Source organism: Mus caroli, unplaced genomic scaffold (assembly GCF_978045245.1).
Source record: "Mus caroli unplaced genomic scaffold, Mus_caroli_1 scaffold_5, whole genome shotgun sequence".
NCBI lineage: Eukaryota > Metazoa > Chordata > Mammalia > Rodentia > Muridae > Mus > Mus caroli.
Window position 1 is genome coordinate 54,060,411 of NW_028227260.1, and position 71,657 is coordinate 54,132,067.

At 39.3% G+C, this 71,657-nt stretch overlaps 6 protein-coding genes across 6 annotated transcripts; all 6 read right to left on the reverse strand.

Moving 5' to 3' along the window:
* Positions 1 to 32,331: 32,331 nt before the first annotated feature.
* Positions 32,332 to 33,201, reverse strand: LOC110286694 (ubiquitin-conjugating enzyme E2 D2-like). The gene is made up of 2 exons (XM_021153244.2): positions 33,005 to 33,201; positions 32,332 to 32,863 (listed from the first exon to the last, which is right to left on the reverse strand). The coding sequence occupies exon 2, from the start codon at positions 32,821 to 32,823 to the stop codon at positions 32,356 to 32,358; it is 468 nt and encodes a 155-aa protein (XP_021008903.2). The 5' UTR covers positions 32,824 to 32,863; positions 33,005 to 33,201; the 3' UTR covers positions 32,332 to 32,355.
* A 1,714-nt stretch (positions 33,202 to 34,915) lies between these two features.
* On the reverse strand, positions 34,916 to 35,824 carry LOC147004598 (ubiquitin-conjugating enzyme E2 D2-like). Its single transcript, XM_085837614.1, has 2 exons — positions 35,637 to 35,824; positions 34,916 to 35,446 (listed from the first exon to the last, which is right to left on the reverse strand). The coding sequence occupies exon 2, from the start codon at positions 35,404 to 35,406 to the stop codon at positions 34,939 to 34,941; it is 468 nt and encodes a 155-aa protein (XP_085693740.1). The 5' UTR covers positions 35,407 to 35,446; positions 35,637 to 35,824; the 3' UTR covers positions 34,916 to 34,938.
* Positions 35,825 to 37,295: 1,471 nt separating this feature from the next.
* LOC147004599 (ubiquitin-conjugating enzyme E2 D2-like) lies at positions 37,296 to 38,202 on the reverse strand. The gene is made up of 2 exons (XM_085837615.1): positions 38,015 to 38,202; positions 37,296 to 37,826 (listed from the first exon to the last, which is right to left on the reverse strand). Exon 2 carries the CDS (start codon positions 37,784 to 37,786, stop codon positions 37,319 to 37,321), a length of 468 nt encoding a protein of 155 aa, XP_085693741.1. The 5' UTR covers positions 37,787 to 37,826; positions 38,015 to 38,202; the 3' UTR covers positions 37,296 to 37,318.
* Positions 38,203 to 39,673: 1,471 nt separating this feature from the next.
* On the reverse strand, positions 39,674 to 40,592 carry LOC147004600 (ubiquitin-conjugating enzyme E2 D4-like). The gene is made up of 2 exons (XM_085837616.1): positions 40,426 to 40,592; positions 39,674 to 40,204 (listed from the first exon to the last, which is right to left on the reverse strand). Exon 2 carries the CDS (start codon positions 40,162 to 40,164, stop codon positions 39,697 to 39,699), a length of 468 nt encoding a protein of 155 aa, XP_085693742.1. The 5' UTR covers positions 40,165 to 40,204; positions 40,426 to 40,592; the 3' UTR covers positions 39,674 to 39,696.
* Positions 40,593 to 42,085: 1,493 nt separating this feature from the next.
* On the reverse strand, positions 42,086 to 42,983 carry LOC147004601 (ubiquitin-conjugating enzyme E2 D2-like). The gene is made up of 2 exons (XM_085837815.1): positions 42,817 to 42,983; positions 42,086 to 42,593 (listed from the first exon to the last, which is right to left on the reverse strand). The coding sequence occupies exon 2, from the start codon at positions 42,551 to 42,553 to the stop codon at positions 42,086 to 42,088; it is 468 nt and encodes a 155-aa protein (XP_085693941.1). The 5' UTR covers positions 42,554 to 42,593; positions 42,817 to 42,983.
* Positions 42,984 to 44,476: 1,493 nt separating this feature from the next.
* LOC147004602 (ubiquitin-conjugating enzyme E2 D2-like) lies at positions 44,477 to 45,227 on the reverse strand. Its single transcript, XM_085837617.1, has 2 exons — positions 45,167 to 45,227; positions 44,477 to 44,984 (listed from the first exon to the last, which is right to left on the reverse strand). Exon 2 carries the CDS (start codon positions 44,942 to 44,944, stop codon positions 44,477 to 44,479), a length of 468 nt encoding a protein of 155 aa, XP_085693743.1. The 5' UTR covers positions 44,945 to 44,984; positions 45,167 to 45,227.
* Positions 45,228 to 71,657: the final 26,430 nt, after the last annotated feature.

Below are 71,657 nucleotides of genomic sequence, written 5' to 3' on the forward strand. Positions count from 1 at the left end.
CTTGAACTCAGAAATTCGCCTGGCTCTGCCTCCCAAGTGCTGGGATTAAAGACAAAGATGTGGCCATGAATGCCCAACTTGTTTTCTCTTGATAGGTTCATACCATTTTTACTTAACTTTTACATGACAAAAAGTGCTTGTTTCATAAGGAGATAATTGACTATTTCAAATAGGAATAATGTGACAGGGCTAGACAGTGTAAAGGTTCGTCCATTTTGTATTCTTACAAAGGTCATTTTAGGTTTAATTAGAATTTTATCTCCTTCATGGAGAATACAATGGAAAACTACCCAACTCTTTGGGTTTCTCTTCAAAGAGCCAAAGGCCAGGATGTCCTAGCTAATTTATGTTAGTTTTAAACTGCCTGTTTTGTGGATCCTCCTTCAGCTAACTGCTTATTTTAGCATCTGTTAAACTGCTTGTATCAAACTGCTTACGTTTGCAAAGGGTATGATTTCTGCATTTAAAAATCCCTCCCATCCAGATCCTCTCACTTTGTCTGTCTGATTAGAAAAAGAACAGGCTTCTAAGTGACAATAGCAAAATCAAATTGACTAAGATAGAACAAAAACAAACACATCAAAGTAGGACAAAACAGGCAGAAGACCAAGAAAAGGCACAAGAAACAGATATAGATGTACAGGTGCACTCATTCATCCACTCAGGAATACCATAAAAACAATAAACTGGAATCCATAATATATATGCAAAGGACCTGTTAAGAAAAGGAGGGAAATATAATAAAAAAATGTAAATAAAATAAAAGAAATGAAATAAAATAAAAGTTAAATTAAAAAAAAAACTAAAAAGAAAGAAATCTTGACACAGCATTATGAGTCAAGATACTTCCAATGATGTCATTGATTATTTCTTGCCACCTACTCTTTTTGGGTGTGATTTCTTCTTTTTTGTGCTCAAGATTTAGGGTGTGCTGTTTAGTTGAAACTATGAGATTTCCTCGTTTCCATATGTTTAGTGCTATGAAATTGGCTCGTAGAACCACCTTCATTGTGATTCATAAGTCTGGATATGTTGTGTTCTCATTTTCATTCAATTATAGAAAGAAATTAATTTCTTTTTTTTCGCTTTTTTTTTAACTGAGTATTTATTTCACTTACATTTCCAATGCTATCCCAAAAGTCCCCCACACACTCCCCCACACAATCCCACTTCTTGGCCCTGTCATTCCCCTGTACTGAGGCATATAAAGTTTGCACGACCAATGGGCCTCTCTTTCCACTGATGGCCGACTAGGCCATTTTCTGATTCATATGCAGCTAGATACATGAGTTCCAGGGGGGTACTGGTTAGTTCATATTGTTGTTCCACCTATAGGGTTGCAGATCCCTTTAGCTCCTTGGGTACTTTCTCTGGCTCCTCCATTGGGGGCCTTGTGATCCATCCAACAGCTGACTGTGAGCATCCACTTCTGTGTTTGCTAGGCCCCGGCATAGTCTCACAAGAGACATCTCTATCTGGGTCCTTTCAGCAAAATCTTGCTAGTGTATGCAATGGTGTCACCGTTTGGAAGCTGATTATGGGATGGATCTCCGGATATGGCAGTCTCTAGATGTTCCATCCTTTCCTCTCAGCTCCAAACTTTGTCTCTGTAACTCCTTCCATGGGTGTTTTGTTCCCAATTTTAAGAAGGGCAAAGTGTCCACACTTTGGTCTTCGTTCTTCTTGAGTTTCATGCGTTTAGCAAATTGTATCTTATATCTTGGCTATCCTACGTTTCTGGGCTAATATCCACTTACCAGTGAGTACATATTATGTGAGTTCCTTTGTGATTGGTTTACCTCACTCAGGATGATGCCCTCCAGGTCCATCCATTTGCCTAGGAATTTCATAAATTCATTCTTTTTAATAGCTGTGTAGTACTCCGTTGTGTAAATGTACCACATTTTCTGTATCTATTTCTGTATCTATTTCCCCTCTGTTGAGGGGCATCTGGGTTCTTTCCAGCTTCTGGCTATTATAAATAGGGCTGCTATGAACATAGTGGAGCATGTGTCCTTCTTACCGGTTGGAACATCTGGATATATGCCCAGGAGAGGTATTTCAGGATCCTCCAGTAGTACTATGTGCAATTTTCTGAGGAACCGCCAGACAGATTTCCAGAGTGGTTGTACAAGCTTGCAATCCCACCAACAATGGAGGAGTGTTCCTCTTTCTCCACATCCTCACCAGCATCTGCTGTCACCTGAATTTTTGATCTTAGCCATTCTGACTGGTGTGAGGTGGAATCTCAGGGTTGTTTTGATTTGCATTTCCCTGATGATTAAGGATGTTGAACATTTTTTCAGGTGCTTCTCTGCCATTCGGTATTCCTCAGGTAAGAATTCTTTGTTCAGCTCTGAGCCCCATTTTTTAATGGGGTTATTAGATTTTCTGCAGTCCACCTTCTTGAGTTCTTTATATATATTGGATATTAGTCCCCTATCTGATCTAGGATAGGTAAAGATCCTTCCCCAATCTGTTGGTGGTCTTTTTGTCTTATTGACAGTGTCTTTTTCCTTGCAGAAACTTTGCAACTTTATGAGGTCCCATTTGTCTATTCCTGATCTTACAGCTCAAGCTATTGCTTTTCTGTTCAGGAATTTTCCTCGACTACCCATATCTTCGAGGCTTTTCCCTACTTTCTCCACTATAAGTTTCTTTCTTTTTTTTTTTTAAATCACCATGACAGCTTTTTTTTTTTTTTAAGATTTATTTATTTATTATATGTAAGTACACTGTAGCTGTCTTCAGACACTCCAGAAGAGGGCGCCAGATCTCATTGCGGATGGTTGTGAGCCACCATGTGGTTGCTGGGAATTGAACTCTGGACCTTCGGAAGAGCAGTCGGGTGCTCTTACCCACTGGACCATCTCACCAGCCCCCCACTATAAGTTTCAGTGTCTCTGGTTTTATGTAGAGTTCCTTAATCCACTTAGATTTGACCTTAGTACAAGGAGATAGGAATGGATCAATTCACATTCTTCTACAAGATAACCGCCAGTTGTGCCAGCACCATTTGTTGAAAATGCTGTCTTTTTTCCACTGGGTGGTTTTAGCTCCCTTGTCCAAATATCAAGTGACCATAGGTGTGTGGGTTCATCTCTGGGTCTTTAATTCTATTCCATTGGTCTACTTGTCTGTCGCTATACCAGTACCATGCAGTGAAATTAAATTCTTAATTTCTGTCTTGACCCATTTTTTTTTTCATTCGGTAGTGAGTTGTTCAGTTTCTACGGATTTATAAGCTCTGTGTTGTTGATATTCAGCTTTAATCTGTGATAGTCAAATAGGATTCAGTGTCTTGTTTCAATGTTCTGTTAACTGCTGAGATTTCCTTTATATCTGACTATGTGGTCAGTTTTGGAAATATTTCGAAAAATTTGGACCATATTTGGAAAAATTCAGTAGTGAGCAGTGAAGAGAATATTTGTGTGTGTGTGTGTGTGTGTGTGGTTTGTAAAGGAAATGTTCTGTAATTATCTGCTAGGTCAGTTTGGTTTATAACATCAGTAAACTGTAGCATTTCTCTGTTTAGTTTTTCTCTAGTTGATTTGTCCAAAGGAGAACAAGGAATTGAAGTCTCCCACAATTAGTGTGTAAGGGTTAATATGTGATTTAAAATTTAATAATGAAAAAATCTGTTTTTCAAAAGGGAGAAGTTAGGTAGTCAGGCAATGCTTTTTATACTTTTATACTGTTGTAAGTATAAACTAACATTTACATTATGGTTTTAATAAAACATTGTATTTATTTTTGTATATTAATACTCCTGAAGAACAAATCCATAGCAATCAATTTAAGAAAAATATATTAAAGAACATTAGAGTTATTTTGACTAAAAAGAAACATTTTCATATCCTCTGATTATTTTTATATTACCCATGACTGTAAGTTTATAATTAATATTTTTCTTTTACAACCTGCTTTGGAAAAAATCCTTATCAAAGCAATATATCTAACATTAAACTTTATAGCTTAATGAACTCTTTATGACATTAATGAATACTGTTTTATATACAAATAGCATTTTAAAGGTATTATAAAATACTTAACAGATTGAAAAATAGCATTTTAATAGTTTTTTATTAAAGTTCAGAGTACCCAAGTTTATAAGGCAAATATCTACTTCTCAGGTCCTTTAATATACTGCCAATGTTCTCAGGTTTGTAAACTTGCATTTTTATGTTTTGGGGCATGTAATAGAAATTTTTAAATAGGTTGTATGAGATATCAACAGGATTTCTTCCTTACCTTTTTGATGGAAGACTGCAAAACAGCACTTGCAAATGATTCTCATAGGCACACAAGAAAGAATGACATGAATTTCTCCTGCATCAAGCAAGGTAAGAAGTTGAAGTGGGTACAAAGTTTGTATCTTGACCTCTTTGAGGTGCTTAATAATGGAAAATAGCAAAAGTCAAAGTTAGTCAAGTAGACCTAAAGCGACATATTTTCCATTTGTTAAGAAATAAATCTCAGAGGGGCAGATGTTCTTTACAGAGTGACTTTCTGAAAGTTATTTTAGGGCAGAGCCTTTTGCTCTTTTAATTTATATTGTAGCTAAAGTACATCTCTTGTGCATTCTTGTGCATCTAAAAGGAATGAGGAAAGGAACAGATAATAAAATTACAGAATGGACCTGAGTACTCATTGTACTTTTAAGTTCCCAAACTAAACCAGATTAGTAAGAGCCTATCTTCCAACTGAGCCCCCTTGTATGTGGTTTTGGACCATCTCTGCAGTATTGTTTACTACATGTGTTCTATATTGCTCTAAGTACACATCATTGTTTCTTTTTATGTCATCAAACATGGGGCTCATAATCTGTGTCCCATCTTAAATCTTGGTTCCTGTTCTTAATAAGCTAGTCAAAGCTAACAATAGAAAAGAGAAAAGGGGAAATTCATTCAATGTTACATAGGGAAGATGGAAAAAAAAAGATCCAGTAAACTGTCTAAGTCTATCTTCTAGGGACTTGAAGTAAAATTAATGTTCAGTTAAAATTTCAATCATTAGTGTGTCCCTGTAGACTCCCTTAAGGTGTGATCCTTCCCATCAGTGGACTTCAGTTTTCATTCTGTATTGCTGTCTGGCATTGTTAGAATTGTGTAGAATCTTTGCAGTTCCTACTCTGGCCGAGACCATTTCCTTCTATTACTGTGAGATTCTTGGGGAAATTCCCATGTCTATGGTTTTTATTGTTTTCAGGTTGAGAAACATGAGTGTTTCCTTAGAATATCTTTATTCCTGCCAGGCCTGTCACATGCACGGTAGTTTTAAAAACAGAGTAAGTAGATTGTAACCACCCATTAAGTCAGAAGGCATGCAGTTTTAATTTGTCTCTGTTCATGGATGTCCCTTTTTCCAACCATCAACCAGTGAGGTTTTAGAACTAAAGACGGGAGATTACAATACTGGGGAGGCTATAAATATCAGGCTGGAAATGCTGCACTATATATGGAAGAATCCCTGCTGCATATATATATTATATATATATAATATATAATATATATATATATATATATATATATATATATATATATATATATATATATATATATATATATATATAATCCAGAATGCATTGCTTTAGGGGAGAGATTTTTCCCATTGTATCTCCAGACTGTTTTATACATTTTACCTGAAATGTGATCAGGATCAGGATACTGGAAAATCATCTCTCATGTGTGTGTTCACAGATAGACCAAAATAATTCTATCCTGGGACAGGATATGGATAAGTCTAGAGAATTTCCAGGCTTGATACCAGTAGCACTCAGTAACTGAGTCTCTGGCCAAATGTGATCAAAAAGGAGAGAAACCGTGTGACAATATGTAAGCCATTTTTATTGGAACAATCCAGCAAAGCCAAAGCTAGGAAAGTCATGGGAAAAGTTTTGTGACTGATCGCAGTACAAGCTCAACAAAATGTTAGTATAAGGCAACAGAATCTTCACACTTTCATCCTCAGCAGGTTGAGGAGTTCCTTTATGCTTCTGGAGATTTCAATTCAGTCCACACTAGGATATATAGCTTTGATTCTGCAAAGGATTTTAAGAATAGGCAGTATAATAAAGCATATTACTAGCCTCTCATCTTTAAGAATGATCTTTACTTTGTAACAGGGCAAGACAATGCAGAGGTTCCTCTGTCTTGTATTTTTGCTGTAATGGTTTAAGTACAATATGATCTCATTGATGAAGAATCACATGGAAAATTACCCAACTCTGTTTTAGGAACCCACGGTCAGAATGTCCTAGCTAACTTCACTTAGTTTCTGTTAAACTCCCTGTTTGTACTGAACACCCTCCAGCAAACTGCTTAGCATAGCTTCTGTTAAAACTGCTTGCTTCAAACTACTTTTTGCAAAGCCCCTTGTTGTTGCTAAGCAAGGTGCCAGGATATAGTTTTTTTTTTTTTTTCCTTTAAAAACCCCGTCTTCTGGATCCAGTCCTAGTTTCTGGTATAGCCCCTGAATGCTGGAATAAACACTTTCAATTGGCTATAAATTGTATCTGAATGATTATCTCTGATGGTCTACTGGAAACATTTTTCAGTCCCCCCTCTGAGATCCCAGAGACTGATTGCAGACACTTTAGGGGCCTTGGGACCCCAGGAACTGGTAAGAGTATCCTGGCCGGAGAAGATTTTTGGGAAGCACACTACATGAAATGTTCCCATTTGGAAGAGAGGCCTCTAGCAAACTTTCTATGCCCCTGTACAGGGGAAAGCCAGGGCCAAAAAGTGGGAGTGGGTGGGTAGGGGAGCAGGACGGGGGAAGGGTAAAGGGGACTTTTGGGATAGCATTTGAAATGTAAATGAAAAAATATCTAATAAGACAATGAAATTAAAAAAAGAAAGAAAGAAAGAAATGTTCCAGGGCCCTAAGAAAATCCATTCTGGTTGATTATTGTCAAGTGCTCCAGAGGCACCCCAACACTGTCACCCAAAAGAAAAATAAATATTCAATTCACATGTTTTGAAAACCTCTTAAGATAAGTTTCGTCTGTAAGAGGCACCATCCGCTTAAGATACAAGAGGAGAGGCGGCAGACTTGAGCATAGAGCCTGTGTCTGGGAACCCTGTGAGATATCACAAGATTCTCTGACCCTTAAGCATATAATGTGATGGTCACCCCGGTTTGGTTTGTTCTTTGTCTTTACTATGTGTCTCTGTATGACCATGTCTTCCTGTGTGTTTTGTTGTGTTTCTGTCAGTTCTGTTGGTTGAAAAACAGGTCTAAAATGAAAGGAGGGGTGAGCCATCCCAAGACCACAGCTATACCTGCTCCTGGAGGCTACACACAATTTCTCATGGGCTCACATCTCTGTGGTGCTCCTATTCTGCCTGTTTCTGTTGCAGGCTGGTACCCTGTTGCCATGGTTATACGTTGTTGCTATGGTTATGCCAAATCCTGCTTTTAGATCATTTCAACACAAAGTTCCATAAGATATCAGCCCTCAAACCTGCCAGTCTCCTGCCAGAAAAGACCTATGCATGACTCCCTAGAGGTAACAGACATGATCCAGTCTATCATACCTGATCTGACTTCTCTGGACAATATCAGCTGTCTTCCTCAGGGTTTCTTTTTTGTTTGTTTGGTTTTTTTTTGTTTTTGTTTTTCAAGACAGGGTTTCTCTGTGTAGCCCTGGCTGTCCTGGAACTCACTCTGTAGACCAGGGTGGCCTCAAACTCAGAAATCCGCCTGCCTCTGCCTCCCCAGTGCTGGGATTAAAGGCGTGTGCCACCACGCCCAGCTTCCTCAGGGTTTCTATTGCTGTGATAAACACCATGTCCAAAAAGCTAGTTGGGGAGAAAACGATTTATTTGACTTACATTTCCATATTACTTGGGATCCCTGATAATTCCAGCTTACTGGACTACACAGAGTTGTACAATGCACACTAGGGAGAAATTGATTAGGTGAAGCTACAACTAGCCAAACAAGATTCAGGATGGTGGATGTTGCCTGAGGATATACACCTATTTCCATTGAGTATGGGAAAGAAACTGGTTAAGAATCTGCCCCCAAGCCACCTACTTAAGGACCAGAAAAGTTGCTGAATTCCTCAGACTCACATATTAAGGTGAAATTTGGAAAATCTAATTAAGGATTTAACAGATCCTAACTAGTCATCCACACCACCCCAACTGCTGGGGTTTGGAAACTATCTTTCTGTTGGACCTTTGTTCTCTTATGCTTTTTCCAGAGGTCTATATCTCTATCTATCTATCATTCTATCTATCATTCTATCTATCATTCTATCTATCTATCTATCTATCTATCTATCTATCTATCTATCTATCTATCTGTCTGTCTATCTATCTATCTCTATATCTACATCTCTCTCTCTCTCTCTCTCTCTCTCTCTCTCTCTCTACCTATATCTAATCAGTCTAGGGGACTATCTATCTATCTATCTATCTACCTATATCTAATCAGTCTAGGGGAGAGTTAGAGGTCAGTAAATCAGGTTATATACTGTGTAGAAAAAGGACTTCAGGGATTACAATGTTATTCATGTTCTGCCAAGGACAATATGTATCTGCATCATGTTCTAAAATTACCTGACTTACTTGTGTTGTTATACTACATGTGTCTCCTTTAACTCACTAGTAATTCACTCCTCCAACTCTATGTATTCTGGTCTGTGGTATGCTCTGGGTATTTTCCTATAATGTAGAAGGGAGAGTAAATATTGGGTCTGATCCAATATTAATGAAGGTTAAACAGATCCAAAGTAGGGGCAGGAATAACCACTGCAATCACCATAGGTACCTCAGCCCTGATTAGTAAGAGTGATCAGACTTTATAACCTGAATTAAAGGAGTAGAAAACTGAATATATTTGATCTTTCTCTCTCTCTCTCTCTCTCTCTCTCTCTCTCTCTCTCTCTCTCTCTCTCTCTCTCTCTCTCTCTCTCCCTCCCTCCCTCTCTCTCCCTCTCTCCTCTGTGTGTGTATGTCCAGTTTTATCCACAAAAGAAGTACAAGAGTCAGAGCCATGGCTGGGCACAGGACTATGCATCATCCCATTGAGTCCTTTAATCTCACAAGAAATGAGGTGGCAGGCCAATACTTGGTCCAAGTCTAGCTTTCAGCAGGCTTTCTGGGAGTTTTTCATCCTGTTGCTCTAAGGTAAAAGAGGTAAGGAAGGTAAGGTAGAAATGTAAAGAAGAACTTGTCAGAGCTGGATGCCCATTCCCTGGAATACAGGCACTGCTTTTAATTTAAAAAAAAAAATAATGAGGGACAGTGAGTAAAAGAAAGTAGATGGAGAAAGAGGAAAAATGAGTAGTTGATAGAAATTAAATAGTGAAGGGGAGAAAAGTTGGCACAAAAAAGAGGAAAAAGAATAAGAATAATTGATGAGAAACAAAGGACAAAGAATGGGAAAGAGAAAAAGAAAGAAAAAGAGGATACATAGATCAAATAATTGGTAATAGTCTTTGTTTAGCTGCTCCCTATGACTGACCATATTACTGTCATCATTAGATGGACTATTGATTCTTTTGCCCATCCTGCTAATGATCGGACCCTGCATATGAAACTACATGGGCAAATAAGCTAATATCCCTAGGACCAACTATATCCACCTAGAACAGGATTAGTCAATGATTTGACTCATGACCATACAAACAGTAGAGAAAGTGACAGAGCAAGACAATTCAAAGTATCTTCTATCTTGTATTCTTGCTGAGGCCATTTCAGGTTTGGTATCCTTGATGGAGTATCCCATGGAAAATTACTCAGTTCTATCCTAGAACCAAAGGTCAGAATGTCCCAGTTAACTCCTCTTAGCTTCTGTTAAGGTCAGAATGTCCTGGTTATCGTTTCTTTGCTTCTGTTAAACTGCCTGTTTGTGTGGAATCCTGCTCCACCTAATAGCTTATTTTCAAGACTGTTAAAACTGCTTGCTTCAAAAGGCTTATTTTGCAAAGGTTCCTGTGACCACTGAGACAGATTTCAGGATGTCCTTTCTGCCTTTAAACACCCAATGTTCTGTATACTCAGGACCAGAGCCAGGTCCCCAAATACCTGGTATGCTCACTGATTGCTGGGATAAAAACTTTCAATTGGATATAAACAATGCCTGAGTGATCATCTCTGGTAGACCACCCATAACCACAACGCTAACTGCTTCATCTGTGCCCACCTAAGGAAAAAGCTAACTCTTGATGCATTTTCCTTATTAATATATATCCTATAAATACACATATGAAATCAAGACTTGCCATTGTTTACTTGTAGCAATTTGTGGACATATAGCCTATATACAAATTTTCAAGAACATTGTTAAATGGCAAGTTTTAATTACTCACTATCCATTCCAAAAGAATTAAATTGAACTTTTCAAAATTAAGGGAGTGAGCTTTGGGGCCAGTTATATGTTCACTGGGGAAGATCACTTGGCATTAACCAAAACCTATATGGACATGGTAGAAGGAGCTAAATAACTCCCATATATTGTACTCTAACCTCTAAATGTGTGCCATGGTGTGCATAATTCTACATATGTAATAAACAAACAAACAAACAAACAAACAAACAAATAAATAAATAAATAAAATAATTTTTAAAGGGAACAGCTTTTTATGATTCAGATTAAAATACCTATAAATATTGACTTGTCTTCTTCTCTTTCCCAAGTGGGACCGAGGAGTCCTCACTTGGGTACTTCAGCTTGTTGAGCTTTTTGAGTTCTGTGCACTATACCTTGGGTATTCTGTACGATTTTTGTTGTTGTTGTTTTTGTTTTGTTTTGTACTTTTGCTAATATCCACTTATTAGTGAGTACATACCATGCATGCACTTTTGGGTCTGAGTTACTGCACTCAGGATAATATGTTCTAGTTCCATCTATTTGCCTGCAAAACTCAGAATGTCCTCATTCTTAATAGCAGAGTAGCATTCCATTGTGTAAATGAACCACATTTTCTGTATCCATTATTCTGTGGTGGGACATCTGGGTTGTTTCTAGCTTTTGAGTATCCCAAATAAGGCCACTATGAACATAGTGGAACATGTGCCCCTGTGGAATGGTGGGGCATCTTTTGGGTATATTCCCAAGAGTAGTATAGCTGGGTCTTCATGTAGATCTATTTCCAATTTTCTGAGGTACAAACCAGATTGATTTCCAGAATGGTTGTTCCAGTTTGCAATCCCACTAGCAATGGAGGAGTGTTCCTCTTTCTCCACAACCTTACCAGCATCTGCTATCACCTGAGGTTTTGATCTTAGCCATTCTGATTGGTCTAAGATGAAATCTCAGGGTCACTTTGATTTGCATTTCTCTGATCACTGATGACTTTGAACATTTCTTTAGGTGCTTCTCAGCCATTCAAGATTCCTCATTTGTGAATTCTCAGTTTAGTTCTATACCCTATTTTTTGATAGGGTTTTTTTTTTTTTTTTTTTTTTTTTTGTTGTTGTTGTTGTTGTTGTTGTTGTTGTTTTTGGTGATTACCTTCTCGAGTTCTTTATATATTTTGGATATTAGCCCTCTATTGGATATAGGATTAATGAATATTTTTTCCCAATCTGTAGGTTGCTGATTTGTCTTATCGACTATGTTCTTTGCTTTACAGAAGCTTTCTAGTTTTATGAGGTCCCATTTATTAATTGTTGATCTTAGAGCATGAGCCATTGGAGTTCTGTTTAGGAAATTTCTCCCTGTGCCAATGAGTTCAAGGCTCTTTCCCACTTTCACTTCTATTAGATTCAGCATATTTGGTTTTATTTTGAGGTCCTTGATCCACTTGGACTTGAGCTTTGTACAAGGTGAAAGCAATCACAAGTGGGGAGGGAGGGAGGGACCTGGGAGGGAAAGTGGATGGGGTGGGGAAATGGAGGGCAGAGGGAAACCTGATGTGGCATTGGGTGAGGGAAAAGGACTGAAGTCGTGAGGGCCAGAAGAAAGAATGTAAACATGCAACCTCAGGAAATAGGAGTTGTGGGTACCCCCACAATGCACCAGAGACCTGGGAGGTGAGACTCCCAGGTTTCAAAGGATGGACCTTAGATGAAATAGCCATCAGTAGGGAAAGGGAACGTCTAGAGATCACCTCCAACAGAAAGGCAGGGCATCAAGTGAGAGATGGGGTTGCCACCCCACAGACACATCTCTGACCCATAATTGTTCCTGTCTGAAAAAATTACAGGGATGGAAATGGAGAGAAGCCTCAGGAAAAGAAGGTCCACCAACAGACCCAAAGTGGGAACCAGCTCAAGGGGAGACCTCAGGGCCTGGCACTATTACTGAGGATATGGAGCACTCACAAAAAGGGACCTATCATGACTGCCCTCCAAAAGACCCAACAAGCAGTTGGAAGAGTCAGATGTAGACACTTGCACCCAACAAATGGACATAAGCATCTGACACCTGTGGTTGAATTAGGGAAGTCTTTTTTTTTTTTTTTTTCATCTCCACATTTTTTAATTAGGTATTTTCTTCATTTACATTTCCAATGCTATCCCAAAAGTCCCCCATACCCTCCCCCCCGACTCAACCCCCCCACTCAAACTTCTTGGCCCTGGTGTTCACCTCTCCTGAGGCATATAAAGTTTGCACGACCAATGGGCCTCTCTTCCCAATGATGGCCGACTAGGCCATCTTCTGATTCATATACAGCTAGAGACACGAGTTCCAGTGGGGTACTGGTTAGTTCATATTGTTGTTCCACCTATATGGTTGCAGATCCCTTTAGCTCCTTGGGTACTTTCTCTAGCTCCTTCATTGGGGGCCCTGTGCTCTATCCAATAGCTGACTGTGAGCATCCACTTCTGTGTTTGCTAGGCCCCGGCATAGTCTCACAAGAGAGAGGTATATCAGGGTCCTTTCAGTAAAATCTTGTTAGTGTATGCAATGGTGTCAGTGTTTGTAGGCTGATTATGGGATGGATTCCCAGGTATGGCAGTCTCTAGATGGTCCATCCTTCGTCTCAGCTCCAAATTTTGTCTCTGTAACTCCTTCCATGGGTGTTTTGTTCCCAATTCTAAGAAGGGGCAAAGTGTCCACACTTTGGTCTTCGTTCTTCTTGAGTTTCATGTGTTTTGCAAATTGTATCTTATATCTTGGGTATTCTGAGGAGAAATGTGGTCCTGTAGGAGGACCAGCAGTCTCAATTAATCTGGACCCCTGAGATCTCTCAAACACCGGACCACCTAACAGCATACACCAGCTGATATGAGGTCCCCAACACACATATAGTAGAGGAAAACTGGGTCTGTGTTCATTCAGAGATGATGCACCTAACTCTTAGGAGACTGGAGGCCTCAGGGAGTTTAGAGGTCAGTTGGGGTGTTGTGGGGAGGGGGTGTAGGATACATAGCACTCGGAGGGTAGATGGGGGGTGGGATGGGGAATGGAATATGGAAAAAATAAATTAAAAATAAAATAAAATAAAATAAAATAAAAAATAAATTAAAAATAAAATAAAATTAAAATACTGTCTTGTTTTCTTTTACATTTACAATAATAAGATAAAATAGACACAAGAAAAGTAGAGATAGAAGTATCTTTATTTGCAGATGAAATGATTCAGTACATAAAAGATCATCACAACTCCTCCAAAAATCTCTTCTAGGTAATAAATACAATCAGCTAAGTATAAGAATACAAAATTAACACACAAAGTTTAAAAGCCTACCTATGTAGAAATTTAAAAAATGCTGAAAAAGAGAAATGCTTGCATTCACAAGACTCAAAAATATTAAAATATAGTAGAATAAATATAACCAAGAAAAATGAAAGACTTTTGCAAGCAAAATTTAAGACATTGATGAAAGAAATTAAAGAGGATGCCAGCAGATGAAAAGATTCCCCATTGTTCATGAATTGGTAGAATTTATGCTGTGAAATGCTATCTTATACAATTTCCATACACTCCCTATCCTATTGAAATTCTTTACAAAGATTGAAAAGTAATCTTGTACTTCATTTGGAAGCATGAAAGAGCCTTAATTTTAGCCAAAACAACTCTGAACAATGAAACAGTAACCAAAATAAAAACAAAACAAACAAAAACTTCTTTAAGTATTGCCACCGCAAATTTCAAGTTATGCTATAGGACTACAGTAAAAAAAATCATTTGATATTAGTATAGTAACAGATGGAATAGAACTGAAGACCCACATATAAACCCATGTTCCTACATCCACGTGGATTTTGACAAGGAGGATAATAATGAACATTTGCAGAAAGAGAGCATCTTCAACAGATGATACTGTGGCAAAGTGAATAACTAATTACAGAAGAATGAATCCTAATTCACTCTTAAACAAATCCTAAACAAAGTCCTAATCCTAAACAAATCACATCTTTAAATGCATCACAGAGCTCAATGGAAGAGAAAGTAGGCAATACACTTGAATTTTTTAGACATTGGAAAGAACTTTCCAAACAGGACTCTGATAACCCATAAATTAGGACCAACAATTGACAAGTGGAACCACATTAAATTAAAAAGCAAGGGACTCTGTAACTCCTTCCATGGGTATTTTGTTCTCCATTCCAAGAAGGATCGAAGTATCCACACTTTGGTCTTCCTTCTTCAGTTTCATGTGTTCTGCAAATTGTATCTTGGGTATTCTAAGTTTCTGGGCTAATATCCACCTATCAGTGAGTACATAACATGTGTGTTCTTTTGTGATTGGATCACCTCACTCAGTATGATATCCCCCACATCCATCTATTTTCCTAAGAATTTCATAAATGCATTGTTTTTAATAGCTGAGTAGTACTCCATTGTATAAATGTACCACGTTTTCTGTATCCATTCCTCCGTTGAGGGACATCTGGGTTCTTTCCAGCTTCTGGCTATTATAAATAAGGCTGCTATGAACATAGTGGAGCATGTGTCCTTATTACCAGTTGGAACATCTTCTGGGTATATGCCCAGGAGAGGTATTACTGGATCTTCTGGTAGTACTATGTCCAATTTTCTGAGGAACTGCCAGACTGATTTCCAGAGTGGTTGTACCAGCTTGCAATCCCACCGGCAATGGAGGAGTGTTCCTCTTTCTCCACATCCTCATCAGCATCTGCTGTCACCTGAATTTTTGATCTTAGCCATTCTGACTGGTGTTAGGTAGAATCTCAGGGTTGTTTTGATTTGCATTTCTCTCAACTAGCTACAGATCTGGCAGAGAATTAGTACCTGGAATTTGTCAAGAACTAAATAAATAAACAGAAAAAAAAAACTAGGAATAGAAATATATAATTAAAAACTGAGAAATGCAACTAAACAGAGTCCACAAAAGATGAAATGCAAATGGCTGAAAAGAATTAAGACACTATCTAATATACTCAGTTATCCAGGAAATGCAATTTAAAACCAGTTGTTATTTTATTACTCAGAATGGCCACGAAAACAATGAGGGAAAAGAAAAAAAGACCAAATGAACAAGTGCTGGATGAAATATGGGCAAAGAGGAACATTTATTCACTGTTGGTGGGATAATAAATCGTTGCAGTCAATATGGAAATCAAAGGAATCCTTTCTCAAGAAGCTAGATATAGATCTGCCACAGGATCCACCTATACAACTCTTGAGCATATAGTAAATAGTCTCTACATCCTAATACAGATACACTTGTTCATCCATGTTCAAAAAAAGCTAGGAAATTGAATACCATAGATATCCTTCAACTGATGAATAGATAATAAATAATGTGGTACATTTACACAATGGAATATTATTCATCTGTTGGGAAAAATGAAATTGCTTACTTCCATATGTCCAGATGTCACCCTCTATACTCGTAAACCTAGCTCCAGACACATGACTAGTGAGGAAACTAAATGCCTGAATGTTATGTGAGAAAACAAACAAACAAACAAACAAAACCACAAAGCTGATGAAAATGAAGAAGAGAATCTAAGACTTCAGAATGAAATTCCATCAGAATATAGAATCATTGAAGAGGACTGAATCTGAAAGGAGATGGAATTTAAAAACTCAATATCTTTTTTTTCATTAGAATATTTATTTATTTATTTATTTACTTACCTATTTATGTTACAGCCTGATCACAGTCTTCCTTCTCCCAGGTCCACCTCACATAGCCCATCCCTCGAACACCCTTTTCTTCACCTCTGAAAAGGGGAAGGTGTCCCCCTTTTTACCAACCTATGCTGGCACCCCAAGTCAATGAAAGACTACTCACATCCTTTCCTATTGAGGTTAGAAATGGTAGCCCATTTAGGGGAACAGGATCAACAGGCAAGCAACAGAGACAGGGAGGATTCCCAATAGGCAGACAGGTACAGCAACTCTACTGGCTGATTTTGTATGTCAATTTGACACAAGCTAGTGTTATCACAGAAAAAAAGAGCCTCCCTTGAGGAAATGCCTCCATGGGATTCAGCTGTAAGGCATTTTCTCAATTAGTCATCAAAGGTGGGAGGACTAAGTGGGTGGTGTCATCCCTGGGCTGGTAGTCTTGAGCAAACCAGAAGAAGCAAGCCAGTAAGGAACATCCCTCCATGGCCTCTGTATCAGCTCCTGCTTCCTGACCTGCTTGAGTTCCAGTCCTGACTTCCTTTGGTTATGAACAGCAGTGTGGAAGTGTAACTGAATAAACCCTTTCCTCCCCAACCTGCTTCTTGGACATGATGTCTGTGCAGGGATAGAAACCCTGACTAAGACACCAACCCACCCACAAAATATTCAACCCAAAATTTTCCTGCCTACAAGAAGTATGGGGACAAAGACGGGGCAGAAACTAAGGGAATGGCCAGCCAATGACCAACCTAACTTGAGATCCATTCCATGGGAAATAAGCAAACCCTGACATTATTAATGATATCTGTTGGCTTGCAAATAGGATCCTAGCAGAATGATTCACTGAGAGGCTCCAAACAGCTGCTGATGCAAACAGATTCAGAGACCCACAGCCAAACATTAGATGGATCTCCAAAAATCTGGTGGAAGAGTTGGAGGAAGGGTTAAGGAACTTGAAGGGGATAGGGACTCCATGGGAAAGCCCACAGGGTCAACTAACATGGACCCTTGGGAGGTCCCAGAGACTGAACCACCAACCAAAGAACATACAAGAGCTGGACCTAGCCCTTCCCCGACCCCATACAAGCAGTATGAATCAAGCAGAAGTCAGAATATTAGGTCTCAAAGATATAGTAAGGGATTTAAGCCAAATAAACAAGGAATATTGTTTTAAAAAATACATAGGAAGTGTGGAACAATATATTTGAACAAATATGCATAAAAAAGCGAAGAATCTCAAGTCAATGGCATAGCTAATATCTTCAACAAAATCAGAAAAAAAAAAAACTTTCCCAAACAAAGTAAAAATACACCCACAAATGAATACAGGACATGAAATAGACATGAAGAGAAAATTCCCATGAAAAATCATAGATAAAACAATAAATATGCATGACATAAATAATATTGAAAGATGCAAGAGAAAAATCACAAGCCATGTATAAAGCAAAATCCATAGGAGTAACAACTGATTTTTCAATGGAAATTGTGAAAGTCAAAAGAGCCTGGATCAACACATTCTAAGTCATAAAAGTCTATGACAGATAATCTAAACTAATATGCCCAGAAAAACTTTCTGCCCTATTTGAAAGAGGAAGAAAATTTTCCAAAATATAAGCAATTTAAAATTTTTTCACATTCAGGAAACTAAATCTAAAGAAAATACAAGAAACAACATTTTTGGTGAAGAAAAGAATGAGCATGGCAGAAAGATTGTGGAAGGAAAGGTGAAGGCACAACTATTAAATATGCATCCCTGAGAACATAAACAGTACCAAAATCAATGATATGATGAAAATAATAAACATTTGCTTCAATAATAACTTTAAATTAATTAATTAAGTAAAAAGAAAACAACAGTAGCATACTAACAACAGACATGCTGAGAAAGAGATTTGGATACACCCCCATTGACAATAGTCTCAAGGAAAATCAAGCATTTAGGAATAACCTTATCCATGGAGATAAAAGACATCTATGATGAATACTTTAAACCTCTGAAGAAAGAGAACCATGAGAATATGTCCACAATTATGAATATGTGTAGAGCATAACCTTCCAGGAGGCCTGAGACCTTGACCACAATTCACTTCAGAGGCTTTAATTCACTAGCTCTGCAGTAAATCTGACATAGTGGTAATACATTTTCTTATGAGGCCTGCCAGATTAGAACTTTGTCATCACGAACTGCCATATTAAAATTCACAAACAGGTTTTGACTTGTAGACAGAATCTTTAGAGTTCCTGGATTTAATATATGTTGTAGGGAATGAAGACTCCAAAAGTTTTGATTGGCCTGTATCAGAAGATGGCCTAGTCGGCCATCATTGGAAAGAGAGGCCCATTGGTCTTGCAAACTGTATATGCCTCAGTACAGGGGAACGCCAGGGCCAAGAATTGGGAGTGGGTGGGTAGAGGAATAGCGGAGGAGGGTATGGGGCACTTTTGGGATAGCATTGGAAATGTAAATGAAGAAAATACCTAATAAATAAAAAGATGGGGATTAAATAATGTCCTACACTAAATTATGCTGAAATGCTTATCTGTTTTGGTGTATGTGAAGTAAAGAGGCTGTAAGGCCTAAGAGAAAGAAATGTCAGGAAAAATTTCTCATGTAAATCTTGTCATACATTCAGGAAGAATCCAAGTGATACATTTATCCACTGTTGTTATGAATAGGTTTCTAAGACAGGATGATCATACACAGTTTAACCCCAGCACTCAGGAGGTAGAGGCCACTCCTGTGTATCTGATGCCAGCCTGATTTCAGGGTCAGCCAGGGATATATAGCAAGATCCTGCCTGTCCCAAAAGAAAAATTCTTTAGGAGATACCAGTGTTGCAAAAAGTATCCACGGTTGATCTTAGTATGTACGAAATTATACTGTATAGATAATACAATTGAGTTTGACATGGTATTCAATGCTTATGATCTTAGCACTTGAGGCAGAGGAATGAGGTGTTCAAGGTCATCATAGGCCTCATAGACAGTTCTAGCCCAGTCCGTGCCCAACAAAATTAGTGCAAATAGTAAAAGGGGTCCACTATCATAGTCTAAGATACTTATACACATTTAGGGTGATTAGAGCTTTAGTTCACAAGTTTCAAGCTGAGGGGAGCCATGCCCTCAGCCATGGCCTTGTGGATATTTTCTAGCTTACATAAACAGCCCTGAGAGAACATTCATGGTCATAACCGTAAGAATGTTTGTGGGTAGAGAGGACACTGTGACCGTTGGTTCCAGGAACTGAAGATTGCCACCTGACCTTCAGAGAGGCCCTGGGCTCTTCTCCCCTCCCTTGGAGCCTCCTCCTGCTTATGCTTATATTGCCATTCCAGAATAAAGTTTGTCAGAGCTTGATCAGTCTGATTGTCTTGCTCTCCTTCTCGTTTCTTGTCCCTCCCACTCTCTCTTCCCTGCCCTAGGTCCCCGCTGATTATCCCTGCAGGTCGAGGCACCAAGCTGGAGTGCCCAACCTCCAAAAGTCATGAAGGTCCAAGTACTGTGATGGCCAAGACAAAGCAGAATACTGAAGTCTGATCATAGATATCTAGAGCATAGATGAGTAGCTGTACTGTAATGTAATGTACTGTAGTATGGTTTTGATTAAAAAGCAAAAGCTTTTGACTTACTAATTTAGCTCTAAGAGAATGCTTGACTATAAACCATCAAGTGGCCATGTATTTTGAATTGTATGTCCATCATACATTGGCTGCTGCCTGACTTCCTCTGCCAAATTGTGGGTTGAATATTTGTCCCCTTCTAAACTCATGTTCACATATTTAAGAGTAACAAGAGGTGATGATGTATCCATCTTCATTAGTGAGATCAGTGCTACATAAATGAGTAAATTAGGTTCCTTCTTTTTCTTAACTGTCTTGGTTTCTGAATGAGACAGAAGAAGTCTTATGGTCAGATGGTATCCTCCATATAAAATCTGGTTCATGAAAAACCTGAAGTAGATGTATGTTATTACCTTCTCTCTTTTACCTAACAATTACTGGCTGATGATGAAGTCTCTAAAATTATTTGAGAGAGGTAGGAAAAAACCTGGCATGTAAATATAAGGGTATTTCTGTGTGATCTACTGGCCATTCATGGAAGTAGACTCAAGAAGCTTTATACCTTCTATCGGGATAGTCTTGAGACAGTGTACTACCGCTAGGAAGTACAGTGGAAAGAGCATCAATTAGTGCAATTTCCTGTTGCTTTGTAGGATAAACAAAAAGAGGTAAGTATCATCAATTCATTAGGGACTGAAGCCAATGATTTGGCTCAATTAACAGGGACATTGGAGAAATATAACTTGTACATTAGTGATAAAGAGATCATCTAAATTGATGAAAACAACTGAAGATATCTGAGTTCCACTCGAATGCTCACCTAAGGGATTCCTCAGCACATGAGGATTTTAATAAAATGTTGAATATAATAGTGTATTTTATGTAACCACTCAACTTTATCTCACACCTACCCATGAAATTTAGCAACCAGTACACTAAGAAAGAATGCCAAGCAACAATGGATTTTATTTATAGTCTCTGTGTTGTAGACTTCAATTAACCATAACAATGTGGTATGATCACTACCAATCATCAACTATGGTAACAAAAGAGATCTCAACTGAATCTTTGCCATGGCAACATTTCTCACAATGACCACATTACTATATTGTCCTACTTTCTTCATTATACAGGCAATTTTTTATTATTACATCAATTGGATTTCTGGACATGGATTTAGTTTTCTGTCTTGCAATGATTATCCATATATTACAAAATGCTTCATAGACCATGATGTTATTAAACACAGCATTGGTTCTAATTAAGAAACTAACTTATATAGCACATGAAGTGTGACAGTGGAATTTAATGATCTTACTATGTTTCTCATCATCCAGCAGCACTGATGGGATTGTGAATGGCCTCTTTAAAGAGTTAGTAGCAATGCCTGATGAGTGGCAGTAATTTTTAGGGTGAGAGCAAAGTTCTCCAAGAGGCTGTGTATTCCATGTATCAGTTTCTAATGATAGGTCATTTATCTAATAACTATGATTAATGAATAGGACTCAATAGTTGGAAACATGTCTGATGACACTGCTTTTCATAGTGACTTGATAGTAAAAGTTCTGTTTTCTGTGTTTGTTATCCTGTGTTCTTAAAGCCTAAAAGTCTTACCCATAAAGGAAATTATTCCAACAGGAGACACCTCAATGCTTTAATTTCATTAGACAATAATTCTGGAACCTGGGACTTTTAACCTCCTCATGATTTGAAATAAATGCCCCCACCCACCCAAAAAATGGGAATTGCTTTAGTGACTGGAGTAATTAATCCTGACAACCAAGCGGAAATCTGAGTGTAATTCTTCAGTGGATATAAAGACTATGTCTGTAGCTCAAAGAAATCCTTACGGTCTTTTTCAGTATTACCATGTCCCATCAGTAAATTCCATGGAATCTACAAAAATATACATACATACACCTCAATCAACGTAAGACTACTAATGACCTAGATCTTTTGGGCATGCTATTTTGGCTTAGCTCCAAGGCAGATAACCAGAGTCAATTAAGGTACTCACTAAGGTTAAAGGGAATAAATAATGGATATAAAAAGAAACTGTGTTTATGATATAAGAACTATTATAAACTTAATGACTGACTATATCAGTATCTACCATTATATTATGAATATGTGCCTATACACACATATCTTTATTAATCTACCTATCTACTTCTCTGTTACTGCTTTTGTCTTTGTGATGGATAATTCCTAGAATAAATTCATGTCTATAAAGGCCGATTGTCTAATTAGAACTTCAGTGATGTCGAGAGGATGAAATGTTTCAGGTACAGAGCCTAATGACAATTTATGGGGATCTATATTTAGCCTACTAAATCATCACTCTTTGTCTCTTTCTGTGTCTGATCTAACATCCTCTCACTAATAGATGTAGCCAGATCTAATATTGTAACAGAATTTAGAAAAAACAAGCTTTTGATATCTACTAGCAAACTGTAGTTTTTCATTAATCAAAGGGTTAAGGATATCATCATATAGTATCTATGGCCTGGAACTAGGGAAGCCCTGCTTTACTAGAATCACCTTCTTGATGCTCCTACAAATGTATTTTTAAAGTGCCTTGATTTATGGGGTTTTTGTTCTATAACTGTTTAAAAAATTTATGAAACTGCTTCCACATTGGAACATGAACTTGGAGTTACATAAATCTTTGCTCCTGGGCCATGATCACTCACATTTTGCTCCTTAATAAGCTATCTCTTGGCTGTGTGTTTTCACTGACATCTTTTATCTTCTTACTAAAGACAATAAATACACTGACTTAATAATGAAATGTTATTAACTTTAAATCACAGCATTTTCCTATAGAATATCAAGGATAATGACAATAATGGAACATCTTCTTGGGGAAGACTTAGAATTCTTTGCTGTGCTGGGAAAGAACAATTTGATCATTTTATTCTCTTTATTTGAAAAGTAATCATAGATTCAGTAGATGTGTATGTGTGCTAATTTGATAATGGTTGTACAGGTACTGGTAAATTGCATTTGTCAATTTGGGTAGGCCATTATTCTGTGCACAATTCCTGGAAAAACAAACTAACACCCACTTATTCCAGATATAGAAACAATAACAGACCTAATAAATCATTCTACCAAAGTCCAGCTTGGTGAGCCAAAGAGTTAATTAGGGTTTTTATAGAGTTATGGGCGAAAGGTTAGTAACAAGAATGAGGGGCTGGAGAGATGGCTCAGTGGTTAAGAGCACTGACTGTTCTTCCCAAGGTCCGGAGTTCAAATCCCAGCAACCACATGGTGGCTCACAACCATCCATAATGAGATCTGACGCCCTCTTCTGGTATGTCTGAAGACAACTGCAGTGTACTTACATATAATAAATAAATAAATCTTAAAAAAAAAAAAAGAATGTAGGTAAATGTCATGTGGCATACCACTGAAAAACTTCCTCTGTATTACTCTCTGAACAACTTTTGTCTATGGATGTTTGGGAAGACATGGTGACTAATGAGCACCTTCCCTCAGTAATAGATTAACTGCTCATAAATTCTTGGGAGTATAATATTGTATTATGGGAACCACCCATTAGCAGTAGTTAACTGCCTACAAATCCTTGGAGAGGGCCATGCCTCATGAGACATCCCACAGTCAACAGTTAACTGTCTATAACTCCTCAAAGAAAGGTAGTTCTTAACCCATCCCCAACTATCATTAACTGCCTATATAGCTCATCAGTGAGTGTTGGAGCCTCTGGAGCCCTTCCTCTGAGATTGAATGATATTTACCTCATCTCCTGGTTTTCTGCTGAGAATAGTACAACCGTAGGGAGTTTGAGATGGCAATGGCCATATAGTGACTGGAGATAGTTTTATAGAATAGCCACATTAACTAAATTTTTGTTCACACCTCAATGTCACTTCTTTCCCTTTTTATTATTGATAATTTTGTGTATGTAGACAATGTATTGTGATCATAATCCTCCTTTACTTTCTCTTAGCTCCTACCATTTATGCTAATGCCCACCTTCTCAATTCTATTTTTGAAATTAGCATTTAAATTAATTTACTTTATGTGAGCCATAAATCATTCATAATGTGGACAGATCTTATGTCCAAAATGAAATTTTGAACAAGTAAAAAAGTGACATAATCTTAGCAAGTGGAAAATTTGACTTCAGAATTAAGATGTAAATTCAGTTATCTTAGTTCTCTTCTCTTCTTTTTCCTTCTCTTCCTTCTCTTTACCCCTCTCAGAGGATATTGAATAATGTACAAACTCACATTAATAATAAGCTTTACTACAAGTATTTGCTTTAGGGATGACTCAGACGAAATAATGTTGATAGTTTTGGGGTAACATACTAGCATCTTTCCTTTACAAGACACACCATTATCTTCTTCATTCATGTTGTACTGTAATCTGCTTCAATACAGTTATGTGTGTTATTCTAATTCTGTTTATTGTATTCACTGTGGTTTATAAATTAGTATTTATTTTACTTTACTGGAATTATCCAGTTTATATAGTTCCACCAAGAATTAGTGGAATTTTTTATTTTACATAAAAAATGCCACCATCCATAAGACATTGGCATAGGTCTCACCATCAGGATAATTCTGCTTTGAATTTGATATCTATTCAAGAAATCAATTAAGTGCCTTCATTTGAACCATATAATTCAGGTATCCAGCTTTAGTGGTGGTAGTGTCCTCCACTATTTATGGTTATATCTACAGATAATAATTATCAGAGATTAAAGAAGATAATGGAGCTAGATTACAAATTCCTATAGCATAACTATAAAACATATATATTACACAATTTTCTCAGTGTGGAAACATCTTAAATGACAATTCAGTCCAACATTTCTTCATAAATCTTTAGGGCCTGTGATGGTTTGTATATTCTTGGACCAGGGAGTGGCACCACCTGGAGGTGTGGCCTTGATGAAATAGGTGTGACCTGGTTGGAATAGGTGTGTCACTGTGGTTGTGGGATTAAGACTCTCACCCCAGTTGCCTGGAAGTCAGTATTCCACTAGCAGTCTGGATGCTGCCATGCTCCCACCTTGATGATAATGGACTGAACCTCTGAACCTGTAAGCTAGCCCCAATTAAATGTTGTTTTTTATAACACTTGCCTTGGTCATGGTGTCTGTTCACAGCACTAAAACCCTAAGACAGAAGTTGGTACCAGGGACTGGGGTAGTGCTGTGATAGGCCTGACCATGCTTTTATTTGAAAGAATGTGGACTTTTGGACTTTGGATTTGTAAAGCAGTGGAATGCTTTAAATGGGGCTTAATGTATCACCCCATTAGGAATATGGAAGACTTTTTTGCTGGGAGTAATTTGAACTGTGTTGACCTGGCCCAAGGGATTTCAAAGGAGAAAAATTTCAGAATGTGGCATAAAGTCTGTTTTTGTGGTGTTTTGGTGAAGAATGTGGCTACTTTTTGCCCTTTTCTGAGAAGTCTGTCTGAGACTAAGGTGAGGAGACTCAGATTAATTGCATTGTCAAAGGAAGTTTCAAAAAAAGCCCTACAGAGGCTTTATTCTCTGGTTAAGTCTTATGAAGAGAAGTTTGAACAAGCATAGCAAACTTAGAAAGGAAAAATATAAAATACATGGTTCAAGTATTAAAGGACTACCAGGAAGTGAAATGGAGCAAAATCCTGTGTTCTAGGAGATAATGGATTAAGGGAGTGGGACCTTGGGGCAAGATCCTACCCAGCAAAATTTAGATCCAGGCATGGTGGTATACACCTTTAATCCCAGGAGACAAGCATGCTGATTTCTGTGTTCAAGGTCAATCTGCAGAGCAAGATCCAGGATAGCCAACTTAGTCAGTAAAGGATTTGGAAAACAGAAAGCCAGTGACAATGTAATAGTACAAGCAGGTCATGTTCTAATTCCTACCAGCAGCAGAACTCGGCTGCTTCAGCCATGTGACTCTGGCCCTAGAGTTAAGAATGGAAAGAACTACTTGGGACAATTGATGCTGGTTAGCTGGTGCTAAGAAATTAGCAGTGATTATGAAGATACCAGCATCACTTGGGTGAAATCTTCTGGGAAGTGTTTTCTGGGAGCACAAAGAAGCTGTGTTCCAGAGATACCCAAGGTTGTTCCTCATTCTGCAGCTGGACTTGGTAATGTATAAGAATCACCCAGGTGGTACTGGTTTTGAAGGCATGAAGGTATCATGAAGAACAGCTGAGGCTTGGCACTGTGAGAGGTCATGGAAGGCCATTGGAGAAGGTAGAGCCTCAGCTGTACCAGGACTGAAGCAGTCATGCAAAGGATTGGAGGCTTGGCACCATGAAGAGAGCCTATGAGATACGAGAGGCTATTGCTGAAGCCTAAATGGAGTGGAACATCCCAGTGTATTTCGATGTCAGTACCATGGAATGATCACCAAGAACAGCAGCCATAGAGGAGTGGATCAAATTGAGCTTAGAGTGCTACAGAGGACAGAGCTGGAGAAGTGATGCCAGACCTTAGGAGGACCCCAAAAGATTAAGTGGAATCCCAGGCACTGAAGCAAGAAACTGTAACATTGAAATTGCCTTGGAGATTCAGAGCCATGGGACACATGCTGAGGAAAGCTGTTAACAGGGAGTGGAAAGCAGCTTGTTGCAGTCAACAAAGATGAAAAAGGAGTGGAGATCTGAAGACTGCATTGACAACAGCCATGGAGATGCAGAGTTTGGAGTTTGCCCAGCTAGTTTTCTGTCTTTCTTTGGGGATTACAGTTAATTAGTTGGATGAATCTCAGAAGAGACCTTGAACTTTGGACTTTTAACATTATTGAGACTGCTATAGACTATGAGGACTTTGAAAGTTGGACTAAATGCATTTGCATTTGCTATATTTAATTATGGCCCCCATAGACTCATGCTTTTGAACAAGTCTATGAGGGCCAGGGAGTGGAATGTGATGGTTTTTATATTCTTGGACCAGGGAGTGGCACCATCTGGAGGTGTGGCCTTGATGGAATAGGTCTGTCAATGTGGGTGTGGACTTAAGACTCTCACCCCAGTTGCCTGGAAGTCATTCTTCCACTAGCAGCCTTTGGATGAAGATGTAGAACTCTCAGCTCTGCCTGCGCCATGACAGCCTGGATGCTGCCATGCTCCCACCTTGATGATAATATACTGAACCTCTGAACCTGTAAGCTAGCCCCAATCAAGTGTTGTTTTTTTATAAGACTTGCCTTGGTCATGGTATCTGTTCACAGCTGTAAAACCCTAACTAAGACAGGGCCCTTCCTGAGCAGTATTTCAAGGAAACAAGCACTCAAATATAGTAGAGAGAGACACCTTTCTTCCATGTTTGGAAGAGCTTCAAAACTCTATCTGGAGTTTCTGCTTAGGAAGCCTACATCAATAAACTTAATTTGCTGTGTTTTCAATTACCTCACAAAGTTAGTATACACCATGACACATATTCTGTAATTTTTACCTATATATGTTGAGGGGAAATGTATAGTATTTTTGGTGAATAGTATAACATTTTATGAACTATTTTGTTCCTCATATCTAAGGATATTCTTCAAAATAATTCTCCTTTTAAGCCAAATAACAAAAAATGTGTGGCAAGAACTTAGTCAAATTTAAATCTTGCCCAAAGGTCTTATAGAAAAATTATTGAACTTTCTAGATAAATCATTAGAGTTTCATCAGCAAAGAACTTTAATGCATTTTTTTTTTTTTTTTTGGTTTTTTTCGAGACAGGGATTCTCTGTGTAGTCTTGGCTGTCCTGGAACTCACTCTGTAGACCAGGCTGGCCTCAAACTCAGAAACCCGCCTGCCTCTGCCTCCCAAGTGCTGGGATTAAAGGCATGTGCCACCACACATGGCTTTAATGCATTTTTTAAGGGATGAAATACTTCACTAGCAAAGGCGAGTTTCAGATATTCTTATTCTTAAGTACTATGGGATCTTCCGAATTGTTCTAAGAACAAATCCTTAAGATTCTTTTCTTGAAATTAAAATTTTCACCTTAGTAGTACATGACTGTCTATGGTGAGAATTAAAGGATTTTTTTTGCAAGCAAAACCTTTCATACTTTGATATTATGGGTTTGACCTTTGGCAACTCATTTTCAAAGGTACTCAGAATGATTTTAGCCATTCTGACTGGTGTGAGGTGGAATCTCAGGGTTGTTTTGATTTGCATTTCCCTGATGATTAAGGATGTTGAACATTTTTCTGCAATCCTATCGGTGGAACAATATGAACTAACCAGCACCCCCCTCCCCCCGAACTCGTGTCTCTAGCTGCATATGAATCAGAAGATGGCCTAGTCGGCCATCAGTGGAAAGAGAGGCCCATTGGTCGTGCAAACTTTATATGCCTCAGTACAGGGGAACGACAGGGCCAAGAAGTGGGAGTGGGTGGGTGGGGGAGCGTGTGGGGGACTTTTGGGACAGCATTGGAAATGTAAATGAAATAAATACCCAATAAAAAAAAGAATTACCATAGCAAGGAAAACCCTAAAAACTTTCAAGTGATTAATATAGCACTTGAGCTGGACAACTGATTGCCTCATTTTCTATGTTTTGTTTTTATTTCTCAGAACAGTAATATTGATTTTTTTATTTCTTTTTCTTTTTCATTACATTCCAGATTTTATTCCCCTCCCAGCCCACCCTCTGAATGTTCCACATCTCATACCACCCTCCTGCTCCCTGTCTCTAAGAGGATGTCCTCATCTCTACCACCCACCCCCTACCTCACCAGACCTCTAAAATCCCTGGGGCTTCCAGTCTCTTGAGGGTTAGGTGCATCTTCTCTGACTGTACTCATCCGGCAGTCCTTTGCTGTATATGTGTTGGGAGCCTCATATCAGCTAGTGTATGCTGCCTGATTGGTGGCCCAATGTCTTTGAGATCACAGGGAACCAAATTATTTGAGACTGCTGGTCCTCCTACTGGACTTTCCTCCTCCTCAGCTTCTTCCAGCTTTTACTTAATTCAACCAAAGGGGTCAGCAGCTTCTGTCCATTGGTTGGATATAAATATCTGCATCTGACTCTTTCAGCTGCTTGTTGGGTCCTTCGGAATGCAGTCATGATAGGTCCCTTTTGGTGAGCACTCCCTAGCCTCAGTAATAGTGTCAGCTCTTGGGGCTTCCCCTTGAGCTGGATCCCACTTTGGGCCTGTTGGTGGACCTTCTTTCCTCAGGCTCCTCTACATTTCTATCCCTGCAGTTCCTTCAGATAGTAACAATTACAGGTCAGAGATGTGACTGTGGGATGGCAATCCCTATCCCTCACTTGATGCCCTGTCTTTCCGCTGGAGGTGGGCTTTACAAGTTCCTTCTCACCACTGTAGGACATTTAATCTAGTGTCCCTCCCTTTGAGTCCTAAGAGTGTCTCACCTCCCAGGTCTCTGGTACATTCTGGAGGGTCCACCCACCATCTTCTACCTCCTGAGGTTGCCTGTTTCCATTCTTTCTTCTGCCCCCCCCCCTCTTTCCCTCCCAGGGCCCTCTTTCCCTCCCCTTTGTGGCTTCTTCTCCCTTCCAAGTTGCACTGTGGCATACTCAATTATGATTCAGTAAAGAAATAGTTTGGACAAATATAAACTGAAATTCATTTTACCTGTTTTCCAATATCAACTCTTCTACTCTCCCAGCATCTCCCAACAACCTTTTCTTCTCACTCTCCTCCTATCTTCCCACACCCCATCCTTCTCCACTCCTCACATTACCCCAAATCTCATCCTCTCCTCACTTCCCAATTTCCCCACACACAATCCACCTGCCTCCTCACTCACACACCACCTACCCCACATCCCTTCCATCTGCCCTCTTCTCACATTCCCTTTCCTCCACACTCAAATAATCTGTTATTATTCTCACCACAACCTCCCATCCATCTTCCCTTCTCAGTCTCATTACCTCCCCCCTCCCCTGCAACTCCTATCCATCTGCCCCTCTTTCAACTCCTACCTCCCCATACCCAATACATACACCCTTCACCTCACTCACTTTCCCTACCTTCCTGGTTGTCTTAGTTAGGGTTTTACTTCTGTGAACAGACACCATGACCAAGGCAAGTATTATAAAAACATTTACTTGGGGCTGGCTTACAGGTTCAGAGGTTCAGTCCATTATCATCAAGGTGGGAGCATGACAGTATCCAGGCAGGCATGGCACAGGCAGAGCTGAGAGTTCTACATCTTCATCCAAAAGGCTGCTAGTGGAAGACTGACTTCCAGGCAACTAGGGTGAGGATCTTATGCCCACACCCACAGTAACACACATACTCCAACCAGGCCACACCTATTCCAACAAAGCCATACCTCCAAATGGTGCCACTCCCTGGTCCAAGAGTATACAAACCATCACATTCTACTCCCTGGCCCCCATAGACTTATTCAAACACATGAGTCTAGGGGCGGGGGCATACTTAAACATAGCATAATGCAAAATGGATTTAGTCCAACCTTCAAAGTCCTTTGGACTGTAAAAGTCCAAAGTTCAAAGTCTCTTCTGAGATTCATCCAATCACTTACCTGTAATCCTCAAAGACTGGAAACCAGCTGGGCAAATTCCAAACTGCATCTCCATTGGTGATATCAAAGCTGTCTTCAGATCTCCACTTCTTTTTTCATCTTTGTTGACTGCAACAAACTGCTTTCTCCTAGGATGGTTCCATTCCCTGTTAGCAGCTTTCCTCAGCATGTATCCCATGGCTCTGGCATCTTTAACATCTTTGAGTCTCCAAGGCAATTTCAATGTTACAGCTTCTTGTTTCAGTGTCTGGGATTCCACTTGATTTTTTGGGCTCCTCCTAAGGGCTGGCATCATTTCTCCAGCTCTGCCTTCTGTAGCATTCTAAGCTCAGGTTGATCCACTCCACTACGGATGCTGTTCTTGGTGATCATTCCATGTACTGACATCTCCAAAAAACTGGGGTGTTCCACTCCACTTAGGCTTCAGCAATAGCCTCTCATAGGCTCTCTTCTGGTGCCAAGCCTCAAATCGTTTGTATGACCCCTTTATTCCTGGGCCATCAAATATAGCTGAGTCTATACCTTCACCAATGACCTTCCATGGTCTCTCACAGTGGCAAGCCTCAGCTGTTCTTCATGACACATTCATACCTTCAAAACCAGTACCACCTGGGTGACTCTTATACATTACCAAGTCCAGCCGCAGCAGTAGGTACAATCGTGGCTATCTCTGGAACACAGATTGTCTGTGCTTCCAGAAAACAATTCCCAGAAGATTTCACCCAAGTGATGCTGGTCTCTTCATAATCACTGCTAATTTCTTATCTCCAGCTAACCACCATCAATTGTCCCAGTAGTTCATTCCATTCTTAACTCTAGAGCCAGAGTCACATAGCTGAAACTGCTGAGTTCTACTCCTTGTAGGAGCTGGAACATGGCCCCCTTGTTCGATGAAGTTATCAGCTTTCTGTTTTCCAACTCCTTCACTACCTAAGATTGGCTATTCTGGGTCTTGCTCTGTAGATTGGCCTTGAATGCAGAGATCATCATGCCTGTCTCCTGGGATAAAGGTGTGCACCACCTTGTCTGGATCTAAATTTAGCTGGGTAGGATCTTGCCCCAAGGTCCTACTCCCATAATCTGTTATGTCTTAGAATACAGGATTTTGCTCCATTTCACTTCCTGGTACCCCTTTAATACTCAAACTATATATTTTATATTTTTCCTTTCTAAGTTTGCTATGCTTGTTGAAACTTCTCTTCGTAAGACTTAACCAGAGAACAAAGTCTCTGCTGAACTTTTTTGAAACTTCCTTTGTCAGTGCAATTAATCTGAGTCTCTTCACCTTAGTCTCAGACAGACTTCTCAGAAAAGGGCAAAAAGTAGCCACATTCTTCACTAAAATACCACAAAAACAGACTTTATGCCACATTCTGAAATTTTTCTCCTTTGAAATCCCTTGGGCCAGGTCAACACAGTTCAAATTACTCCCAGCAAAAAAGTCTTCCATATTCCTAATGGGGTGACACATTAAGCCCCATTTAAATCATTCCACTGCTTTACAAATCCAAAGTCCAAAAGTCCACATTCTTTCAAATAAAAGCATGGTCAGGCCTATCACAGCACTTCCCCAGTCCCTGATATCAATTTCTTGTTTTTTTTTTTTTTTTTTTTGGTTTTTCGAGACAGGGTTTCTCTGTATAGCCCTGGCTGTCCTGGAACTCACTTTGTAGACCAGGCTGGCCTTGAACTCAGAAATCCGCCTGCCTCTGCCTCCCGAGTGCTGGGATTAAAGGCGTGCGCCACCACGCCCGGCCTGATATCAATTTCTGTCTTAATTAGGTTTTAGTGCTGTGAATAGACACCATGACCAAGCAAGTGTTATAAAAACAACATTTACTTGGGGCTGGCTTACAGTTCAGACATTCAGTTCATTATCATCAAGGTGGGAGCATGACAGTATCCAGGCAGGCATGACCCAGGCAGAACTGAGAGTTCTACATCTTCATCCAAAAGGCTGCTAGTGGAAGACTGATTTCCAGGCAACTAAGGTGAGGATCTTATGCCCACACCCACAGTGACACACGTACTCCAACCAGGTCACACCTATTCCAACAAAGCCATACCCACAAATGGTGCAACTCCTTGGTCCAAGAATAGACAAACCATCAAACCAGTATCCCATCCATTCCCCTTTCTTTTCCACCCCTGACCCTCACCCATAGTTATCCTAGTTTGCAAATTGTACAATATCTATCTAGAAAAGATTAAAGAGACATCACTTTGCTCAAATGAAGAAAGTAAACGACAAAGTAAACCACCTCTTTTTATTATTATGAACATTATATGTTGAAATTACATTGCATATCTCTTGGTCCACTCTCGAGCCATTCTATTATACTCTCTTAAATCCTTGCGGTAGACCTTCGCAATTTCAGGAACCAGAGGGTCATCTGGGTTTGGATCACATAATAGAGAACAGATAGAGAGAAGAAGTTTGGAAATGGTAAGTGCAGGTGACCACATAGAATTCAAGATATCTAGACAGATACTTCCATTTTTGCTAATGTTTGGATGGTAAATTCGGGTTATGAACGAAACTTTGGGGGGCTTGAAGGGGTAATTGTTCGGAAAGTGGACGGACAGGAAAAAAACGCCTCCCTGGTAGGGGCTGTCTTCAGGCCCCATTATGGTTGCTTGCCAATGAAACATATTTTCTGCCACTGGCCCTGCAGAACAGTGAGTCGGGGGATCTTGAGAGAAGGCAACTAACTCCTTCTGGATTCGCTTAAGAGCCATAGCCCCCAAAGTAGATTGATCCATCTTCACCGAGTATGGCAGCTGGTAGATGGCTCTGCTGCACCTAGGGTATAGAGATAAGATAAAGACAGATGAGTAGGCTGAAGGAGAGTAAGTCACGTTATTAAAGCACAATTCAGAGATGGATGGAGGAGAGAGAGAGAGAGAGAGAGAGAGAGAGAGAGAGAGAGAGAGAGCACACAACCTGTACCAGTAGGGATACAAGAACTCCCTCCTGTTGCTCCGGGCCAAGAGCTAAAGAATCCACTGAGGTTGCTGGAAGGTTGTGATGAGGTTGCTGAAAGGCTGTGATGCCTGGAGGACAAACAATTTCTTGGATACACCGCTGTCTGGACAGGCTGATATCTCTAGCTCTCAGACAGCTTGCCACTAGCAGTGCTTCTGGACAGGGCCCCGTCAGTGAATATCTGGATAACCTTTAAAGAGTATTCTATGATGTCATAGAGACCATCAGTACAGGGGAACGCCAGGGCCAAGAAGTGGGAGTGGGTGGGGGATGGGTGTGGGGGACTTTTGGGATAGCATTGGAAATGTAAATGAAAAAAATACCTAATTAAAAAAAAGATCATGGTTAAAAAAAAAGAAACACATTTCATGTGGGAGAAGAGAAAATATATGATTATGTAAAATCAAACAAGTACAGTGGGTGGAAAATCATTAGTAAATGATATGCACAATAGAAGTATATTAATAATGTTAAAAAATTTGAGGGAACGTTAGTCAACGTGGAGTCAGTGTGGGGTGGGGTTAGGGTGAAGTCTTTGTGGGTGTTCACATTAGAATAATGAAGGGGAGGAGCATGTTGGGAAAGGGAAAATGGCTGAAGCTGGCTGTGCTGCACAATCTCATAGAGCAGTTGGACTTTGATCTAATGAGTCACAGTGAACCTCTTCTATCCATTCAGAATTTAGCAGTCAGTGCCCCTCTACTACTCACTACAATAGTTTTGATGCAATTTCTATATTTTTAGGGTGAATACACTACGGCCCTCAATTTTATGTTTCCTCAGGATGATATTATCCAGTATGAACAACTTTAGGAAATTTAATGCTGTGATAACATCGCTTAAAATAACTATCATTTACATTTTTATTAAAATCAACATGAATCAAAAACTTCAAAAATTTAACTTTGAAGTTAAAAATGTAACTTTTAATAAAAAGGTGGAAGAAACAGGGAAGAAAAAAAAATAAGACCTTGCTTTGGCTTGCATTATTTGTAAGCAATAAATGTAATGACAATACAGTTGTTGTAGCTAATATATTAATAGGTAATATTGCTCTGAATTTTTAAAAAATTGTCCTGTATAAAAAGTACTCTAGGACTAGGTATATTGTTTTCCATTTATTCTTCTTGAGTTGGGGACATTCTCATAGCTTCCTGTGTCTGATTGTTTCCCACTGATACTAATGAAGTGTGTAGTACAACTCAAGTCAAACCCTTGACTACTGCTTCTCAGGATTAAGGACACTGACACTAATGATCTGACAATTTGGAAATGAAAAGAAAAATGGGACAAAAAAGTGGGCTCAGCTTTGTATTTTGAAAGTTATAAGGAAGTTAAAGCAGTTTATGATGTGTTACAATAAGAATATAGCTACTCTTCATAGATATAATTACTCTCACCAAAACGTAAGTTATGGAGACTTAGTATAGAAAGGTGTGTTCCTAAGAACTATTAAATGTATTAAAAATTGCTGATGAAATTAAAATTTGGGTTCTGTACTTCAACCTTTTAACTGTTGGAGTGTTAGCATTCCTCAGATAACCAGTTCCTATTCTCACCACAAGCTCCAATCCATCTTCCCTTCTCAGTCTCATTGCCTCCCCCCCTCCCCTGCAACTCCATCCATCTGCTCCTCTTTCACCTCCTACCACCCCATACCCAATACATATACCCTTCACCTCACTTGCTTTCCCTACTTTCCCAGTATCCCATCCATTTTCCTTTCTTTTCCACCCCTGACCCTCACCCATAGTTACCCTAGTTTGCAAACTGTACAATATCTATCTAGAAAAGATTAAAGAGACATCACTTTGCTCAAACGAAGAAAGAAAAGAAAATGACAGATAAAGTGAACCACCTCTTTTTATTATTATGACCATTGTATGTTGAAATTACTTTGCATATCTCTCAGTCCACTCTCGAGCCAATCTATTATACTCTCTTATATCCTCGTGGTAGACCTTCGCAATTTCAGGAACCAGAGGGTCATCTGGGTTTGGATCACATAATAAAGAGCAGATGGAAAAAAGAACTTTGGAAATTGTAAGTGTAGGTGACCATGTAGAATTCAAGATATCTAAACAGATACTCCCATTTCTGCTAATGTTTGGATGGTAAATTCGGGTTATGAACGAAACTTTAGGGGGCTGGAAGGGGTAATTGTTCGGAAAATGGATGGACAGGAAAAAAACCCCTCCCTGGTAGGGGCTGTCTTCAGGCCCCATTATGGTTGCTTTCCAATGAAACATATTTTCTTCCACTGGCCCTGCAGAACAGTGAGCTGGGGGATCTTTAGAGAAGGCAACTAACTCCTTCTGGATTCGCTTAAGAGCCATAGCCCCCAAAGTAGGTTGAACCATCTTCACTGAGTATGGCAGCTGGTAGATGGCTCTGTTGCACCTAGGGTATAAAGATAAGAAAAAGACAGATGAGTAGGCTGAAGGAGACTATGTCACATTATTAAAGTGCAATTCAGAGAGGAATCCAGGCGGGCAGGGGGGGGGGAGGGAGAGGAGAGAGAGAGAGAGAGAGAGAGAGAGAGAGAGAGAGAGAGAGAGAGAGAGAGAGAGAGAGAGAGAGAGAGTTGTACCTGTAGTGTCGCAAGGACTCCCTCCTGTTGCTTTGGGCCAAGAGCTAAAAATCCTCTCTGAGGTTGCTGAAAGCCTGTGATGCAGTTGCTGGAAGGTTCTGATGCCTGGAGGACAAACAACTGCTCAGAATCACCACTGTCTGGACAGGCTGATATCTCCAGCTCCTGCACAGCTTGCCACTAGCAGTGCTTCAGGACAGGGCCCTTCAGTGAATATCTGGATAACCTTTAAAGAGTATTCTATGATGTCACAGAGAGCATAATAATGAATGGTACATTAGTCAATGTGGGGTCAGCATGGGGTGGGGTTAGGGTGAAGTCTTTTTTGTGGGTGTTCACATTAGAATAATGAAGGGGAGGAGCATGTTGGGAAAGGGAAAATGGCTGAATCTGGCTGTGCTGCACAATCTCATAGAGCAGTTGGACTTTGATCTCATGAGTCACAGTGAAACTCTTCTATCCATTCAGAATATAGCAGTCGGTGCCCCACTACTACTAACTACAATAGTTTTGATGCAATTTCTATATTTTTAGGGTGAATACACTACGGCCCTCAATTTTATGTTTCCTCAGGATGATATTATCCAGTATGAACAACTTTAGGAAATTTAATGCTATGATAACATTGCTTAAAATAACTATCATTTACATTTTTATTAAAATCAACATGAATCAAAAACTTCAAAAATTTAACTTTGAAGTTAAAAATGTAACTTTTAATAAAAAGGTGGCAGAAACGTGGAAGAAAAAAAAATAAGTCCTTGCTTTGGCTTACATTATTTGTAAGCAATAAATGTAATGCCAATACAGTTGTTGTAGCTAATATATAAATAGGTAATATTGCTCTTAATTTTTAAAAAATTGTCCTGTATAAAAAGTACTCTAGGACTAGGTATATTGTTTTCCATTTATTCTTCTTGAGTTGGGGACATTCTCATAGCTTCCTGTGTCTGATTGTTTCCCACTGATACTAATGAAGTGTGTAGTACAACTCACGTCAAACCCTTGACTAGTGCTTCTCAGGATTAAGGACACTGACACTGATGATCTGACAATTTGGAAATGAAAAGAAAAATGGGACAAAAAATTGGGCTCAGCTTTGTATTTTGAAAATTATAAGGAAGTTAAAGCAGTTTATGGTGTGTTACAACAAGAATATACCTACTCTTCATAGATATAATTACTCTCACCAAAATGTAAGTTATGGAGACTTAGTATAGAAAGGTATGTTCCTAAGAACTATTAAATGTATTAAAAATTGCTGATGAAATTAAAATTTGGGTTCTGTACTTCAACCTTTTAACTGTTGGAGTGTTAGCATTCCTCAAATAACCAGTTCCTATTCTCACCACAACCTCCCATCCATCTTCCCTTCTCAGTCTCATTGCCTCCCCCCCTCCCCTGCAACTCTATCCATCTGCTCCTCTTTCACCTCCTACCTCCCCATACCCAATACATTTACCCTTCACCTCACTTGCTTTCCCTACTTTCCCAGTATCCCATCCATTTTCCTTTCTTTTCCACCCCTGACCCTCACCCATAGTTACCCTAGTTTGCAAATTGTACAATATCTATGTAGAAAAGATTAAAGAGACATCACTTTGCTCAAACAAAGAAAGAAAAGAAAATGAAAGATAAAGTGAACCACCTCTTTTTATTATTATGACCATTGTATGTTGAAATTACTTTGCATATCTCTCAGTCCACTCTCGAGCCAATCTATTATACTCTCTTAAATCCTCGTGGTAGACCTTCGCAATTTCAGGAACCAGAGGGTCATCTGGGTTTGGATCACATAATAAAGAGCAGATGGAAAAAAGAACTTTGGAAATTGTAAGTGTAGGTGACCATGTAGAATTCAAGATATCTAAACAGATACTCCCATTACTGCTAATGTTTGGATGGTAAATTCGGGTTATGAACGAAACTTTGGGGGGCTGGAAGGGGTAATTGTTCGGAAAATGGATGGACAGGAAAAAAACCCCTCCCTGGTAGGGGCTGTCTTCAGGCCCCATTATGGTTGCTTTCCAATGAAACATATTTTCTTCCACTGGCCCTGCAGAACAGTGAGCTGGGGGATCTTTAGAGAAGGCAACTAACTCCTTCTGGATTCGCTTAAGAGCCATAGCCCCCAAAGTAGGTTGAACCATCTTCACTGAGTATGGCAGCTGGTAGATGGCTCTGTTGCACCTAGGGTATAAAGATAAGAAAAAGACAGATGAGTAGGCTGAAGGAGACTATGTCACATTATTAAAGTGCAATTCAGAGAGGAATCCAGGCGGGCAGGGGGGGGGGAGGGAGAGGAGAGAGAGAGAGAGAGAGAGAGAGAGAGAGAGAGAGAGAGAGAGAGAGAGAGAGAGAGAGAGAGAGAGTTGTACCTGTAGTGTCGCAAGGACTCCCTCCTGTTGCTTTGGGCCAAGAGCTAAAAATCCTCTCTGAGGTTGCTGAAAGCCTGTGATGCAGTTGCTGGAAGGTTCTGATGCCTGGAGGACAAACAACTGCTCAGAATCACCACTGTCTGGACAGGCTGATATCTCCAGCTCCTGCACAGCTTGCCACTAGCAGTGCTTCAGGACAGGGCCCTTCAGTGAATATCTGGATAACCTTTAAAGAGTATTCTATGATGTCACAGAGAGCATAATAATGAATGGTACATTAGTCAATGTGGGGTCAGCATGGGGTGGGGTTAGGGTGAAGTCTTTTTTGTGGGTGTTCACATTAGAATAATGAAGGGGAGGAGCATGTTGGGAAAGGGAAAATGGCTGAATCTGGCTGTGCTGCACAATCTCATAGAGCAGTTGGACTTTGATCTCATGAGTCACAGTGAAACTCTTCTATCCATTCAGAATATAGCAGTCGGTGCCCCACTACTACTAACTACAATAGTTTTGATGCAATTTCTATATTTTTAGGGTGAATACACTACGGCCCTCAATTTTATGTTTCCTCAGGATGATATTATCCAGTATGAACAACTTTAGGAAATTTAATGCTATGATAACATTGCTTAAAATAACTATCATTTACATTTTTATTAAAATCAACATGAATCAAAAACTTCAAAAATTTAACTTTGAAGTTAAAAATGTAACTTTTAATAAAAAGGTGGCAGAAACGTGGAAGAAAAAAAAATAAGTCCTTGCTTTGGCTTACATTATTTGTAAGCAATAAATGTAATGCCAATACAGTTGTTGTAGCTAATATATAAATAGGTAATATTGCTCTTAATTTTTAAAAAATTGTCCTGTATAAAAAGTACTCTAGGACTAGGTATATTGTTTTCCATTTATTCTTCTTGAGTTGGGGACATTCTCATAGCTTCCTGTGTCTGATTGTTTCCCACTGATACTAATGAAGTGTGTAGTACAACTCACGTCAAACCCTTGACTAGTGCTTCTCAGGATTAAGGACACTGACACTGATGATCTGACAATTTGGAAATGAAAAGAAAAATGGGACAAAAAATTGGGCTCAGCTTTGTATTTTGAAAATTATAAGGAAGTTAAAGCAGTTTATGGTGTGTTACAACAAGAATATACCTACTCTTCATAGATATAATTACTCTCACCAAAATGTAAGTTATGGAGACTTAGTATAGAAAGGTATGTTCCTAAGAACTATTAAATGTATTAAAAATTGCTGATGAAATTAAAATTTGGGTTCTGTACTTCAACCTTTTAACTGTTGGAGTGTTAGCATTCCTCAAATAACCAGTTCCTATTCTCACCACAACCTCCCATCCATCTTCCCTTCTCAGTCTCATTGCCTCCCCCCCTCCCCTGCAACTCTATCCATCTGCTCCTCTTTCACCTCCTACCTCCCCATACCCAATACATTTACCCTTCACCTCACTTGCTTTCCCTACTTTCCCAGTATCCCATCCATTTTCCTTTCTTTTCCACCCCTGACCCTCACCCATAGTTACCCTAGTTTGCAAATTGTACAATATCTATGTAGAAAAGATTAAAGAGACATCACTTTGCTCAAACAAAGAAAGAAAAGAAAATGAAAGATAAAGTGAACCACCTCTTTTTATTATTATGACCATTGTATGTTGAAATTACTTTGCATATCTCTCAGTCCACTCTCGAGCCAATCTATTATACTCTCTTAAATCCTCGTGGTAGACCTTCGCAATTTCAGGAACCAGAGGGTCATCTGGGTTTGGATCACATAATAAAGAGCAGATGGAAAAAAGAACTTTGGAAATTGTAAGTGTAGGTGACCATGTAGAATTCAAGATATCTAAACAGATACTCCCATTACTGCTAATGTTTGGATGGTAAATTCGGGTTATGAACGAAACTTTGGGGGGCTGGAAGGGGTAATTGTTCGGAAAATGGATGGACAGGAAAAAAACCCCTCCCTGGTAGGGGCTGTCTTCAGGCCCCATTATGGTTGCTTTCCAATGAAATATATTTTCTTCCACTGGCCCTGCAGAACAGTGAGCTGGGGGATCTTTAGAGAAGGCAACTAACTCCTTCTGGATTCGCTTAAGAGCCATAGCCCCCAAAGTAGGTTGAACCATCTTCACTGAGTATGGCAGCTGGTAGATGGCTCTGTTGCACCTAGGGTATAAAGATAAGAAAAAGACAGATGAGTAGGCTGAAAGAGACTAAGTCACATTATTAAAGTGCAATTCAGAGATGAATCAGGGCAGTGGGGGGGAGAGAGAGAGCAAAAGAGAGAGAGAGAGAGAGAGAGAGAGAGAGAGAGAGAGAGAGAGAGAGAGAGAGAGAGAGAGAGAGAGAGAGAGAGAAAGTTATACCAGTAGTGTTACAAGGACTACCTCCTGTTGCTTTGGGCCAAGAGCTAAAACTCCCCTCTGAGGTTGCTGAAAGCCTGTGATGCAGTTGCTGGAAGGTTCTGATGCCTGGAGGACAAACAACTGCTCAGAATCACCACTGTCTGGACAGGCTGATATCTCCAGCTCCTGCACAGCTTGCCACTAGCAGTGCTTCAGGACAGGGCCCTTCAGTGAATATCTGGATAACCTTTAAAGAGTATTCTATGATGTCACAGAGAGCATAATAATGAATGGTACATTAGTCAATGTGGGGTCAGCATGGGGTGGGGTTAGGGTGAAGTCTTTTTTGTGGGTGTTCACATTAGAATAATGAAGGGGAGGAGCATGTTGGGAAAGGGAAAATGGCTGAATCTGGCTGTGCTGCACAATCTCATAGAGCAGTTGGACTTTGATCTCATGAGTCACAGTGAAACTCTTCTATCCATTCAGAATTTAGCAGTCAGTGTCCCACTACTACTAACTACAATAGTTTTGATGCAATTTCTATATTTTTAGGGTGAATACACTACGGCCCTCAATTTTATGTTTCCTCAGGACAATATTATCTAGTATGAACAACTTTAGGAAATTTAATGCTGTGATAACGTTGCTTAATATAACTATCATTTAAATATTTATAAAAATCAATATGAATCAAAAATTTCAAAAATTTCACTTTGAAGTTAAAAATGTAACTTTTAATAAAAAGGTGGCAGAAACAGGGAAGAAAAAAAATAAGTCCTTGCTCTGGCTTGCATTATTTGTAAGCAATAAATATAATGCCAATACAGTTGTTGGAGCTAATATATTAATAGGTAATATTGCTCTTAATTTTAAAAAAATTGTCCTGTATAAAAAGTACTCTAGGACTAGGTATATTGTTTTCCATTTATTCTTCTTGAGTTGGGGACATTCTCATAGCTTCCTGTGTCTGATTGTTTCCCACTGATACTAATGAAGTGTGTAGTACAACTCACGTCAAACCCTTGACTAGTGCTTCTCAGGATTAAGGACACTGACACTGATGATCTGACAATTTGGAAATGAAAAGAAAAATGGGACAAAAAATTGGGCTCAGCTTTGTATTTTGAAAATTATAAGGAAGTTAAAGCAGTTTATGGTGTGTTACAACAAGAATATACCTACTCTTCATAGATATAATTACTCTCACCAAAACGTAAGTTATGGAGACTTATTATAGAAAGGTGTGTTCCTAAGAACTATTAAATGTATTAAAGATTGCTGATGAAATTAAAATTTGGGTTCTGTACTTCAACCTTTTAACTGTTGGAGTGTTAGCATTCCTCAAATAACCAGTTCCTATTCTCACCACAACCTCCCATCCATCTTACCTTCTCAGTCTCATTGCCTCCCCCCCTCCCCTGCAACTCCATCCATCTGCTCCTCTTTCACCTCCTACCTCCCCATACCCAATACATATACCCTTCACCTCACTTGCTTTCCCTACTTTCCCGGTATCCCATCCATTTTCCTTTCTTTTCCACCCCTGACCCTCACCCATAGTTACCCTAGTTTGAAAATTGTATAATATCTATCTAGAAAAGATTAAAGAGACATCACTTTGCTCAAATGAAGAAAGAAAAGAAAATGACTGATAAAGTGAACCACCTCTTTTTATTATTATGTCCATTGTATGTTGAAATTACTTTGCATATTTCTCAGTCCACTCTCGAGCCAATCTATTATACTCTCTTAAATCCTCGTGGTAGACCTTCGCAATTTCAGGAACCAGAGGGTCATCTGGGTTTGGATCACATAATAAAGAGCAGATGGAAAAAAGAACTTTGGAAATTGTAAGTGTAGGTGACCATGTAGAATTCAAGATATCTAAACAGATACTCCCATTTCTGCTAATGTTTGGATGGTAAATTCGGGTTATGAACGAAACTTTAGGGGGCTGGAAGGGGTAATTGTTCGGAAAATGGATGGACAGGAAAAAAACCCCTCCCTGGTAGGGGCTGTCTTCAGGCCCCATTATGGTTGCTTTCCAATGAAACATATTTTCTTCCACTGGCCCTGCAGAACAGTGAGCTGGGGGATCTTTAGAGAAGGCAACTAACTCCTTCTGGATTCGCTTAAGAGCCATAGCCCCCAAAGGAGGTTGGACCATCTTCACTGAGTATGGCAGCTGGTAGATGGCTCTGTTGCACCTAGGGCATAAAGATAAGAAAAAGACAGATGAGTAGGCTGAAAGAGACTAAGTCACATTATTAAAGTGCAATTCAGAGATGAATCAGGGCAGTGGGGGGGAGAGAGAGAGCAAAAGAGAGAGAGAGAGAGAGAGAGAGAGAGAGAGAGAGAGAGAGAGAGAGAGAGAGAGAGAGAGAGAGAGAGAGAGAGAGAAAGTTATACCAGTAGTGTTACAAGGACTACCTCCTGTTGCTTTGGGCCAAGAGCTAAAACTCCTCTCTGAGGTTGCTGAAAGCCTGTGATGTAGTTGCTGGAAGGTTCTGATGCCTGGAGGACAAACAACTGCTCAGAATCACCACTGTCTGGACAGGCTGATATCTCCAGCTCCTGCACAGCTTGCCACTAGCAGTGCTTCAGGACAGGGCCCTTCAGTGAATATCTGGATAACCTTTAAAGAGTATTCTATGATGTCACAGAGAGCATAATAATGAATGGTACATTAGTCAATGTGGGGTCAGCGTGGGGTGGGGTTAGGGTGAAGTCTTTTTTGTGGGTGTTCACATTAGAATAATGAAGGGGAGGAGCATGTTGGGAAAGGGAAATTGGCAGAAGCTGGCTGTGCTGCACAATCTCATAGAGCAGTTGGACTTTGATCTCATGAGTCACAGTGAAACTCTTCTATCCATTCAGAATTTAGCAGTCAGTGCCCCACTACTACTAACTACAATAGTTTTGATGCAATTTCTATATTTTTAGGGTGAATACACTACGGCCCTCAATTTTATGTTTCCTCAGGACGATATTATCTAGTATGAACAACTTTAGGAAATTTAATGCTGTGATAACGTTGCTTAATATAACTATCATTTAAATATTTATAAAAATCAATATGAATCAAAAACTTCAAAAATTTCACTTTGAAGTTAAAAATGTAACTTATAATAAAAAGGTGGCAGAAACAGGGAAGAAAAAAAATAAGTCCTTGCTCTGGCTTGCATTATTTGTAAGCAATAAATATAATGCCAATACAGTTGTTGGAGCTAATATATTAATAGGTAATATTGTTCCTAATTTTTAAAAAATTGTCCTGTATAAAAAGTACTCTAGGACTAGGTATATTGTTTTCCATTTATTCTTCTTGAGTTGGGAACATTCTCATAGCTTCCTGTGTCTGATTTTTTCCCACTGATACTAATTAAGTGTGTAGTACAACTCAAGTCAAACCCTTGACTAGTGCTTCTCAGGATTAAGGACACTGACACTGATGATCTGAAAATTTGGAAAAGAAAAGAAAAATTGGATAAGAAAGTGGGCTCAGCTTTGTATTTTGAAAGTTATAAGGAAGTTAAAGCAGTTTATGGTGTGTTACAACAAGAATATACCTACTCTTCATAGATATAATTACTCTCACCAAAACGTAAGTTATGGAGACTTAGTATAGAAAGGTGTGTTCCTAAGAACTATTAAATGTATTAAAGATTGCTGATGAAATTAAAATTTGGGTTCTGTACTTCAACCTTTTAACTGTTGGAGTGTTAGCATTCCTCAAATAACCAGTTCCTATTCTCACCACAACCTCCCATCCATCTTCCCTTCTCAGTCTCATTGCCTCCCCCCCTCCCCTGCAACTCCATCCATCTGCTCCTCTTTCACCTCCTACCTCCCCATACCCAATACATATACCCTTCACCTCACTTGCTTTCCCTACTTTCCTGGTATCCCATTCATTTTCCTTTCTTTTCCACCCCTGACCCTCTCCCATAGTTACCCTAGTTTGAAAATTGTATAATATCTATCTAGAAAAGATTAAAGAGATATCACTTTGCTCAAATGAAGAAAGAAAAGAAAATGACTGATAAAGTGAACCACCTCTTTTTATTATTATGTCCATTGTATGTTGAAATTACATTGCATATCTCTCAGTCCACTCTCGAGCCAATCTATTATACTCTCTTAAATCCTTGCGGTAGACCTTCGCAATTTCAGGAACCAGAGGGTCATCTGGGTTTGGATCACATAATAAAGAGCAGATGGAAAGAAGAAGTTTGGAAATTGTAAGTGCAGGTGACCACATAGAATTCAAGATATCTAGACAGATACTCCCATTTTTGCTAATGTTTGGATGGTAAATTCGGGTTATGAATGAAACTTTGGGTGGCTTGAAGGGGTAATTGTTCGGAAAATGGATGGACAGGAAAAAAACCCCTCCCTGGTAGGGGCTGTCTTCAGGCCCCATTATGGTTGCTTTCCAATGAAACATATTTTCTGCCACTGGCCCTGCAGAACAGTTTGCCGGGGGATCTTGAGAGAAGGCAACTAACTCCTTCTGGATTCGCTTAAGAGCCATAGCCCCCAAAGTAGGTTGAACCATCTTCACTGAGTATGGCAGCTGGTAGATGGCTCTGTTGCACCTAGGGTATAAAGATAAGAAAAAGACAGATGAGTAGGCTGAAGGAGACTATGTCACATTATTAAAGTGCAATTCAGAGAGGAATCCAGGCGGGCAGGGGGGGGGGAGGGAGAGGAGAGAGAGAGAGAGAGAGAGAGAGAGAGAGAGAGAGAGAGAGAGAGAGAGAGAGAGAGAGAGTTGTACCTGTAGTGTCGCAAGGACTCCCTCCTGTTGCTTTGGGCCAAGAGCTAAAAATCCTCTCTGAGGTTGCTGGAAGTCTGTGATGCAGTTGCTGGAAGGTTCTGATGCCTGGAGGACAAACAACTGCTCGGAAAAACCACTGTCTGGACAGGCTGATATCTCCAGCTCCTGCACAGCTTGCCACTAGGAGTGCTTCAGGACCTGGCCGCTTCAGTGAATATCTGGATAACCTTTAAAGAGTATTCTGTGATGTCACAGAGAGCATAATAAAGAATGAATGGCAGGTTATTCAAAGTGTGGTCAGCGTGGGGTGGGGTTAGGGTGAAGTCTTTTTTGTGGGTGTTCACATTAGAATAATGAAGGGGAGGAGCATGTTGGGAAAGGGAAAATGGCTGAATCTGGCTGTGCTGCACAATCTCATAGAGCAGTTGGACTTTGATCTCATGAGTCACAGTGAACCTCTTCTATCCATTCAGAATTTAGCAGTCAGTGCCCCTCTACTACTCACTACAATAGTTTTGATGCAGTTTCTATATTTTTAGGGTGAATACACTATGTCCCTCAATTTTATGTTTCCTCAGGATGATATTATTTAGTATGAACAACTTTCGGAAATTTAATGCTGTGATAACATCGCTTAAAATAACTATCATTTACTTTTTTATTTATTTTTATTTTTTTTTAAAGATTTATTTATTTATTATTTGTAAGTACACTGTAGCTGTCTTCAGACACTCAGAAGAGGGTGCCAGATCTCATTACGGATGGTTGTGAGCCACCATGTGGTTGCTGGGATTTGAACTCTGGACCTTCGGAAGATCAGTCGGGTGCTCCTACGCACTGAGCCATCTCACCAGCCCCTTTTTTTAACAAATATTTTTTTTTAAGGATTTTATTTATTTAATATATGTAAGTACACTGTAGCTGTCTTCAGACACTCCAGAAGAGGGCGCTAGATCTCATTGCGGATGGTTGTGAGCCACTATGTGGTTGCTGGGATTTGAACTCTGGACCTTTGGAAGAGCAGTCGGGTGCTCTTACCCACTGAGCCATCTCACCAGCCCCCATTTACTTTTTTATAAAAATCAATATGAATCAAAAATTTCAAAAATTTAACTTTGAAATTAAAAATGTAACTTTTAATAAAAGGTGGCAGAAACTGGGAAGAAAAAAAAATAAGTCCTTGCTCTAGCTTGCATTATTTGTAAGCAATAAATGTAATGCCAATACAGTTGTTGTAGCTAATATATTAATAGGCAATATTGCTTTTAATTTTTAAAAAATTGTCCTGTATAAAAAATACTCTAGGACTAGGCATATTGTTTTCCATTTATTCTTCTTGAGTTGGGAACATTCTCATAGCTTCCTGTGTCTGATTGTTTCCCACTGATACTAATAAAGTGTGTAGTACAACTCACGTCAAACCCTTGACTAGTGCTTCTCAGGATTAAGGACACTGACACTGATGATCTGACAATTTGGAAATGAAAAGGAACATGGGACAAAAAAGTGGGCTCAGCTTTGTGTTTTGAAAGTTGTAAGGAAGTTAAAGCAGTTTATGATGTGTTACAATAAGAATATACCTACTCTTCATAGATATAATTACTCTCACCAAAACGTAAGTTATGGAGACTTATTATAGAAAGGTGTATTCTTAAGAAATATTAAAAGTACTAAAGAGTGTGGAAGAAATTAACATTTATTTTCTGGACTTAAACCTTCTAACTGTTGGAATGTTAGCATTCCTTGCAGGTTCCACCCAACAGTTACCTAGCAACTGTCAGGAAGGAGGCAAGAACTATGTGGCCCCCTCCTGTGCTCTCTGACCTCACCCTCTCTCTGGCCTTCCCCTTGCCCACCCCTCCATGTGTTCCTATTCCCTCTTCCTTTCTCTCCTCATCCTCCTTCCCCTTCCCCTCTGCCTCTTTTTTCCCTCTCCCTGTCTCCCTCTCCCCCTTTTCTGTTTGCTGTCCCCTCTCTTTCTCTGCCTTTACTCTCTTCTCAACCTTCCTTCCCATGCCCCCAAATAAACTTGATTCTATAGTAGACCATCATATGCCTGGTCCCTCAAGGCAGGGGGTGCACCCCTCCTGCCACACCATACCTCCATTTACAAAACATATCACTAACTTTTCCACAACCATTGAAAGTTATATTTTAATCAGCCTTGTAGGAACTTCAATGTATTTCAAGGTCGTGTAAGAATAATAAAGCATTTTCTGAGAAAGTTTTTCTTTAGTGCTAAACTAATATTGCTTAAGCCTCAAACTTGCTGGTATAGACTATTATGTTATCAACACACTTTGATGAATGATTGAAATATAAAAAAGAAACTGTAACTTTATAATTGCATTCAGTATGCTTATGGCTATCTTTAAAATTCAGGCCCAATCAAATTAATGTGGACCCAACTGTCTTGCAAATTTTAGAATATGTGTTATAGAAATGTATTATAATCAATGAATATATTTCACTTGGATCAATTCTGCCTTTAGATAAGTCCTGGATCAATTCTGCCTTTAGATAAATATGCCCAACTGTATGTCTTCTACAGGTAGTGCAGAATTTTGTCTGCAGATCATGGCATTTTAACCACACATCATTTAAAACGTTTGATTCAACAATCAAAAAAATGATGACAGATAACTTATTCTAATGTAGGTATATTTTATTTCACTTATGTACAAGTGCTTTACTCTGTATATGTGGTGTGTGTGTGCCTAGAAAGGTTATATTGTGAGTGCTGGAACCTGGGTATTCTGCAAGAGTAGCAAGTACTTTTAATCAGTGAACAATCTCGCTAGTTCCAATCTAAAATATTAAAAATGCAAGGAACATTTTTTTTCTTAGAAAAAGAGAAAAAGTTGTACCTTTTCTATCAATGCACTATTTGAATGATATTTGTTCTTTCATTTCTGTACTGTTATAAATCACCCTGACCAAAATGAAATTGTTTATTTCAGCTTATCCTTTTAGGTCACAATCTGTTACTGAGAAAAATTGGGGCAAGAATTCAAATAGGAGCTTGAAGCAGGTACCATAGAGTAAAGATGCCTGCTAGTTTACTCACAGTTTCGTGCTTAACCCAAGTTTTTATACTTTGCAAACACCTTCCCAAGGAATAGGACCACCCACAATCACCTAAGACTTACCCATTCAAATTATCTGATCAAGAAAATTTCTCCCAGCAGTGGTCAGCAATTTTCTTTGAGTCCAGTCTTGAGCTTGTTATCATTAGTTTATAAACTATATATTTTCTAAGTTCCAAAATAAATCTGGTTCGTGATATAAATGGGTTGGTATTACAACATTAAGACTATTTAGTATACATCTTGACGTTTTAAAAAATAAAATAGATGTTTTGATTTATTTTAATTATACTTTCTTTTAATTAGGTATTTTCTTCATTTACATTTCAAATGCTATCCCAAAAGTCCCCCATAACCTCCCCCGCACTCCCCTACCCATCAACTCCCACTTCATGGCCCTGGTGTTCCCCTCTACTGAAGCATATAAAGTTTGCAAGATCAAGGGGCCTCTCTTCCCAATGATGACCTACTAGGCCATCTTCTGCTACATATGCAGCTAGAGCCATGAGCTCCAGGGCGTACTGGTTAGTTCATATTGTTGTTTCCACCTATAGGGTTGCAGACCCCTTTAGCTCCTTGAGTACTTTCTCTAGCTCCTCCCTTGGGGGCCCTGTGTTCCATCCAATAGCTGACTGTGAGCATCCACTTCTGTGTTTGCCAGACCCCAGCATAGCCTCACAAGAGACAGCTATATCAGGGTCCTTTCAGCAAAAACCTGCTGGTGTATGCAATGGTGTCAGAGTTTGGAGACTGATTATGGGATGGATCCCCGGGTGTGGCAGTCTCTAGATGGTCCATCCTTTTCATCCCAGCTGCAAAGTTTGTCTCTGTAACTCCTTCCATGGGTGTTTTGCTCCCAATTCTAAGAAGGGGCAAAGTGACCACACTTTGGTCTTCGTTTTTCTTCAGTTTCATGTGTTTTGCAACTTGTATCTTAGGTATTCTAAGTTTCTGAGCTAATATCCACTTATCAGTGAGTACATATCATGTGAGTTCTTTTGTGATTGGGTTACCTCACTCAGGATGATGCCCTCCAGGTCCATCCATTTGCCTAGGAATTTCATAAATTCATTCTTTTTAATAGCTGAGTAGTACTCCATTGTGTAAATGTACCACATTTTCTGTATCCATTCCTCTGTTGAGGGACATCTGGGTTAATTATACTACATACATTACAGGGAAAGATATGCTAAAATAAGTTGGAATTCAAAATGGACTTTGAAGACTGTAGAAAACTCCTTTTTTCTTATAGTCTTCTACTATGTATCTGAAGGTTAGTGAGTTTGGAGTTTGTTCACATGTCCTTTTATAAGCTGTTGTTATGTGCAACAATAATTAAATCATAAATTATCATGTCCATCTCTGCAATAATCCACTACTAAGAATCAATTAAGATTTTTTTTTTCATTTCTAAGGGAGTACAATAGTAGATTGATATTAACATGCAGATATAAATGAACCAAGAAAACTGTTGAATTAGAATGACCATTATATTAAGCTCACATGTAATCAGAGCATTGTTTCCTTTCACTATACTAAAGCTGCAGTGGGCCTGCCTGAAGTAGGCAATTTAACAGAAGCTAAGAAGCTGGAGGGGGTTTAACAAAACGGCAGTTAACCAGGACATCCTGACCTTTAATTCCTGAATAGAAATACAGAGTTGGCGAGTTTTTCATGAGATTCTCCATCAAGGAAATAAAATTCTAGTTAAATCTGAAGTGGTCTCTACAACAATACCAGACGGAGAACCTCTGCACTGTGTACCCTTGTCACGACAATAAGGTACTAATTCCACCTGCATTTGTTTTTATGAACAAGTACTATGCTATTTTTTACAAAAAGCTCTTTATTAATTTTAAAATTGAACTCATTCTTTGACAATGTTACATGTATAAAAAATGGATTCTAAGCACATTAGCCTTATCCCCCCTCACTCTTTTCTATTTTCCTTTCTTTCTACAACTCTCCTTTCAATTTTCTTGTCTCTATCTTTATTTTTACTTTTGGTTTGAAATCTACTGAGGCCAGAGGCCAAAGCATGAAGATGAGTGTGGGCCTATCCACTGGAGCCTGTAGGACTCACCAATAGTTAGAGCAGTGAAGAAAATAACTGTTTCCCATGGCATTATTCAACAGAAAATTGTTTTTCTAGGTGGGGCAGCTTACCATCTACTTCCCATTACTGAATGTTGATAGACCCACTCAGGTTAGGCCCACTGAAACCAATCAGCACTGCTGTGAGCTCATGATTACAAGGATCATATCATGCCCAGATGACAACAATTAGCAGTACTTATATCCTAATCATCCAGCTCTTATCTTTTCCTCTGTTGGATATTCTGTGATATATTCCTGAGTTTTGAAATAGGTGACACAGACCTCTCACTTAGGGCTCTGTACTAAAAAGTCACATGTTCCCAGCATCTTGACTAGTCTACATTCACTACTCTCTACTGGAAAAGCTAAGAATATCTGATCAAAGTTGATATCAGCAGGTTTTTATAGGTATAAACATAAATATATAAAAGGCTGTCCGTCAATGCAAGTGATAATACCAGAGTCCCGTAGCTCTATGATGTCCACAGACATGGGCTTTGGGCCAGATTTAGAGTCCCAGACATGAATTTCCTCTTGTGGAGTGGACTTAACATTCAACCAGAAAGCAAGTGGTTACTTCTAGTAACAATAATATCATGAATTCATCAGTGTACACCTCTTTCCTGCCAGGTCAGTACTGCAGCATGGATGATTTTTTTTCCCTTCAGTTGTCTGCATAGCACCTTTTAGAACTCTGAAACCTAAGCATTAAAGAAGCATCTAGTGCATGATTTTTCTGTGTCTTATATAAATATGTAGTATCCTCGCAATAAGATTGTGTAATCTAGCCGGGCGTGGTGGCACACGCCTTTAATCCCAGCACTCGGGAGGCAGAGGCAGGCGGATTTCTGAGTTCGAGGCCAGCCTGGTCTACAAAGTGAGTGCCAGGACAGCCAGGGCTACACAGAGAAACCCTGTCTCGAAAAACCAAAAAAAAAAAAAAAAAAAAAAAGATTGTGTAATCTAGGGATTGTGGGCCACCATGAGCAATTGTCAACTGTGCATGTTATTTTGGAGAATCTCTGGAGACTTTTTGATTAACATCTCATAAATATCCTACAGTAGGCACTGGTGATTTTGTTTGTTCACTGTTGACTTGTGGGATCTGAATTATCTGTCCACTTAGAGTACCTGCATTTAAACTCCATATATATTTATTCCTTAAGAGTTTTATACATGTATATAACGTATTTTGATCATATCCATATTCCTCCTTCTCTATCCAACTCTTCTTGACTCACCCATACACATCTTCCTCTTAAATAACTTTGTCTTCTTTTCCTTGTGTTTCTACTAAAACACTGAGTCTAATTACTGCTGCCCATATGTGTATGTGTGTAGGGCCATTCCTATGAGAGGCTACACTATTGAAAAACACTAACTCTCTCTTCCTCAGAAACTGCAGGAACTGTCAGTACTTCCTCAGTTAGAAGTGACATCTGGAGATCCCATCTCCTATCTATTATTGAGTGTTTAGTGGCTTGGTCTTATGCAGGTCTCATGTAGGCAACCATAGCTACTGAAAGTTTATTAGTGTGCTAGCTCTTTCATGTCTTGAGGACAGTATTTTCCTTATAGTTCTTCCTGACCTCTGGTTCTTGCCATCTGCCTACTTTCTTGGCCATGATGACTTCCTGAACCTTAAAGGAAGGGTATGTATCATGGATATCACATTTGAGGCTGAGTAATCCACATTTATTCTCTGCATGTTGATAAATTGTAAATCTCCTTATTGATTGTCATTCATTGTAAAAAGAAGATGCTCTGATGAGAGTAGAAGGCAGTTTAACACAATATCTACATATTAAAATAATAATAGTAGATTCTCTAATAAGGTTTAAGAACTCACTGGCCATGAGTTCTTGGTAAGCTTTACAGTATGCTACGATGCAGTGAACTTTGAATATAGTCATAGAGTACTTAACTACCCTCATAACAATCCATTGTACTTTTACATTATACCAGGTGTATCTTATAAGTTCTAGTATCTCCAACCTCCTTTAGGCCCTTCACCAATGCTTTCTTGTGTTCCTATATCTATAGACATTATAAAATAATTTCAGATATTCAGGGATGTTCCAAATACCTCATTTTTATAATTTAGTCTTATAAAACTGAGAGATGCAAATTTGTAGAAAGTATGAAATAATGGATTGATGCTCAAGGTACTAATATGAAGTCTTTAGCATGAATTATATCATCATTTGCCTTTACTGTGACATGGTTTCTTGTTCTATTGTGCTTAATGCAACTAAGCTTTACAGGCAGCCTACATATGTTCCAGTCTTAGATTTTTTTCACTGACTGGCTGTGAGACTATGAAGAAATTATTTAAACTGCTTTTATTTCAATCCCTTCATCTGCCAAGTATTAGTAATAAAATCTTTTTGTCTAGAATATGTATTAGTCAGAATTCTCTAGAGTCACAGAACTAATGGAATATCTCTCTATATCAAGGGAATTTATTGTAATGATTTACAGTCTGTTGTCTAACTTACCCAATAAAGGAGAGCTGTGAATGGCAAGTGCATGAATCTAGTAGTATGTTAAGTCCCACGAGGCTAGTTGTTTCAGCTAGCCTTCTGTAGAAATAGGTTACAACAGATGTGCTGGCAAGTAAGTTCAAGCAGTTGAAGAAGAAAGTAAATCCTCCTTCTTCCATTATTCCGTATGTAGGCCTCCAGCCGAAGGTGTGGCCTGGATTAAAGGTGTGTGCCACCACACCTTGATTTGGAATTTGCTTTGTTCCAGGCTGACTTTGAACTCAGGGATCTCCTTGCCTCAGTCTCCTGGCTTTAAAGGTGTCTTGGCCACTGTGCCTCAAGTTCTTCATGTCAAGATCCAAGTCAGAAAGCTCTGTCTTCTAGCCTCCAGATCTGGATCACAGGTGTGCCCTACAATTCTGGACTGTAGTTCTTTCTAGTTGTAGTCAAGTAAACAACCAGGAATAGCCACCACAATCTACCCCTTGTTAACTTGACACAAATCATATCATGCCCAAATAAAGCAATAACCAGATTATACATAAAAATACCTAATATGGTATAGTTATCCCTAATATGGTATAGTGATCGTACAAACACAAACACATTTTAAATTTAGAATAGGTAAATGTCCCTTGGGAACATCCTTTTAGTATCTCAACCTAAATACCAATTGATATTCTCTTAATTTATGTTAAAAAAACTGGAAGAAAGCACAAATATCTATACACATATGTTCTTAACAAAATAAAACAGAAACATTCATATCACTTTATAATCCTCATTTCTGCAACCGGTCAAGTCACATGGCCTTAGAGGGTATTTATAACTGCCTTCCTCTACTACCCATTCTGTGTTTCCTCCACCCTCTACAAGCACCTTGGCAAGTCTTGACTCTTATTCTTGAAGAAGTAACCCATACCTTCATTCCTGATAGGTCTGTGCCCTTTGTCATCCTGCTTAGGTGAGGCTGTTGTAGTTTCCTATTGACTTTAATTGCAGGACATAGTAGTATTAAGGTACTAAATGATCCCTTGCACTCCAGATGTAATCCTGCTTACCTTCATTGTGGAGAGGCAACCCAATTTCACCTTGGTAATCTGGATCTATCACCCCTCCTAAGACTGTTATTCTTTTCTTAGCCTGTAGGTTTAAGGACATTAGAAAGCCAAAATGACCAGGGGGAAGTCTGAGATTCTAGTTCAGTGGAATGTTTGCTGTGGCTCTTGGCAGGAGGATTCTCCCCTCTGGAATCAAAACTTCTAGGCCAGCAGAATTTTGGGTTGTAGGGACAGGAAGCAAAATTTTTCCTAGTGGGTCACTAGGAGTAATAATGAGTGGAAATCTTCCCTTTTCCACCCCTTGATTCCTGGACCTGTGGATCCTGGCTATGGGAGAAACTACACCATATACTGGAAGCTGATTCAAAGCATATATACTGCCTTCTAAAAAATCCTGTCCTAGCCCTCCATGCTACTGCCACCTAATTGTCACTGTAACTGTGTCTTGAAAAGGCTATTCTGTCTTTCTATCAGATCAGATGCTTCAGAATGGTGGGTAACATGGTAGTACAAGTGTATTTCATGATTATGTGTCCTAAAGTAATTTTCACATAAATTACTAATTACTTTAGATAATATACAGTATATATTGGATACAAATCTCAAAATAATGTTCTTAATGATTCAATAAGGTAATATGAAACTACTTTATAAAGTGATTATAACACTGAATTAATATACACTTTGATTGTTATAATTTTTCTGTTAAAATTTGTTTTTTAATTGGTCATAGCACTGTAATTCAAGGTAATGTTTTAGTTCACTGAGAAAGCAAGTATTTGCTATATATCTTTTGAGAATTACTAAAATTCACAGAAACATGGAAGTAGCACACACTTTTGTATGAAATAACGAAAGTGAGAACAAGAATTGATTCACTGTGCTTTTTAAATAGAAAGTATAATGAAGACTTTTGTGATACATAGGGCAAAAGAGCCATGAGAGATATTACTTCTTACTCACAGAAAATGAAATAATTGAGAAAAAATGTGACTTTAAAATTTTTATCAAATAATTGCCTTATATTTGAATGTTATCCAGAAGCTGCCTTCTCTGTTAGTTGAAATTAAAATTGTATGTTGTGGGCAAGGTTTTACAGGATACTGCTGCTATCAGCAAATCTATTTAACAGTAGATTCTTCATAATAAGATTAATGTGTCTTACATAAACATTTATTCAATAGACTTTTTTCTTCTTGACCACATATCCTGAAAATACAAGTAAGAATTGCCTGTGAGAAAGTGATAGTGGACATGGTTAATATTATCTTAAATAGTTTTGGTCTGCGGTTTGCAAATAGAAGGTTACAAGTTATCAGATATAAATATTTCATTTTTCTCATACAAGATATTTTAGTCTAAGATGTAAACATGAAATCAGGTCTACCATTTGATTGGGAATGACAGAGTAAATATATTTCTGAGACAAGCTTATTCCAGAAATCTGGTACCTATAAATATCTTAACAGGAATTTAAAATGTGGCTTGATGTTTTCCTAGAATAATTTGATTTAAATTTTTAGTTCTTTTTTCTGATCTATTTTAGATCTTTTTTCTGATTTCTAGAAAATACATATGAAATAAGGAAATCAGAAAATTTTGAAAGAATCTTAAGCTTTCTTATTAGTCAATCATGAAACTAATGTGTCACTAATTTGTCTTATTAAACATATCAACTACATGTTTGATGAATTATCACCGTTAGAGACAAATAAATACTTATATGATTTTAGTAGTAATCTACCTCTAAAATTCTTGAACAATAAAATTATGCTAATATGTTGTTTAATAATAGAGGCCTTCTCTAATGTTTTGTGACAATATTCCTAGAACAAACTTTTACAGGACCCAGACAGGAACAAACGATAGGCCAAACAAAAGCTTCTAACAAGTTCCACTTGGTGAACCACAGTTTTTGTTTTGTTTTGTTTTAGAGTAAGGATTTCTCTGTGTAGCCCTGGCTATCCTGGAACTCCCTCTGTAGACCAGGCTGGCCTTGAACTAAGAAATCTGCCTGCCTCTGCCTCCCAAGTGCTCGGATTAAAGGCGTGTGCCACCATGCCCGGCCCACAGTTTTGTTAAAAGTACTTTTAAGAATATGGGTGTGGATCCCGGGTGGGGCAGTCTCTGGATTGGTTTTGGGAAGATCTTATGCTCCAGTGCAAGGGAATGCCAGGGCCAGGAAACAGGAGTGGGTGGGTTTGGGATCAGGGCTGGGGGAGGGTATAAGGGACTTTTGGGATAGCATTTGAAATGTAAATGAAGAAAATATTTAATAAAAAAATATAATTGTGGGGTTGGTGAGATGGCTCAGCGGTAAGAGCACTGACTGCTCTTCCAAAGGTCCTGATTTGAACTCACATGGGGAATCACATGGTGGCTCACAGCCACCCGTAATGAGATATGACACCCTCTTCTGGTGTGTCTGAAGACAGCTACAGTGTGCTTACATATATTAATAAAAAAATCTTTAAAAAAGAGAATTTGGGTGTGTCTTGGAGATTTATTGCTGTGAACAGAAACTATGAGGAAGGCAACACTTGTAAGGATGACATTTAATTGGGGATGGGTTACAGAAATTCAGTCCATTATCAACAAGGTGGGAACATGGCAGCATTCAGGCCGACATGGTGCAGGAGAAGCTTAGAATTCTACATCTTCATCTGAAGCCTGCTGGCAGAATACTGGCTTCCAGGCAGCTACGATAAGGGTATTAAAGTCCATGCCCAAAGTGACACATCTTCTCTCACAAGGCTACAACTCCTAATAGTGCCACTCCCTGGGCCAAACATATACAAGCCATCACAGGGTGAGTGGTTACTCACAGGAATAGAAAGACTCAAAGATAACCACATCATAGAAAGCTCACCCTGGTAGGGGTGACAACCTACAAAAGCTGGAAACCTAGAGAGCATTTCAAAACCTGAAGGAAACTTGACAAACTGGAGTGCTGCTTTGTGTGTGTGTGTGTGGGGGGGGCGGGGCGGGGGGGAGATAATACAGTTTTTCTGAGTCTCTTCTAGGGAACTTGCTTGGTCTCTACATTTTCAGATGCTTAGCTTGTCTGAGATTCCTTACTTTTTTTTTTTCCTTTTAATTATCGATGAAGTTATTTATTCATTTTTACATCACTATTAAGCCTCCGTTCTCTCCTCTCCTACTAGTCTCTCCTTCTCTCTTTTCCTCCCCTCTCCTCCCACCTCTTTTCTTTCTCTCACCAGAGAAGGGGAGGTCTCCCATGGACATCAATCAGCCCTAGCATATCAATCCACAGCAAGAGTAACTGTATCCTCTTCCACTAAGTTTAGACAAGGCAACCCGTTTAGGGGAAAAAGATCCAAAGGTAGGCAATGTAGACAAAGACAGCCCCTATTTCTGGTTTAGGAGTCCCACATGAAGAACCCACTGGACATCTCCTACATACATGCAGAGGGCATAGTTCCATCTCATTCATGCTCTGTGCTTGATAGTACAGGCTCCATGAACTGGAATTGGTCCTGATTAGTTGCCTCTAGGTTTTCTTGTGGTGTTCATGACCGCTCTGGTTCCATCAATCTTCTCCCCTGCTCCCTTTAACAGGATTCTCCAAGCTTCACTTAATATTTGACTGTTGGCCTCTGCATCAGCTTCCAACAGAAGGTGGGTAAAGTTCCTATGATGACATTTATGCTAGGCTCCTTTCTGCAAGTATAGTTTAATATCATCAATAGTATCGGGAGTGTGCTCACTCTCTTCGCATGGGTTTCAACCATTCATTGGTTGGCCCTACCCTCAAGTTTTACTTCAGCCCCAACCCGTACATCCTATCAATAGGACAAACTGTGGGTCTAAGGTTTTGTGTCTGGGTTGGTGTACAAATAGCTCCATTAGAAATCATGCCTGGCCACAGGAGATGGCTGATTTAGGCTCCATCTCTCCCCTTGCTAGGACTCTTAGCTATGGCCACCCTCATAAATTCCTGGGAGTTTCTATTGTCATAGTTTCTAGCTTGTCCCAGAGGTCCCCCCAATCCAGTTGTCTCTCCTAGCACTCTCTGTGTTCTCCCCCAAACTCATCTCTCCTGTTCTCATCCCTAACCCCCCCACACACACTTTCCTCCTTTCATCTACCTACTGATATCAACTGTATTTCCATATACATGTAATTTTGATACACTGTATGTAATTGTCTCAGAGGCTTACTGCTGAATAAGCACACCCTTTCTAGCTCTTTTTAAATTCTGGTAAACTGGCTTCTCTCAGCTTCTGACTGAATTGCTCTACTGGCCTCAAATTCAATCTGGTAATCCATTCTAATCTTCTGTTTCATTCTAATTCTCTGGCTCATTCTGTCTTCAGACCTGAAACCTGTCTCTGTAAAACAATCCCAATAAAACTACCTCCTCTTCTTCCTCATCCTCCCCTCTCCCTCTATTTCTTTCTCTGTCTCATTCTCTACTGCTACCCCATCTCTCCTTCTCCCCCTCTCCCCCTCCCCCTGCACCCCTCTCCCCTCTCTCTGCAGTGCTCTGTCAAGTCTCTCTCTTTCCTGCCTATGCTCATGAGAGTTGGGCATAATCTATCTCTGACTCATTCTGTTTAATCTTTCCTTTATTCATCACTGTTTGCTCCTTCCATTAGGGTACTTTTTTCTCCAAACTAACATTATCTACATTGTTTGTGATTAAAGATGTATGCAAAGGGTATGTCTATATTCCAGCCAGAAGGATTAAAGGTGTGTCATTCCAGCCACATCACTCAGACCTAGAAGGTCTTTGGATGTGGTCATTTGCCATTGTAGCCATGTTGCTGGATTAAAATTCTTCTACATTGCCTTTCTCAGTGAGATTCAAGCATGCCCCTTAGGCTCTCCATGTTACTTAGTTTCTTTGTGTCTGTGATTTGCAGCTTATTATCCTGTACTTTATGACTAATATCTACTTATAATTGAGTACATATAATGTTCATCTTTTGGGGTCTTGACTTACCTCACTCAGGATGACCATTTCTAGTTTACTCATTTTTCTGCAAATTTCATGTCATTGTTATTAATGGATGAGTAATGCTTTATTGTGTAAATAAACAACATTGTCTTTATCATTTAGCTGAGCTTATTTTGAGTATTTGCCCAGGAGTGGTATAGTTGGGCCATGAGGTAGAACTATTCCAAGTTTCCTGAGAAACTAACAAGTTTATTTCCAAAATGATTGTACAACAAGTTTGTACTCCTACTATCAATGGAGGATTGTTCTGCTTGCTCAGCATCCTGGACAGCTATGAATTGTTGCTTGAGTTTTTGTTTGTAGCCTTTCTGACTGGTGTAAGATAAAATGTCAGAATTGTTTTGATTTGCATTTCCCTGGTGCCTAAAGTTATTGATCATTTCTTTAAATGCTTCTTAGCCATAATAGATTGCTCTGTCAAGAATTCTGTTTAGATTTGTACCAAAATTTTTAATTAGGTCATTTGGTTTGTTGATGTCTAGTTTTTTGAGTTGTATATATATTTTAGATGTCAGCACTCTATTGGAAGTGGAGTTGGTGAAAATATTTTCCCATTCTATAGGTTGCTTTTTCTGTTTTTGTTGTTCTTTGTCTTACAGAAGCTTGTCAGTTTCATGAGGTTACCTTTATTCATTGTTGATCTGAATTTCTGAACTGTTTCTGTTCTGTTCAGAATTTTGTCTCCTGTGCCAATTTATTTAAGGCAATTCCCCACTTTCTCTTATTTCAGACTTAGTGTATCCAATTTTATGTTGGAGACTTTGATCCACCAGAACTTGAATTTTGTTCAGAGTGATAGATACCGAATCTATTTTCACTTTTTAACATGCAGACATTCAGTCAAACCAGCACCATTTATAAATGATGCTTTACTTTTTCCACTGTATACTTTTGGCTTCTTTGTCAAAAATCAAGTATGCATAGATTTACTTCAGGTTCTTCTGTTTGGTTCTATTGATTAATCTGTCTGTTTTAATGTCAATACTACGCTGATTCAATTACCATTACTTTGTAGTAGAGCTTGAAATCAGGGATGTTGATACCTCAAGAAGTTCTTTTACTATACAAGGTGGTTTTAGATATTTTTGGAGTTTTGTTTTTTTTTTTTTTTTCCATTTGAAGTTGAGAACTGTTCTTTCAAGCTATGTAAACACTGTATTAGAATTTTGATGAAAATTACATTGATCCTTTATTTTGCTTTTGATAACATGGGCATTTTACTATGCTAATCCTACTGATACATGAGCATGGGAGATTTTTCCATCTTCTTATATCTTCTTAAATTTCTTTCTTCAAAGATTTGAAGTTCTTTTCATATAGGTCTTTTACTTAGTTAAAGTTACACCAAGATTTTTTTTCTTTTTTCTTTTTTCTCTTTTCTTTTTTCTTTTTTTTCTTTTCTTTTTTCTTTTTCTTTTCTTTTTCCTGTTTTTCGAGACAGGGTTTCTCTGTGTAGCCCTGACTGTCCTGGAACTCACTCTGTAGACCAGGCTGGCCTTGAACTCAGAAATTCGTCTGCCTCTGCTTCTCAAGTGGTGGGATTAAAGGTGTGTACCACCACTGCCCAGCTACACCAGGGTTATTTATGTTATTTGTGCCTCAATTTTTCGGAATTAGAATTTCTAGCATTGAGAGTAGGAAGGGCCTTGAAAAAGAGAGATATTACACATCTCTCTAGTTATTACTGATATTAAACTATGTTGGGGATGTGACAGCATCTTAAGCACTGGCTACATATTACAGAATATTTTGTCCTTATGGAAGCATCTATGTAAAATTATATTGAATCTAACATAAGCAGTTCTTATAAGTAAGAGAGAAACAAAATTGTATTCCTGTTCTTATATGTATACCCAAGAGAATTTCTGCTTTATTTCTAGATGCTTTCTACAGGACTCATACCATTATTATTAAGGTTTTGTGAGTAAATATTAATTTTTGCAAGATTACTTTCTTTGTGAAGAAATTATGGTTGAAATATGGACCTGTTTGACTTAGCATCTCAGACTGTAAGGTGGGGTAATTAACATTGTAATTTTTTTCTGCTTCCTGCTGGCATTAGGATGTTGTTAAAGCGACCCTAGAATGTTAGTCATAGGCAATAGAGTATTTATTAGAAGCATCTGATTAGATGTTCCAGCTGAAAGACAGGGAACCATTATATTGATTAGACTGGGGAATCATCAGCTTTCAGCAAGTGAGAATTGAACAGTTTGTAGTCGGCAGGTAATCCTTGGATGTCCGCCAGGTGAAAATCTGCTGAGACAAATATAAACTCAGGACAGAACTTAAAATTTGTCTAGTACTTGAGGAATGTAAGAAACCACAAGACCAAGGGAATAATCCTATTTTTTAAGGACAGGCAGGCATACTTATCTGATGTCCATTTGGTCTGTGGTAAGTAGGTTTAAAATTTTATGACTTTGATTTCCTGAAGCTTATGTGAACTTTAGTTTATAAGAGGATATATATTAATATTTATCATTGCACTGAAGTCTATATTTTAGAAAAAGCAGTGAACAGATGTTTGTAAGACAGCATGTCTTACAAACAGTAGACTCATGTCTATAAAACTCAGTAAAAGATATAGGTTTGGGTTAGTAGGCATGGACAGCTTTTCCTCAGTCCAGAGGGCAAGTACCTATTTACCACATCTGAGTTAGATAATCTTTGTTTTTTAGTTATCTGCTCTAAAGTCTACCATGAAAACATTCAAAAAGAGATTAAATAATGCTTCAATTTATAATTAACTGCCTCAGGCTTTAACCTGACTATTAATGCCTTTTATGTTTGAACCTGAAAAGTCAGTTTGAATTGACAATCTTTTAGTATTAAGATAGAGTTTTTGAATTAAAAATATATTTTATAAAAAGATATTTTTGACATTTATCTGGTAGGACATAATAGAACATAACAGTTCCCCTTATGATTTTTTTTCCCTTATGATTTAGTTTAAGCTGAAGTCAGTATCAGGATAGGAAAAGGTTAAAAATTTGGGAAAATGGCAAGGTACTTGGCTGAGAGAACTCTTATCTTTCTTTGGGTTGCTGGAGCTTTTTCCACAGTTCAGGGAAATTGAAAGGAGGGTGTGGATTTTAAGAACTAGTGATTTTAGATAAAAAAAAAAAAAAACAAAAAAACAAAAAAACAAAAAAACAAAAAAAAAACCACAACTCATGTGACAGCAGATGCTGACAAGGATGTGGAAAAAGAGGAATATTCCTCCACTGCTGGTGGGATTGCAAGCTGGTACAACTACTCTGGAAATCAGTCTTGCCGTTCCTCAGAAAATTGGAAATATTATTACCTGAGGATCCAGCTATATCACTCCTGGGCATATACCCAAAAGATGCTCCAAAATATAATAAGGACACATGCTCCACTCTGTTAATATAGCAGACTTATTTATAATAGCCAGAAGCTAGAAAGAACCCAGATGTCCTTCAACAGAGGAATCAATACAGAAAATGTGGTGCATTTACACAATGGTACATTTACACAATGAATACTAGGATATCTCCAATTCTTGAGATGCTTTGAATGGCTGGTATGCTGTTTCAGAACCATCAGTTGAACAGTGCAAATCCATTCTTTAACAAACTTAACTAAAGCATTAATTATATAGGTTTCACAAATGAGGGCCAGAATCAGAAAGATGAGTGGGACAGTGAAAGCCAAGGAAAGGGTGGTCAACCAAGGGAACCAGTGAGAGAAGGACTCATTAGTCCTCAGCCCTTTTTTAAAAATTTATTTGCCAGGGCCCAGCCCAGGGCTGGGTCCTCTCTGAAGCTGCCAAGTGGGAAGACCAATGGCAGTCACAAGATTTGGTCTTGCAAAAGAGTAGGGTTGTTTTCCATAACATATACTTACCTTGAGTTGAAGTTACTAGGAGGATAGAAGCTGCAGGCCTCTGGATCTATTATAGCTTGCTGCTAACAGCCGGTGATTAGGTAAAGGATTTAATGCCAGCACTCCTTACCTTGGCCAGACAGCCAGAAGTTCTTCTTCACTGTCCTAGTTGGTTAACTCTTTGTGAACCAATGAGGAAGGAAAGGAAAAGAACTAAGATGCTTTATACAGGCAAATAGGCACAGGCACATATCCATTCATATACACATTTACATTCTCATTACAGGTTAACACATTCACATTTTTGTTAGGATCCAACCACCTGTTTCATACAATCTACAAGTAGTCATGAATGCTTACCATACATATATATATATACATATACATATACATATACATATACATATACATATACATATACATATACATATACATATACATATACATATACATATACATATACATATACATATATCTACTCATGTATGTACAGACAGACAGACAGACATAGACATTAGGATAGATAGATGGATGGATGGATGGATGGATGGATGGGACAGAGTTCCCAAGCCAAACCATCCAACCAACAACTTTATTTCTTTTCTGTAGCCTTTTTATACATCCTTAGACAAAAATTCTTTAGAAAATTACATCATAGATACAATGTTACATAAAATGGGAGTTACAGAAGGCTATTGATATCAAATTCAAACCAATATTTTATTCTAGTATGCTCATTATAAGTTCAAAGCAACAACTTTTAAATGCCCTTACCTTATAGTACACACCTGTGGCTTTATCCTTGAACCTGAATGTATTTTCTTGAACACAAAATTTTCCTAAGCTTATTTCTCTTTTTTGTTTAATTGTGAAAGCTCATTGTATTTCTTATTATGCAGCCTTTACATCCTATTATGAGGAGTGGGCACATTTTATTCTTGATTCTAAATTTATTACATCTTTCTAGCAAAGCAACTAAGACTATCTTTTAAAATTTTATTTCTAAAATTATTTGAATCAAATTAGGAATTCTATAGAATCATTAATTCATCTAAAAAGTATTAATTCATGAAAGTTCATCTTTATGTTTATCTACAGGAAATCTGCTCAATAGGGTGAGCTACTGCCCAGGGATTATTATATTAATTTAATAATAGGAAAGGTTTATCAGCAGCAAAAACCATTCCTGAGATGAAGTCTCTTTGGGACATTACCATTGAGTTCACCCACTGCAGAACATGCAAAAATTGTAGGCCACATCCAGGAAGGCCACCTGCTAGCCTTAGTCTACCCTAGATGGCTATTGACACTTTTGTCATTGAATCTATTTTTAAGCTGAGCCATATTTTTTTTTTTTTGACTATTGCTAAGTGATCAGCCTAAACATAGCATTCTTCCATCCTGCTGAAGAAATAATAGCTCTAAGCCATTTTTATTGTGTAAAACTATTTTAGCCAAAAAGCAAGTATTATAGAGCGCGCGCGCGCACACACACACACACACACACACACACACACACACACACACACGGGTTTTTTTTTTTTTTTTTTTTTTTTTTTATGGAGCAAAAGGTTAGTGAAGTTGCCTCTTGGTATGGGGGTGGGAATGGGAATAGATGTGAGTAAGGGTTGGGTTTCTGGCCTTGCTAGGACTTTATTGGACCTAATGGGTACCCCTGGAATCTATATAACAATGAGCAGAATTTCTCCATATGAGCACCCTACTCTTTGCTGAAATCTCAGTTCCCAAATATAACCTGTATTCCATCTGGTAGCCTGTTTTTTGTTGGTGGTGGGTTTTTTGTTTGTTTTGTTTATTGCTTGTTTGTTTTACTGTGAATCTGAGTGCAGGGGGTTGTAAGGTAGATATGGGTGACAAATGTGAGAAATATTAGAAGTCTGAGAAAAACATCGCTTTGTTTTGTTTCCAACTATCTTGAAGTCAGATTTTAATGAGGGTTCCCAGTAGATTAAGTCTGTACTTTTATAACCCCAGTGTGAGCAGTACTAGTGTGAGGGTCCTCCACAGGTTCTCTGGTGAACTTGATGTTCTGGACATACATAAAAATATTGTTCTTGAATATTTGTCTAAACAGTGATGTATCATCTTTTATTTCAAAGTTTAAGCCTGGAACACAAATTCTTAGGAGAGCAGTGAGGCTGACATGGTGAACGACTATTTCTTGGCTAGTAATCATCCAAGTGACATTGAGGGACTGATGTTGACTGGCCATGATGGTTGTCAGATACAGGCATTGAATGAGCAGAATTAGGAAACTGAAGTCGCAGTTTCAGTGAATCAGTGGGATGTGGTCTTCTATCTCTCATTCTGATGACAGGTCCTGTGGTGGTTGCTCTCTTTAGGGCCTCAGTTGTTGGGTGGTCTCCCTTCTGTTGGGTTTGATGTGGGAGTGGCAGATCTAAGTCTGGATACTCCCCACCTTCCCAGCTTTTGGTGTGGTCAGAATCACAGTGCAAGGTCCTTTCTATTTAAGTTCTAGGGTTTTGTGCTTATACCTCTTAATGCAGACTTTTATTGTCTTATGGTTTTACTGCTGTGAACAGACACCAAGGCAAGTCTTATAAAGGACAACATATATTTGGGGCTGGCTTGCAGGTTCAGAGGTTCAGTCCATTATCATCAAGGTGGGAGCATGGCAGCATCTAGGCTGGCACATGGCAGGCAGCTCTGAGAGCTCTACATCTTCATCTGAAATCTGCTAATGGAAAACTGAGTTCCAGGCAACTAGAGTGAGGATCTTAAGCCCATACTCACAGTGACACACCTACTCTAACAAGGCCACACTTCCTAATAGTGCCACCCGCTGAGCCAAGCAAATATAAACCATCCCAGTTATCTATTTTAAAACAATGGGGGCTGGGGGAGGAGCAGACTCATTAACCTGATTGATGGCAGGCCTGTGATACTTCTGGACTTTATGGAGAGCATTCATATATCTCAAGAATGTATGTTGGTCATATTCAGCTAAAATGTCTGACTGGAGGTTAGGCAGCAGGAGGGGTATCTCCCATATAGGATCTTAAATAGGGTAAAACCCAAGGTATAAGGGGTATTTCTGAACTTATATAAGGCATAAGGTAGGAGAGCCATCAAGACATTGCCAGTTTTGAATCAAGGTGTCCTTTTGGGTCTGATTCATCCTTTCTTCCTGCCCTGAACTCTGGGGTCTGTAGGCACAATGTACTTTTCAGTTTGTTCCCAGGAACTGTGTTGAAGATTGAGTTACCTGAGAGATGAAGACTGGTCCATTGTCAGACCCAAGCAGGGTAGGCAAACCATACCTCGGCATAATATCTTCCAGGAGCTTCTTTGCCACTACATTGGCAGTCTCTTTTTCTGTTGGGTAGGCCTTTATCCATCCTGGAAAAGTATCAATAAAAAGTATATATATATGCTTGCCTGGTTTTACCTCTATATGGTCCAGGCTGTTGACCTCTGATTCTGGTTTTGTAAGTTTCTTGATTGGTGACAGAGGGGTTCATGGTCTGACAAGTAGGGCAATTTGAGATAACCTGGTCTATTAATTGTACCATATTAAGTGTTTTGTATCATGCCTCTTGGAGCATTCCCCCTTCCCCCATGGCCCAAATATGTGGCCTGGTGGATCTGGTGGATGAGTTGTTTATTGAATTCCTTTGGTAAGATGGTACAGCCCTCTACAGTATGAATCCATATTTTTTTTCTTATAAATCCCTTGACATTTGACCTGATCCTGTTTGTCCTCTGCAGTATATTAGTGGATGGCTGAGAATGCTGGATCTGTAAGACTACCAAGATGTTGGTGGTGAATGTTTGAGCAACCTTCTTTTCGACTTTATCAGCTAGTGTGTTTCCTCAAGCTATTTCTATTTTTTTTTTCCTTTTGGATGCGCAGGGTAATAAATTGTGGCCACTTTGAGAGGAAGCCATAATGCCTCCAGCAAAGCAAGTGTTTTTTTTTTTTTGTTTTGTTTTGTTTTTTTGTTTTTTGTTTTTCGAGACAGGGTTTCTCTGTATAGCCCTGGCTGTCCTGGAACTCACTTTGTAGACCAGGCTGGCCTCGAACTCAGAAATCCGTCTGCCTCTGCCTCCCAAGTGCTGGGATTAAAGGCGTGCGCCACCACCGCCCGGCTCGTGTTTTTTTGTTTTTGATGACCTTTCCTTTAGCAGTAAAGAATCCTCTGTCTTCATATATGGACCAGTGTACATGAGTGATGGTAAAGGTGTGTCAGGATAAATGTTGGCTATAGTCCTCTTAGAAAATTCAAAAGCCTGAGTTAGAGCTCTTATCTCAGCATTTTGGGCTGACCTTCCTGGCAGCACAGCAGCTGCCCAAACAACAGCGTCCAAGTCTACCATCCCTAACTCTGCATACCTGGTTCCGTTCTGGATGAAGTTGCTCCCATCTGTGAAGTAGATATGTTCTGTATCTGGGCCGCGTATGTTAGTCAGATCCAGCCTCATATTTTGAACATGTCCCAAAACTAAGAAGTGGTCATGCTTTATGTTTAAGGATGAGGTAGCAGGGTAGTAGAGTTTAGGACACATGGCGGGTTATACTTTATATGAGGAGGATTTAGGAGCAGAACTTGGTAATGTATCAGCAAAGCATTAGATAACGATCAGCTGGGTGAATTCTTGATATAATACCCTTCAATAGCATGGGGAGTGGTGAAAACAAGCTCTTGCTTCATGCCTATGTTGCCAGTATCCTTTAGCAGCAAGACAGTGGTGGCTATGATCTTGAGACAAGCTGGCATCTTTGGGCCATGGGATCCAGCTTCTTAGATAAATAGGCCATTGGTCTTTTCTATGGGCCCAAAGTTTGGGTGAGCACTACTTTTGCAATCCCATTTCTCTCATACACATATAGAAGTAGTGATTTGTGATTTTTCCAGGACATCCAGAGCCACTGCCTCCAGCAAGGCTTTTCTTAAAAATTTAAAAGCCATGTCTGTTTTAGGGGTCTATTTTAGTTTGTCTTCCTGTCCTCTTGTGGCCTCATATAGTAGCCAGATTATTTCCATAAATCTTGGCACCCAGAGACTACAAAACCTGGCAGATCCCCCAAATTCCTGTACTTGCCTTCAGATAGATGGGATCAGGATGCTGAGGATGGTCTGTTTTCTAGTGTCTGACAACATGCACTGGCCCACCCTTGAGTATGTTCCCTAGATAGGCGACTTTCATTTGGAAAAGCTGGGCCCATTTGGAAGACACTTGCTAGCCCAGTTGACTCAGTTCCAGCAATGAGTTATGCATTGCTTTTTGGCAGGTCTCCATATCAGGGGCTATGAACGTCTCCAAATCAGAGGTTGGAAACTGATTTGGGGATGGGCACACCAGTAGTTACCTAACTCCTCATGTAATTCCTTTTAAAAGATGGTGGTGAGTTTTTTAATCATTTGAGGCAGATGTGTCCAAGTCAGTTGTCTATTGAAGCAACTCTCCAAACCTTGCCATTTAAAGGCAAACTGAGGCTGGCTTTTGGGAGCCAGAGGCAAGCTGAAGAAAGAAAGCATCCTTCAGGTAAAGCATGGTATACATAGTGTGCTTGGGAAGAGACTGCTTAGCAGGGTGTAGGGATTTAGAACCGTGAGATAGATGTTTTACACCTACCTGTTTATTTTCTGCAAGTACTGCATAGGCTGATAGTCATAGTAATAAGGTTTCTTAACAAACAAGAGAGGAGTGTTTTATGCTGATTGGCAAGGAATCAGAATTCTGGTCTCCCAGAGCCCGTTGCTGTGTGAGGCGATCCCAGTTCTGGCCTCTCTGGGCATTGAAGATTGACTGATTCAGGCTGAGATGGCTTCAGCCTTCAATTTGTCTAGAACTGAAGGTTGATGTCAGGCGAGTCCTAATGGATTTGATTTTGCCCAGATTTCAGAGACTTCTGCCAGAAACCTCTGGAGTAACGGGCTAGGAGATGGGCCTGGCTGAAGGAAAAATTTGTACTCTGTTTTTAGGGCCAAAGTCAAAACATGGATGGGGCCATCCTTATCCAGCATTCTCACTTCCTCGGGATCAAAATGGATTTGGGACCCTGTCTTGGTGAGAAGGTCTCTTCCCAGAAGGGGGTGTGGGCATACAGGGATGACCATGAATGCGTGGGTAATTTGTCACACTCCCAAGTCCACCTTCCTTTAGGTAGTCCATGGATGGGGCTTGGTTCTCATTGTACCTTGTACCCATGTTTATTGATTCAGCAGTGTCGCCAGTGGTTGTTTCAAAACACAATTTTGTGTCCTTGTATCCACCAGACAGTCTATGGGCTTCCTCTCCATCTTTACGGTTACCTAGGACCCAACTCCCTCAGTCATCTAGGGTTTTTTTGTTTGTTTGTTTGTTTCAGAACCTTTAGGCCCTCCCTTTGATTTTTGAAGGGCATTCATGCTTCCCATGGCCTTTCTCTTTGCAATAGGCACATTGGTCCCTCTCTAACAGAGGACAAGTTTTTATTTCAGTGGGGACAGGCTTATCTTTGCCATTTCCATGATCTAGGTTTTTTAAGCTCTGTCATCAGGACAGTTGTGGCTTGTGGTGGCACATAGCACTTTCACCAGTCCTCTGCTCTGTCAATCCTTGGGAGTCTCCCAATTGTTGATAACCTTCTTAGCTATAGCTACTATACTATGGTTACTTAGCTATAACTAACAAGTGCATACTGGCAAAACCATCCAGGCTTTGAAGTTTTCAGCAGATGTCAGGGACAGCTTGTTTAATGAAGGCCATGTTTATAGCTGACTATTTTTCTCTGGCTTCTGGTTCAAAGGAAGTATAGATCCTATAGGCTTCAAAAATCTTTCTCAATATTTCCTGGGGCTCTCATATTTTCTCTGCATCACCTGGCTTACCTTAAATAAATTTATGGCCAGGCTAGTGGCTTCTTAGAGCCCCCACCCATCACCACCAATCAAAATCTGGCAGAAGATCCAGAGCCTCCTCTTACCTTTGGCAGTGTTAAAATGCCAGTAGAATTGAGTCAAAGGAAAAGCTGCATCAATACTAGCTTGGAATTGGGTGGACAGTCCATTTACTCCCTGAACCAATTTCCAAGAGGCTCCCAACATCTCTTTCTTCCCTCTGTTGTGAAGAAGACCTGGAGTCATTGCTGACAGTTGTCCTAGGTAGGCTGGTGTTGTGCTCTGAGTCTACGGGAAACCCAGACAAGCCCAAAGAACTGCAAAATCCGCTGCAACTCTCTTTTGCGAGTTGCAAAAGAGTCTTTTTCTTGTTTCAAGTTCAAACCTGGATCACCCACCTAGCACTCACTGCGTGAATGCTGGCAAGCGGCCCTGAGTCCAGAAAACATTGGGTTTATATATAGTATAGATAGAAACAGTGTGAATATTTACAGAAAAGAGGAGTAGAGGGTGGAATAGTACTGAAGCGGGAGGGGGGTTAATGGGTGTCTGTTCAAGGATTAATTTTATGGCCAGTTGTTACTGTCTGTGACCTCACCTCTGTTTACCTTTTAGTCTTTCCATGGTCTCCCTTGAGTTTATTATTTCTCTAAGGTCTCAAGGACAGACACCTGGAGAGTTATCAGGAGGAGTGTTGAGTGTTGCCTTTTGGAGACACAGAGGCCTGGAGAAAATCTTGAGATAGGGGAGAGGGAGGGACTGCTGCAGGAGGATGCAGCACAGAAACCAGATGACTGCATATTGTGCTTGCCTCAAGGGAAGGGAGGATGGGAGCCTCTGGCAAGGAAGGCAGAGGCAAACTGTCTGTACAACACTGAAGATTCTCTAGTATAAGTAATTTGGGGGTTACAACACTGGTGAGTCAGCTGACTGAATCTAAAAGACCTGTAAGAGCTCACATTCTTTCTAAAACTGGGAGATTTTGCAACTTCCAATTGTAAAGGTCATTATTAGCAAATGGCGCATATGTCATGAATTGTTTCCTCTGTACACCTGGGGGCCCCACATGCCAGAGGTGTAATGTCTTAGAAGAGCTGGACCTCTGGACATTCTGATGTGAGTATGAGGTGGCCTTCAAGTGGAGTGAAGTGAATCAGGGGAGTCAGGGGCTGTTCCTTCCTCTGTTTGTACTGGTTGGGCAGGGGCAGCAGGGACAGAAACATAGATATAAAGAGGAGGACAGAAGTTCTCCTTTGGGACAGAGGGAGGAAGAAAAGCTGGCGGATGCAGGCTAACCCTCTTTTAGAGGAAGGAGAGTGAGGAATTGTGTAGCCAATAGGGTAAAAAGGGATTTCAACCAAACAGAGGGGGGCTTTTTAATCAGTTATTACCACCTGGTGATATATGGCACCAGGTCCAGGTGGACCCTGGCCTCATAGACAACAATCTTCATCCTGTAGATGATGGGAAGTTGAAAAGTCCCCTCCTCAAGCCATCCTACCTTATAAATGGGTCATTAGTTCCTACTAAAGATGGTTAGTTTGCCAGAATGGACACCTATACCTGAGTTCTCCACAGCTCGGAGGAAGTCCTTAAAATGGTTCAGGATTAATCTCAGTAGGTGTTCTGTGCCTGTCCCACTTAGGTATCAAAGCAAACCTTGTACAGGAAGACAAAAAGCACAAACAGAATATACAGAGACAGACACAGGAATACATTACCAGGAAAACAAAACCAAAAAGTTGTCTCAGAAGGTCTTCCTCCTTGAACACTGGGGGTGGGGTGGGGGAGTGGGGTCCAAAGAGCTACAGATGGTTGAGAAATCAGATGAGAAGTAGAAAGATTCCCAGCTTCTAACAGTAGGTCTGGAAGGTCCTCTATAGCCCCTAACTAGGTAACAAAATATGTATATTCTTTGCCCATCTCGGTCTTCAGATTAAACCTGAAACAGAAACATAGACGAGACTAGAGAAAACAGAGTACCTGGACTTATTTATCAGAAAAACACTCAATTATTTAGCTCAGGAGTCTCCAGAAAATCCTAGAAGAGCCCCTAAATGTACAGGTC

Coding starts and splice junctions, on each gene's coding strand:
- LOC147004602 (XM_085837617.1), bottom strand. CDS start 44,944: ATGGTTCAACCTACTTTGGGGGCTATGGCTCTTAAGCGAATCCAGAAG.
- LOC110286694 (XM_021153244.2), bottom strand. CDS start 32,823: ATGGATCAATCTACTTTGGGGGCTATGGCTCTTAAGCGAATCCAGAAG.
- LOC147004598 (XM_085837614.1), bottom strand. CDS start 35,406: ATGGTTCAACCTACTTTGGGGGCTATGGCTCTTAAGCGAATCCAGAAG.
- LOC147004600 (XM_085837616.1), bottom strand. CDS start 40,164: ATGGTTCAACCTACTTTGGGGGCTATGGCTCTTAAGCGAATCCAGAAG.
- LOC147004599 (XM_085837615.1), bottom strand. CDS start 37,786: ATGGTTCAACCTACTTTGGGGGCTATGGCTCTTAAGCGAATCCAGAAG.
- LOC147004601 (XM_085837815.1), bottom strand. CDS start 42,553: ATGGTCCAACCTCCTTTGGGGGCTATGGCTCTTAAGCGAATCCAGAAG.